The following is a 72089-nucleotide window of genomic DNA, read 5'->3' as shown; positions in this document are numbered from 1 at the left end:
CAAATTTTAAGCTAAAATACTGAACATTTGCTCAAATAAAATATTTTAACATTAAAAAGAGTGAAGACATTATCGGAAATGGATTTACAGGAACAAATGTATATATATTAGCCAGTTTAATCATAATAATACAGTGTTAATAACTATAAATACATTTAAAATATTGTGCAATTTAACTGCTACGCAACTGAGGTTTTTAGCGTGTACCGGCAAATGTAAACTCCGCTATTACGTGTATAGATACAACTATGTTATTTCAGTGTAAAAAACACCATCATAAAAACAAGCAATCACAATAGGGTAAACAATACTTGCGTTAAATAAATTAAATATAAAGATTTATTGATCATAAAATGCTAGACTTGTATCTCTCCTTATCATTAGTAAAGAGATTTCAATATACATGCAAAGACAGTTCAATTTGCATAATATGCAGAGTTATTTTCCATATGTACGCTAACATTTATTAATTTTGTCATTCAATGTAAACGAAACAAAGGTCGCCGTGGTGTAATGGATATGGTGTCCGCCTTGCGACCGGGAGGTCACGGGTTCGATCCCCACCGTGGGAGCGTTCTTTAGATTTCCCCCAAAGACACCAAGTACTGGTTCTAGGCCCAGGAAACGGACTCGAGAGCGTTTATATAAGCCTTAGGCTTTCGATGCAATCGAGCTTAAATAAATAGGTTTAAACTAAACATCCATTCAATGGAAAAGAAAATGATAAAATTTAACATTTGTAATGTATTCCGCTTCTTTAGGGCTTTGTTTTACAAATGATTATATGCATCTCTTACACATTCGATCGCTGATGAACAACAACAATATCCACATCACTTATAATTGAGATCAAATAAAAATATGTTTCATTATTTTGTAAACATCATTTATAAAAGTCTTACTATAACAAAGAATACGGCTTATTTAGTCGGTTTGTTTTGTGGGATTTTCAGTATTTAGTCTTCCGATCACGTTCTCTGATGAACAATACCGCTGCTGTATCAGCAGTATAAACCGAATATCAAAATTTCATTAGAAAATAATACATTATTAACAATTAGGTAAGTACAAATCTTTTCGTGCATATGTTCAGTCCATTTACATCGTTGAAATAAACATTTTCTAATAAGATTTCTGTTCTCGTTTACAATCGGTACACTCGATTATCATCGCATGACGTCACACAAGGGAGATAATTAAAAACCGGCAATAACTGAAAGGGTCTATTGGATCAATTTATTTCCAAAGTAAGGGATGTCTAGTATATTTATTTCTATATTTAGAGTATTTCTTACAGAAATTCCCTTTAGCAAACAGCGTAGACCGAGATAAGACGCCGCATCATGCGGCGTCTCATCTGGGTCTACGCTGTTTGCCAAGGCCTTTTTTCTAGACGCTAGGCATAAATGGGCTAATTCAATTGACTTCGTCCTTTTTCTTACTTTACCTGTACGCTTCTGAATGCTCTCGCATTATACATTCCCTCACACCGATTTTCACCACGCGTCTGGCTTTTATTCTTTACATGCGCAAGTTTTTAATGTGTTTGTTTTGTTCGTGATGATTATTCAAAACATATTTAATCAAGCGGACATCTTATCATTTTTCGTTAACATTTTTATTTGGTTATATTTGTTTCTGTTCGTTTATATGTTGTATGATGTGTACATATAGCCTTGAGCATATCTTTCCCTTTAGAACAAATACGTGTAGCAATATTGAACTACATTATTGGCTTATTCGCAGTGCTTTCGTTTTTGTAAGTATTCTTGTTCTCGGTTGATGTTCATGTTTTAAGATGCTGAATCTTAACCCATTCGAAAACTCAACAAGGACTTCCAAAACAGTCTAGTGTCTGCCCAATTAATCAGGATAAAGATCGCACGCACGTAACTGGTGTGACGTAAGTGAGAAAAATATTAATAATTGGTGATCAAAATGGGTGGCTATCAACGGCTGATTTTTCGTCTGAACCTTTGAACTGTTTTTACATTTACCATACTTATTGAACATTATCCTTACGCGCAGGATGATCTACTGATATCCATTTACCTCGGTATAAATCCCGTAGATGCTTTATCAGTATTAAAAAGTTATTGAAGACTTAATACCCGATTGCCTGATTAGATTGTTTACTATTGACACGGTTCATTTTATGTGCATGTTTAGGTCATATGCTAGGTTTACTGACCAGTTTGTTATGGAAAGGCGGAATTGTTCAAGTTATACGAATAAACTTTTTATTATGTTCTGTTCAGTAAATCCATAAAAAACTATTACCATACCAATCTGCCATGACTATTAGGCATAATGGAAGGAATCGGATACAAAACATGTATGCATTGATTGTTGTCCTGAAAGTTTAAAAGACAAATGAAATTTGTAATATGAAATTACATATTGTGCATTTTGCATACACACCAGTTACGGATAGGAGGTTTTCTATGCTCACCAGTTATGCAAATGGGGGTTATTTTTCGAATGTTGATGCATATATTGCGATTGTCTGTTAGAATCATCCTGGTGTTCATGCAAGATAAACTATGGTGGTTCTTGAGTCCACATTTCCCTGAAAACTGCTGAGAAAAGTTAAACATGACCTAAGAATGAACATACAATTAACCGTGTCAATCGTATACAATCAGACTCTTGCGCACAAAGCCTTCAATAACTTTTTTTTTAATATTGATAATGCATCTACAAGTTGCAAGTTTGATTTTTAAGGGACAGCACTGTTTTTCCGATATGCCCATATTGGACCTTTTTCCACTAAGTTTGACCTTGACCTTTGAGCTAGGGACATGTGACTTATTTACATGGTGAGCATTTGTCTTTCGTTATTTTGAAAGTACATGCTGAATTATAATCACATTTCTTACAAGATTGAGTTGCTAGAGGCACACAAGCTCATTCACATAACTGCCACTATGATAGACATGTGTATATCGTCTTGAGCAAGCACGACAAAAAACTATCAACTATTAATGCAGGAATTTCAATGTTCCTGTAGTGGATTTAAGCTTTGCATTTGTACACGTTTTAAGTACTTAATGCAACAATTTACCTCTTAGGATGACTTTATATAATCCCCAGTTATGCATTTGTATATGTGGTGTATAATAATTCATCTGCAATAGGCTACCCACCAACGCATATATTGCGGCTCACGGGATTTATTTTCGAATGCGCGTGATTACGTAAACATCTAATCCTCGAGCTAGCGTGGCAGTCATAAGCCTTTTTGATTATTAATCAAGCGCCACACATTACGTCAAAGAGGCGTTTCTATTTTGGCCGCGCTCTGTGAAAAGGTTTTTATGTATGTGCGCACAGTGTCGTCGAGATTAGCTCACAGGCTTATCAGCGACGACGCATTCAGCCTTTATTGTATTTTTCGTTGAAAGGAATACTGTTCTTGACGAAAATTCAGTTAAGGCGGAAAGTTTCATCCTTAATTAGCCCGTGCGGACTGCATCGGCTTATCTGGGACGACACTAAGGTCGCCGTGGTGTAGTGGATAAGGTGTCCGCCTAGCGATCGGGAGGTCACGAGTTCGATCCCCACTGTGGGAGCGTTCTTTAGATCTCCCCCAAAGGCACTAAGTACTGGTTCTACCCAGGCCCAAGACTCATTAAGTTGCCAAATATCGTCGATGCTCCAGAGGAGCCCTGCAATTAATGGGAAGAAAAAGAAAAGAAGAAGGCACTTTACACCCTTGCATTTAACCTCCTTTTCACAGAGCGCGGCCAATTTATCTTATCGCGAATGACAATACCAGTGTCAGGGTTTAAGTGTTCTTCGCGGCGACTGATGCTTTTTGTTTCACGTCGTCTTTAGCGTCGTTGCTGACAGTCTTTTTGATTAATGACCATAATGTTAATGTTAATGGGCTTTTAATTACAACAAGGCGACACAGCAAACATCACTTGTTTCGAATGCTGTTCATTGTAAAGTATTTAGATGTATAGGAAATGTTTCCACCATGCCAAATCTGTTACGGTTTTATTGTTTGACCGCGATATTTGCGACAATTTGTGCAATCATTTTAGTTGTTGGTGGCCGATTATTGGATAAATCCATTTTTTCGAAGACACACTGTTTAAAAGCTCCAAAATACCAACAACAAAAAACACACAACAACACATGTATAGTAATTTATAGAAAACGTACATAATACGAATTCCTTCACCGAAACAAAATTCCGGTCAATATTTGTTGTTAAGTCAGTAAACATCATTTTGTTGTTGAACTTATGGACAAAATGTTCCAGAATATGTAGTACATGTGTATTTATATTAACTGTTTGTCTGATGTCCTGCTACGTTCAAAAAAGATGTATTTGTATAATTCCAACTTGTGTTAACGGTATAGTGGGGTGAAACTAACAAGTGGCAGACGTTTCTATATAAAAAATACAACAAATATCCGGTAAATGTGTACCATTGCACAGAAAACGTCCTCTGAAAATCACTAGAATTTAATAAATAATAAAATTAAACAAAAATTCGCAGTCTCATAGTGAATATGGTGGTCCCATTAAACACCGGAAGGTCGCGGGTTCGATCACGCTGTCTGGTAGCGTTCTCAAGATTTCCCACATAGAAACTAATCATTGGTTTACCCAGGAAACAGAATCGATTGTCTCAATAAGCCTTAGGCTTTTAATGCAATATAGCTAAAAAATCGTTTCTGTACTAAATTAGTATAGACATGGCAGAAAAAAACAGGCTAATTAGTGACGACACTTTTCTCCTTAACTGGATTTTGGTAAGAAAAAACTTTCTTTAAACGAAAAATATCATAAAAGCGGAAAGCGTCGTCCCCGATAAGCATGTGCGGACTTCACATGCTAATCTGGGACGACACTTTACGCACATGCATTAAACCCCCTTTTCACAGAGCACGGCCCAAATTAAATTCTCTTAACAAAAACAGTAGTAAAATGGTCGTTTAATACCGTTTCTATTTCGACCAATGGCTCATTTTATCGATGTGTCTTGATAAATATCAAGATACACTGTATACGCTAACATGGGACAACCATGTAAGCACAAGCATTGAGCAATGTTCTGTGAAAACTGGGCATAATGCATGTGTGTAAAGTGTCGTCCCATATTAGCGTGTGCAGTCCGTACAGGCTAATCAGCGACAACACTTTCCGCTTTTATGACATTTTTCGTTTAAATGAAGTCTCTTCTTAGCAAAACTCCAATTAAGGCGGAGAGTGTCTTCCCTGATTAGCCTGTGCGGACTGCACAGCCTTATCTTGGACGAAACTTTACGGACATGCATTATGCCCAGTTTTCTCAGAACGCGACTCAATTAATACCAGTGTCCCAGAACGAGATTCAAATAACACTTTAAAGGTTTTGTAGTGAAGTCCAACTAAATAAAATCCAACATAACATAAAAAATCCTCATATAAAATATTCATAAACGATCATAAAACGTAAATCAAACCATGCCATCAAAACAATGAATTTGTCGACTCACGCTGTAAACATAAAAAAATGTTAGTAAATAGTAACTGGTGTTCTTTTTTTTACAGAACATGAACTCGCATGCGCGGGGAACGTTATACTATTTTTGTCTACGATGTTTTAAACAGTTAAGACAAGCGTCGAATAAATTATCCAGGCTCCGAGCTGAGTTAAACGTTCGTAATTTTATTACCGTTCTGTTGACGTTGACGTAACATTTCATAATGCTTCCGTCGTTTGCAAAAACATGAACATGTATATACAAACGCGTTTTCATCTTTTCATTTCAGCGGTGAAATTTATTTGAACGGAGGAGCTAAAGGGTGTTTGTGCTTAAACACAAATTGGTCATTACAAAAACAAAGAAGTGGAGTATACTGGATTTCTACAGTGGACGTTCCTGTGGTACGGTCAATAGCTCTCATAAATATCCACCAACATTATTTTCACGAGTGGGTGTTATGCTGCCACGAGGCGTTGCAGATCGACACTTGACTTCACGAGCACGTGAACATCCGGTGAGTGGTAGTGGTAGTAGTAGTAGTAGTAGTAGTAGTAGTAGTAGTAGTACCGGTAGTAGTAGTAGTAGTAGCAGTAGTAGTAGTAGTAGTAGTAGTAGTAGTAGTAGTAGTAGTAGTAGTAGTAGTAGTAGAAGTAGTATTAGCAGCAGCAGTAGAAGTAGTAGTAGTAGTAGTAGTAGTAGTAGTAGTAGTAGTAGTAGTAGTAGTAGTAGTAGTAGTAGTATAATATCATTAGTTGCAAGTAGTTGTAGTAGTAGTAGTAGTAGTAGTAGTAGTAGTAGTAGTAGTAGTAGTAGTAGTAGTAGTAGTAGTAGTTGTAGTAGTAGTAGCAGTAGTAGTAGTAGTAGTAGTAGTAGTAGTAGTAGTAGTAGTAGTAGTAGTAGTAGTAGTAGTAGTAGTAGTAGTAGTAGTAGTAGCAGCAGCAGCAGTAGTAGTAGTAGTAGTAGTAGTAGTAGTAGTAGTAGTAGTAGTAGTAGTAGTAGTAGTAGTATCGGTAGTAGTAGTAGTAGTAGCAGTAGTAGTAGTAGTAGTAGTAGTAGTAGTAGTAGTAGTAGTAGTAGTAGTAGTAGTAGTAGTAGTAGTAGTAGTAGTAGAAGTAGTATTAGCAGAAGCAGCAGCAGTAGTAGTAGTAGTAGTAGTAGTAGTAGTAGTAGTAGTAGTAGTAGTAGTAGTAGTAGTAGTAGTAGTAGACTAGTAGTAGTAGTAGTAGTAGTAGTAGAAGTAGAAGATAAGTAGCAGTAGAGTAGTAGTAGTAGAAGTAGTAGTAGTAGTAGTAGTAGTAGTAGTAGTAGTAGTAGTAGTAGTAGTAGTAGTAGTAGTAGTAGTACCGGTAGTAGTAGTAGTAGTAGTAGTAGCAGTAGTAGTAGTAGTAGTAGTAGTAGTAGTAGTAGTAGTAGTAGTAGTAGTAGTAGCAGTAGCAGTAGCAGTAGCAGTAGTAATAGTAGTAGTATAGTAGTAGTAGTAGTAGTGGTAGTAGAAGAAGTAGTAGCAGTAGCAGTAGCAGTAGTAGTATTAGAAGTAGTAGTAGTAGAAGTAGTAGTAGAAGTAATAGTAGTAGTAGTAGTAGTAGTAGTAGTAGTAGTAGTAGTAGTAGTAGTAGTAGTAGCAGTAGCAGTAGCAGCAGCAGAAGCAGTAGCAGCAGCAACAGCACTAGTGGACGTGGTAGTAGTAGAAATATCAGCGGCGACAGTAGCAGCGACATAAGCAGCAGCAGTGACGGTAGTAGCATCACTAGTAGTAGCAGTAGTAGTAGGGATAGTAGTAGTAGTAATAGTTGTTGTTGTTATACCATCGGTAGCATTTATCGCAGCAGCAGCAGTAAAATGTAACGGTATATAGTTCTGGTCTAAAATGACTTGACGTTTGCCGTATGTTCAGACTTTAGCGAACAAACTGCAGTGTCACGAGCGTTTTCATTTCTTTTAGCGTTTTCTATATATATGTTAAGTTTGTTTAATGAAATATTATATGTAAGTTAGTGTTTAAGACGTATAAATTAGCATTAGAAATTGACTGATAGAACTTTTTAAAATTTGAACATATCATTGTTCAAATAGGAATTATTATTTTCGACGTGATGTCGAAATTTGTGTATTATCAAATAATAAAAAGAACATTTGTTGATTTGTGTATAATATAGATTTTATTTTTCTTTATGATAAAATAAGCAATAATAATTTATTATGCGATCCGTGAATCCATCATATTTTCAGGCCATAGCTGATCGGAACCAGGAACGACAGCCAGGACGACCAGGCGTGCCACGATGCGAATAAAAAAGAAGTCCTTTCTGCTAAAGCTCATTTTCAGCGGAGTAGTTATATACTTCCTCGTCGGTGTCTGGAATAAATCGCCTTCCGCGTCGCAGGAATGGGAACAACGTGGTTTAAACGCCAACTGGGCGTCGTTACGTGACTTCGCTAAGTATCATGGTCCCCGGTTCAAAACAAGCGCCTGTGTGTCCGCGGCGAAGTCATGGCGCATTACGGCGAATTTCACAATGAACAGCGTTTTGGACGCGCTATCACTCACTTCCGGGTTTCAACTGCCAGTCACCACGACAGCGGCGATGTCTCGTGCCGACAAAACACAGACGGTTCCTGACACGGAACCACTGCAGGTTATTGTAATCCCGCACTCACACAACGACCCCGGCTGGAAGAAGACCTACAGAGAGTACTTCGACGACCAGACGACACACATCCTGTCTTTGATGGTCAAGAAGCTTCACGAGTACCCGGATATGACGTTTATTTGGGTAGAGAGTACCTTCCTGGACACCTGGTGGCTAAACCAGACGCTGGAGACCCGCAGCCGCTTCAAGGAACTCGTCGACAGCGGGCGATTGGAGATAGCTTCCGGTATGTGGGTGGCACCGGACGAGGCATCTCCGCATTATTTCGCGCTTGTTGACCAGATGATCGAGGGACACTACTGGGTAAAAAAGAACCTGGGGATCGTACCCGAGTCGTCGTTGAATTACGACCAGTTTGGGTACTCAAGCACCATGCCGTATCTTAACAAGCTCGCAGGAATCAAGCACGTGCTCATTAAGCGAATCAACCGATGGGTCAAGGAGAAGTTGGGGACGCAGCATCGGATGAATTTCCGGTGGCGACAGATTTGGGACAGCCAGGGGCTCGATGACATCTTTGCACATGTATGTATATTTGGGAGGCGCATTTCATGTTGTTTCGAACACACGCATGGTTTTAATTCGATACAAAATTCAAGAGTCGAAACTGACTCTTAGGCTCATGTATTTGCGAGTTGATATGACAAATTTAGCTCTGCATTGTTTAAGTATACGCACGGCTTTCAAATGGTATGACAGTTTGAATTTTAAAATATATGTAAGCATTTATAAGGCAGTCATAATTGAAGAATTCTAGTTCTTTCACACAAAGCAATCAAGGAAACTTTGTTCCTGTCGGAGAGACACACGGCAAAGAATTTCTGAATAGGTTATACGCCTTAAATACATTAAATGTGATTTCTATACTAAGACAAATCCTTACTTGGTCATAACATTTGCCTCAATGATAGCTCAGTTTAGTTTGAAAATGGTTCCGGTCCGTTGACAAATATGGCCACCAGTTTTCCTAATATGGGCATAGTAAAACCTTGTTAACTCTCTAGGAGTCACATTTATTATCAAATCTTCATGAAATTTGGTCAGAACATTTTGTTCTTATGTTAGCTAGGCTGAGTTTGAAAATAGTTCTGGTCCGTTGAAAAACATGGCCGCCAGGGGGCGGGCCAGTTTCCTTTTATGGCTATAGTAAAATCTTTTTTACAATCTAGAAGTCACATTTATAGTTCAATCTTCGAGTTCTAAAATGGTTAAAGTTAGTTAAAAAACATGGAAAGCCGGGGGCGAGACAGTTTTTAGCTCACCTGACCGCAACTTGCTCATGGTGAGCTTTTGCGATCACTTTTTGTCCGTCGTGCGTCGTGCGTTGTCCATCGTCAACATTTTGCCTTGTTAACACTCTAGAGGCCACATTTTTTGTCTGATCTTCATGAAGCTTGGTCCAAAGATTTGTCATAAGATTTGTCATAATGATACCTTGGTCGAGTTAGAAACTGGATCAGGTGAGGTAAAAAACTAGTTCACTAGGTCAAATTAAAGAAAACGCTTGGTAACAGTCTAGAAGTCACATTTATTGTCCCATCTTCATGAAACTTGGTCATAACATATGTCTTAATGTTTACTCAGCTGAATTCGAAAATGGTTTTGCTGTTTGGAAAACATGGCCGCAAGGGGCGGGGTAGTTTTCCTTTTATGGCTATAATAAAACCTTGTTTAAACTATAGAAGTCACATTTATGGTCCAATCTTCATGTAAATTGGTCAGAACGTTTGTTCTTATTATAACTCGGCTGAGTTCGAAAATGGCTCCAGTCCTTTAAAAAAACATGGCCGCCAGCGGGCGGGGCAGTTTTCCTTATATGTCTATAGTAAAACCTTGTTAACACTCTAGGAGTAATATTTATCTTCATGAAACTTGGTCAGAATATTTGTCGCAATGATATCTCAGCTGGATTCGAAAATGGTTCCGGTACGTTGAAAACCATGTCTGCCAGGGGGCGGGGCAGTGTTCCGTATATGGCTTTAGTGAAACCTTATTAACACTCTAGAAGTAACATTTATTGTCAAATCGTCATGAACAACGTGCTCATGGTGAGCTATTGTGATCGCCTTTTGTCCGTCGTCAGTCGTCCGTCGTCAACATTTTGCCTTGTGAACACTCCAGAGGCCACATTTATTGTCTGATCTTCATGAAACTTGGTCAGAACATTTGTCCTATTGATACCTCGACTGTAAACTGGGTCATGCTGCGTCTAAAACAAGGGCACTAGGTCAAAAAAAAGGAAAACATTCATTCTGAACACTGTAGAAGTCACATTTGATGCCCAATCTTCATGTAACTTTGTCAAAATGTTTGTCTAAATGATATGTTGGTTGAGTTCAAACATGGTTCCGGTCCATTGAAAAACATGGCCGCCAGGGGGCGGGGCAGTATTCCTTATATGGCTATAGAGAAACCGTGTGAACACTCTAGAATTCACAATTATGGCCCAATCATCATGAAACTTGGTCAAAACATTGGTTTCATTGATATCTCGGAAAAGTTCGAAAATGGTCCAGATCGGTAAAAAAAACATGGCCGCCAGGGGGCGGGGCAGTTTTCTCTATATGTATATTGTGAAAACATGTGAACACTCTAGAAGTCACATTTTTGGTCCAATCTTCATGAAATTTGGTAAGCATGTGTTTTCTGGATATGATGGTTTAGTTCGAAAATGGTTCGGATCGGTAAAAAAACATGGCCGCCAGAGGGGGGGGGGGGGTGTCATTTTCCTTATATTTATATAGTAAAAAAAAGCTTGCGAACACTCTAGACGTCAATTATTTGCCTAATCATCATAAATTTTCTAAACATCGATTTTATAGATATCTCGGAGAAGTTCGCAAATGGTCATGATGGGTGGAAAAACATGGCCGCCAGGGGATGGGGCAGTTTTCTCTATATGTATATAGTGAAAACATGTGAACAGTCTATAAGACACATTTTTTGCCCAATCTTCATGAAATTTGGTCAGCACGTTTGTTTCCTGTGTAGTAAAGTTTGTTTTATTATGTCATTATTATGTAACATTAACTGTATTATGTAATTTTTCATAACACAGAATTTTCATAATCAACATAACTGTTTTAGTCATTAGCAATTATGATAAGCCTATCAACTAAGAGATAGCTGAAAGAAAGACAACATGTACATAATTTTGCAGTATTTATCTCCCGTGTTTAACCTGGGGTAGTAATCTATTTTTAGTTCTGCTCTGGAATTTGGGGAAGATATTGATCATTGATAAATGGACTGTTCTGGGGGAAAATAGACTCTTCTGCCAGTGCTCTCAAAACTGTATTAAATAAGCTGTTTTGGCTGATTTAATCACCTCTTTATGCTTTCTTGAAAAGGTAACAGCTCTGTAAAAAGGTTGGAATTTTGAAATAATTAAACTCTAAATTATTGTAACACCAGCATCAAGACATTTTGGCAAGATTTTCTAAATTATTCTTATTATTTAGATTATTTTTATTTGGTATTTTCTAAATTAGAAAGACTCTATTTTATTTCAATAACTTAAGTAATTTCTTCTTATTTTTACATTTGATTCACTGAAGTTTCCTAATCTCCATAAATTGTGTTCTTTAGATTAAGTTAGACCTATTTTCTCAACTACATTTTTGAAGCAACTTCTAGACTTACAGTAACTAATATTTATATCAGTTTTTTGACAGATTGTTAACTTCTTTTTACATTCATTAAGGTATTTGCTGTATTTTGTTCATTTTTGTAACGATACTTAGATTCTTTAGACTTGGCTTGTACCTGTTCTTAATTCTCTGTCATTGTTCTTCATTTTCCGAGTTCTTGGAATAAAAGTAAGTTATTTTCGTTAAAGCTGCTTTGGTTTTCACTTATAGATTAATTCTTTGAGTGTATTCAGGCGTATCTGACTTGACGCCTTTAGTTAATTGAATTACAATCAGTCAGTGGTGTCATACTGACCGGAAATAAGCGTCGAATAAATATTTCCGCATTACATAAGTGCTCACAAAGTTACATAACTCAGAACCGTCCCGTGACCGGTTCACTTGCGTAAGCGAACGAGACCGCACTACCACATCTGGATACGACAGTTGAGTTCGAAAATGGTTTGGATCGGTAAAAAAAACATGGCCGCCAGGGGGGGGGTCTTTTTCCATATATTTATATAGTAAAAAAGCTTGTGAACACGCTGGAAGTCACATTTTTTGCCTAATCATCATGAAATTTTGTCAAATCATTAGTTATGTGGATGTCTCGGACGAGTTTGAAAATGGTCGTGATCAGTGAAAAAACATGGCCGCCAGGGGATGGGGCAGTTTTCTTTATATGTATATAGTGAAAACATGTGAACAGTCTAGAAGACACATTTTTTGCACAATCTTCATGAAATTTGGACATATCTTGGAAGAGTTCAAAAATGGTTCAGGTCTGTTAAAAAACATGGCCACCTGGGGGGCATTTGTTGTTCATTCTTCATGAAACTTGGTTATAACATTTGTTCCATTGATATCTTGGACTGCAAAGAACAGGTCATTTCTTTTTATCTCAGGTGAGCGACTTTTGGCCTTTCAGGCCCTCTTGTTTCATTTATCCTCCACATTTTGATGCATATATTCACTGTTATAAACACATGCTATTTCCGTCTATTGCACAGGTAGACACGTACGAGTGGATGAGCATATCCGACAGCTGCGGTCCAGACAGACCCACTTGCATGAAACTGGACTTCAAAGAGCAGCCGGATCTTCCGGATCCCAATAAGCCGGTTCCCCCCGCGGGTGGTCGAATTCCGCTGGAGACATTGGCAAACTCCCTCGTGGAGCAGTTCCGTCTGAAGAATGCAAACTACAAGTACAACGTCATGATGCTTCCTCATGGCGGTGACTTCCGGTTTGACACAGAGTACGAATGGGACAAGCAGTACCGCAACATGAAGATATTCATGAAATACGTCAACGAGCGCAAGGATTTTAACGTCCAGATGCGTTTTGGTACGCTGAAGGACTTCTTTATGGAAGTTGATAGACAGACCGAAAAATATGGCCTAAATTACCCAGTGGTTACTGGAGACTTTTACTCGTACACGGAAAACCAAGATTACTGGACTGGGTACTTCACCACGCGTCAGTTCAACAAGCGTCTTGGTAGGGAGGTTCTGGAGAGTCTGCGGAGCGCCGAGCTTTTCGCCGCCGTCGCCATCAGCGGTCACGTTGACGGTCAAGTAAGACAGCAGATTCTGAGCGATCTGGTGATCGCGCGCAAAAATCTCGGCATTTTTCAGCACCACGATGCCATAACGGGAACCTCCAAAAAACACGTGGCGCGCGACTATGAACTGTTGCTGACGTCAGCGTTTACGTCATCACAGCGCGTACTGGCTACCGCCGTGCAGCTGCTGCTTAGTGGTGATGGGTCCAATTCTAAACTTTCCGGTCTCATGCCGCTGTTAGCGAGGCCAACTGAGAATCGGCTTACTAGGCAAGTTTTATTGCCGATGTATCAAGCCGGGACCCAGCTACTGCTAGTGAATTCATTGACACAGTCTAGACGCGAGCTGGTCAGTCTGCTGGTTCCTGTATCCAATATAACAATCATTGACTATAAAAACAATGAGGTCGCGTTTGATTTGTATCAGGTCGCAAGCGGGACATTCAAAATAAACTTTGTGGTGGATTTCCCGCCATTAGGCTTAGTTATTTTAACGGTTAAACAAAGCAATAAGAATCGAGACCAAATAGAAAACGGTGTGAAAGTAGAAGTTGTAACAAATTCAAACCGAAATAATATACGTTTACAAGACACGGAAAAAACACGGATGACATGTGAAAACTCGCTCATGAACGTCACGTTTTCATTAATTACCGGGACGCCCGAGCGATTGTGCTACCACGGGAAACAGTTTTGCGCACGCATGCAGATCGATTGGCGCTGGTTCCAAGAACGAGGCGGTGCGTACGCCTCAATCACCCACGGGAGGAGTGTGCCTTTAACCACTGCTAACATGACGGTTAAATCCATACGGGGTTCATACACGTGTGGCATAGAGGTCACGAGTGGTTTCTATTCCTACAATATGACACTAACCTTAGTGCACTCGGCTCCGGGTCAAGCTCTTAAGGTAACTGTTTTAAGTGACCTTTCAAAGGCAGTCGAAAAGATGGGAAATTTCGCCATGAGGGTTAAGACTGACATTAAAAACGAGCTATTCTTTGTTGATTCTGCAGGACTACAGATGATGGGGAGGAAATTCAGAAAAGATTTACCCTTTGATGGGAATATTTATCCGATGTCGTCCATGGCCATTTTGGAAGATGCGCACGCACGTTTAGTCGTTCATTCTGCGCAGCCGCACGGAGTAGTGGGTAGTACTTCCGGAGAAATTGATTTTATGTTGGACAGAGTGGCAATGAGACCTGAAATGGATCTTCCCGAGCCGGTGAAAGACAATAAGCCAACATTGACTACATTTTTTATGGAAATGTTACCTAGCAGTATTTTTGAAGGGCATGTTTCGATGGAAACGACGGTTCCCACTATAAATAGCATATTTTTAAATGACCTTTTGCAACACCCTATTTACGCATTCTCATCTCATGAAAATGGTTATGTTGCCAGCAAAGTGAAGTCATTTCTGCATCATGAAATTTCCTGTGACTTCGTGTTAGCTAACGTTAAAAATCTTGCGTATTCCAATGATAACTTGCATGATGGGTTGTCGTTGACCGTCTTCAGACGAGCATACGGTTGCCATGGCAATCTGACAGAATTATTTTGCCCAGTGAACAACGAGGCAGAAATTATACCAGACGCTATATTCAACCCTCGTAAAGCCAATCCGAATTATGACGTCCGTGAAATGTTCCTCTCCCATTTGAAGGAAAAGCGAAAGTTAGGATCGAATGAACGAGTGCGCATGCGTGCGATGGACATAAAGACATTCCATTTACGCAGCAGGGAATAATTTACTACAGGTTGTCTTACATTACCATATCAAATTGTACAATTGCTGATTATAATTTCAATAACACATTTGTTTACAGAATCTCAGGTATGTTTATTGTAGACGCCATATTTTTGTATATTGTTTATCACTAATGTGTATTATGATTATGCCATTTTATCTATTAAGTTTAGTTGTATATATGCATCTATTGGCTGTAAAACTGAGCATGTTGTAGATATATAGATTTCTAGGGAAAGATAATGCATAAAGGAAGAGCAACTCAGAGTTAGCAAACTTAGTCATAATGAAACGCTACCCTAATAAGACATGGTTTAGTCACTTCAAAAGGGCTAATGTTAACCCATTTATGCCTAACGTCTAGCAAAAAGGCCTTGGCAAACAGCGTAGACCCAGATGAGACGCCGCATGATGCGGCGTCTCATCAGGGTCTGCGCTGTTTGCTTAAAGGAATTTCTGTAAGAAATATTCTAAATAAAGAAATAAATATACTAGACATCCCTAATTTTGGAAATAAATTGATCCAATTTCGAAGGATGGGAGAGTCCACTAGGCATAAATGGGTTAAAACGGAACGAACCTTCTGATATATCCGACTTTCTCACGAAAATTCTAATTTTTGTTTAAAAAACATAACAATTTGATTGTATGTTTTACTTTCATTTTTACTTGCTCTGTTTTTGTTGCTGTTGTTATATTTTGACGGTATTTTTGTGTGCGTATTTATGTTGGCATTATTGCTTTATTGTTTGTGACTATTACCGGTAGGTCTATTTGCTTATGCTGCAAATAAAAGTTCTGTTATGTGCTAAGATATTATGCAACAAGTTTGTCAAATAAAAAACATGTATTGAATCTGAGATGCTATTGGTATGTAAATGCGGCTTACACGGATTGCCTGTCACGTGCCAGAAAATATAAGAAAATGTAATGAGGTTTCCAACATTCACCTGGGCCATCGTCGTGAAACATCATGGCGTTTGCAACATCTTATTCTAACGTAAATACAAGATAAGTATTGATGCAAAGCATCAAAGGGCGTCGGGAATTCCAGTGTAAAAGGCACTCAATGAAGTTACATGGAACGATTTTTTTTCTACTTTGAATATTAATATATTGGCCGATTATTTTAAACAAAATAGAAAAAGATACTGGTATAACCATTATCTATAATTTTGTGTTATATCCCCCAAATAACCATTATTTATGATGTTGTGTTATAACCCCCAAATAACCATTATCTTTGATTTTGTGTTGTTACCCCCAAATATTTCATAGTTCATTTTATTTACATTGGTTTCCTTTTTTACTGGCATCCGTGTTCAGTTTTCATTAATGGAACAGAACTGTGTAGGTTTTAAAAAATCTGCTTCATCTTGTAAGCGTAATTTCATATTTGTCTCAACTTCAAGGAAAGATGATTCTGAACTTATTCTTACGTTGCTCATTTACGATAGGGGTTGAGTACTCATTGATATGAAAACACTGTAAACGTTTAAAAAAATGAATGAAAACTGTAAATTGCATAAAGAAGCTGCATTTCACAATACTTTGAAATTCAGTAAAAGATCATAATAGATTTATTGCTCCGATATTCAACATTTTCAATAGGATTCGAGTACCGGTAATACTGATATAAAAACACTTAACAAGTTTGTAAAGATTCAGACGAAAGTTGTGAGATCTTTTAAACAAGTGGAAATTTTTTATTTTGTCAAATTTAATAGAAAAAAATTCTGGACTTATTGTCCCGATGTTTCTCATTTTAAATGAGGTAAAAATGCTCATTGATATGAAGACACTGTAAGTTTGGAAAGAATCTGATGAAAAATGTTGACATAATCACGTAACCAAGCAGTTTTTCACTTTTATTTTTAAATTCAAAGAGACATAATTCTGGACTTATGGTCCGATATTGCTCATATAGAGTTTGGGTTGGGTCCTCATTGATAAAAAACCTGTGCAAGTTTGGGAACAATCGGATGAAAATTTTGGACTTCGAACAACGATTTCAAAATTTCTCAAATTCTAAGGAAGATAACTATGGACGTAATGGTCGGATAATGCTAAAGGGCCCATACCACCTGGATAGTAATACGTGTCGCGCTTCGCGCTCTATATGTGGTTCTTAAAAAAACAACTCTGAGGAGTGCTTGACTTTAGGGAAACGGGTTGCCTTGACACAGCTCCTCCTTGATAAGCGGCTGCTTCCTTTATCGCAACTCTTTGTTACAATCAATAATACATTATCTTCATGGTGTTTACATAATAAGATGAATATCAATTGTGAAAAATCAAAAATTGTGCATTTTAGACCCAAGAGTTTTATGAAAACTGATTTTAATTTTAACACTGATGGTCAACCTTTGGAAATTGTACATTGTTATAGATATCTTGGCGTTGTTCTAAATGAATTTTTAGATTACCATGAAATAGCAAAAAATGTGGCTATGTCTGCTTCTAGAGCACTAGGTTTAATTATTTCGAAAAGTAAAGCATTTGGGGGTTTCCAATATTCCACTTTCACCAAGCTTTTTGATTCTATGGTTTGGCCTATTATCAGCTATAGTGCACCAATATGGGGCGATAAACCTTACTCATGTATTAATGCTGTCCAGAATCGGGCAATGCGGTATCATTTAGGTGTCGGTAAATACACCCCTAATGCGGCTGTTCTGGGAGAAATGGGTTGGAAACCACCAATTGTAAAGCAATGGGGAGCTGTTATTAGACAACATTTTAGAAATGTAAATATGAATGATTCCAGAATAAATAAGAAAATGTACCTGTGGTCTAAATCAAGAAATGTTAAAAATAGCTATTTTAGAATAAAGTCATGTCTGATAGATGTAAACATGTCTGATTTAGTTGATATACCTATTAACAATATTAAATATATTGTAAATGATTTAGAATCTAGGATTTTTGAAAAAGAAATTGTCAAATGGAGAAGTGCAGTCAATAGTAATACTGGAACTAGAGGTGTTGGTCATAATAAATTGAGACTGTATAAATTATTTAAAACAGAATTCGGAACAGAAGCTTATGTTAAAGATAACATACCATTTTTGTATAGAAGTGCATTAGCTAAGTTTCGATGCGGTGTGGCACCGCTGAGATTAGAAACTGGTCGATATGAAAATATTGAATTGGGTAATCGAACATGTTTCCACTGTAAAAACATAGTGGAGGATGAGATACATGTACTTTTTCATTGTCCTTTATATGTGAATATCAGGAAAAGTCTAATGGACATTTTAGTTGAAACTCCAAATTGTCACAACATGTCAGATACTGAGAAACTTAAATACATATTTACAGATGAGAGGTTGCTTTATATATCAGCCAAATCCTGCTTTAGTATTCTCAAAGAAAGAAGGAATATTCTATGTTCAAAATGAATTGTATATACTTAAGTTTTATGCTGTACATTTGTAAAATAGTTTATAGACTAGTCTAGGTTTTAAAAAACAAAAACAAATGGTATTTTAATGTATGAACAATATTGACAAGTGTAAATAAAACCACATAGTCTTAGCTACAATAACTTATTTTAATAGAAGTAAGTTTTAACGATGTGGAATTCATTTGTTAGTCAATAATTGTTAATGTATATATGTATGTAATTATATAGTCTCTTATAAATCATATTATGATTGGTCGCATACATGTAACTGTGCTTTTATATGTATTTTAATTGTATATGTATTGCGAATGAGACTCTAATAAAACATTGAATTGAATTGAATTGAATTGTCGCGCTTCGCGCTCTATATGTGGTAGGGATAGTACTTAGGGTCTATGGTAGACAACCATAAAAATACATGGATAATAGATGTGTTGTTTGCATTTATTTTTTAATATAAAAACACGTGTATTTTTTATAAGATATTTAAGTGATGTAAGAAATTTTAATTAACGTTGTCACCACGCGGCATCCATTAATTTTAATAAAAATGTCCAATTGTAGTAAAAATGGATTTTAAATTGTCTACATAAAATAAAGCTTTATTATATTTATTAACCTGACTGAAAAAAATTGTCAGCCGCCGAACTGTTCCGTTCGTGTCGGAACCCGGGATTGAACCGGGGGCCTTTAGATGATTGTTGCGTAAACAACTTCAGTCTAACGCTCTCCCAACTGAGCTATTCCGGCTGACATCAATTACGTACTGCTATTTGGTAAAGTTGTGTATAGCGATCGTTATTATATGTCTATTAATAAACTAATACATTGTACGTTTTCGTACCACTACGCCTTCCAATAAACTTGCTTGCGCGATAGGTCGTCAAATATCGTACTACATTGATTCTCCACTAAATAAGCAAATTAGAAAAACCACAAAATAAATATATTTTGATTATGTTTTGTTTTAATACAAAACCAGAAAGTTTCGCGTATTTGCCCAGTCCCTGTGATTTTTCCCCTGTGATCAGTTGTGGATCAGTTATTAATTAAAACAATTAGCTTTGCATTATTGGCAATAAATGTTGTAATAAATGTAATAGGCACAAATGCAGTACTTATTTACACTAATTTACACAAAATATCACCACTATGCAAGATATTCTTAAAACAAAAATATATACATTGATCCGTAAAATAACTTCTCCCATAAGCGAAACAAAAATGCATTACATACTAGTCGCCGCTCTCCAGAGCGACGCCAATAAAACATACTTTATCAGTCTTAGTGTATAAGTTTGTTTTTGGTAGATCGCCGTGTTTAATGCCGCCATTATATTAATGGTACAGTTGTGTTTAAGTCAGCTCTATTCGGCCAGTTTACCAACTCACACGTTCCTGGGTTAGCTGTTTTGCAAGTGTTAGGTGCACGCTCTTATGCCAGTAACTGACAACTGCCCTGCTCGAATCAGAGGTGGGGGAAAAATGGCCATAGAGATGATTTCATATATGAGTCTGTTCTGAGAAAACTGGGCATAATTCATGTGCGTACAGTGTCGCCCCAGATTAGCCTGTGCAGTCCGCACAGGCTAATCAGGGACGACACTTTCCTCTTTTATGGTATTTTTCGTTGAAAGGAAGTCTCTTCTACACGAAAATCCAGTTAAGGCGGAAAGTGTCGTCCCTGACTAGCCTGTGCGGGCTGCACATGCTTATCTGGGACGACACTTAACGCACATGCATTAAGCCCAATTTTCTCAGAACGCGACTCATATTATATGATATATGATATGATTTTGTGAAATATATTATTTCGCAAAGTTTCTGCGGTTTGAAGGTTATTTTCCTTAGTGATATATATACATGTAAACATTTTGATTTTCAGTTTATCATACAATGTCTTTCTTCATGTGCATTTATTTCCAGACACATACTTTCATTATGTGTTTATTTTATAACTAGTTTTATGAAAATGATGAAACATATCATTGTTATTCAATTCTGATTTTCCAATGTTCACACCAGGTGGATATAATAAAAATCATAGTAATAAATTATGTGTTTTTGTTCTTTAATAAATCTATTTATATGCTTCTAGTGAACATTACACATTGAGCATCTCTTGATCAAAAGCAAGCTAGTTTGTGTCAAAGCTAAAACGGCATTTCTTTTGCATAATTAGATAACCATAAAGAAAAAGCTGTATGCATGATTTTAGCGGACATTTTAAGGTTTTCAAAATTTCGACATCGTTGTGTTAACGTTGGATACAATACGATGTGCTTAAAATGAAAACAGCAAAGGAAGTCCGATTTAAGGTAACCTCAATATCTGGGGCTTTTATATGCGGTCAAAGTCTTATCTCCAAAAAAACGATCGAGATTTGTGAAGACGGGATGAAAATGTTAATATGATAGCGAAAAAAAAAACGGCTCAAAATCATCATTACAAATGATACCACGGACCATAACCATATGGTTCCAGTTTCACTTATAATATGTAAAATAATTAATGTCCAGGCCACTAATGTGTGCATCAAGTGTGCAACAACCGCGAAAAGATTTGAATGGATCAAACACAGCATGTACCGATAGTTTGATAACAGGTAATATTTTAAGAAATCATTAGACAGAAAGGTAAGTTTACCCGGAAATTCTAAAAAAAAAACAAACAGGCGTGCAGCCACGGGACTCAAGACAGGAGGTATCTACTTACAGTATTCCCGTCGGATTACGAAAGATTCCTAGTCTCAGAATGATACACTGCGTTCGTTGTTTTGAGGGTTGAAACGAATAACTCATCATACAAAGTGGTAAAACAAAGAATTAAATAAGATAACTAATGGCATGTGCATTCTGAGAATGAGACTAAGTTTTTACAATCAAATGCGATTAAAAATTCACGTATTCTTTATATATTTACTTACACGTGCTGTCTTCATTCATCATGTAAGGAATCAATAAAGTAAAATGGAATTAAATAAAGTAAAGATAAAAACAAACCATCAATTAATGACTAGTACAATCTTGCTCACAATGATCCACGGTTTCATATAACGGAACACTCCGTGCAGATCATAAAAACTTCGAAATATCTGTTCGCCCTCACACGAGATCCCACACGGACCATAAAACGTTACTATTCATTCAATCAAGAGTTTACGCAAGCACGCAGAAATAATGAAAAGAATGGTTAAACCTCCCGGGGGGGGGGTAACTTCCTAAATACAGGTAGATAGGGGTGTGCCAAAAATATGGGGTGTGTTTTTCGACTAAAATTATAGAAATGGGTATGGTTTTGATCATGGTTTTGGGCATGATAAATTTCATTCTTGTATGCAAATGGGTATCAAAAATATATGAAATTTACAAATAAAAATTCAATAAGTATACTGTATTGATATGATAGAGATTACAATTTTAGTATGAAATGTGTCCACTTTATCAAATTCTAGTATTGAAATGTGTCCAGTTTATCGAAAATCTTGTATAGAAATGGGTCCATTTTCTCAATGTTATCGTATACAAATGGGTCTGCTTTTTCTTTCAAAAATCTTGTATCAAAATGGGTCTACTTTATCAGAGTTCCGGTACAAAAATGGGTCACATTTCGGAAGTCTCAGTGCGACACCCCTACCCCCCCCCCCCCCCCCCCCGGGTGTTAAAACGCTCTTAAGGTACAAGGTTATCTGATGAAGGAAAACTGCAAGCTTGTTTCTATTGAAAAAAGGCCATAAGTTAGACCAGTTGTCATAGATTTTCAAATTTTCAATAGGTTTGGAACATTTAGTTGTTTTGTGTATGTGTGTCAATATATATTTTTTACGGCAGGAAAATATATCATGGGGGTTAAAAAGTGGTTTTATACAGACAATGTCTATATTTGTCTCAGATCTGGTGTTACACATGGCGCATTCAATTGCAAGTTTTAAATATTTTGTGACAATATTATTCTGAATTATTCAAGTTGTAAACACGTAATCTATGTGACAACATTTATTGGAGGTAGTCGATTTTAAAACGTCGGTCATAACCTCGCTCTGCGAAAGTGCGCGCATGTGCTGTCTTGTAAAGCTAAAAAAAGTTTATGTTGTAACGTGTGGTTTATGAACAGGTCAAAAATTGTTCGGGATCTTGTAAAAAGCAACCATAGCAAGCAGATAAGCGAGAAAACCATTGAACTCAAAGTATTTTAAAGCATACAATAGATCCAAAATCCTTCAGAATCAATGTCAGATTTCGATCAAAATCATGAACGGGTTTAGTGACCTCGAAAATGACAATGGTGTTCTAAGCTTGTCAGATGCCGAGACGGCAAATCTACCAGTTATTCCTTTTTGAAGGTAAATTTGCGAGCGGCGTGTCAGTATTAACTACCAGTAATGTGAGAGATTTTGGTCAATTGTTCGACGAGATTTCGATTACATGTTAGAGCCTACTAAAAAGCTGTCAAACATCAAAGTCCACCGGCATTGACCAAATCCACCCTTCATTACTCAAGGGAGGCATGCACGGACTGTGTTATATTCTCATAAAACTATTTAATCCGTCGGTTCAAAGCGAGTCTGTTCTGGAAATATTGAGGAAAGTTCAAGAAACGCCCTTATTTTAAGAAAAAGGAAACACAAATATATGCTCCAACTAAACAGTAGTCCAAATAGCAAGATCGCGTAAACTTATCGAATCATTTGTACGAGATAAAATTATGAAACATTTTGAAGACACTAATTAATTTACTTTTCATGTACATGTGTATGCATTAAGGAAAAATGATCATGTGTCCTACAGATACCTGATGTTGTTGATATTTGTTCAGATGTACTTAACCAATGAGGCGATATTGGGTGTTTTTATTTAGTTTTTGCAAAAGCCTTTGATATGGTATCATACCAAAGACTTGCAGAATATTGAAGCCCATGCCATTCGCGGATTATAAGAGGCTTCGATAAAATCAGCAAAGTTCCAGTCAGATCATCGCGGCGTTAGTGTGATCTTCTAGGGCAGCGTCTCCTGTCATATTTGTTCGAAATTAATATGTACGACTTGCCAAATCCTCTAAAACATGACAAATTGGATGCACACGATACTGAGATCTTTCGGCAGGTGTTTTCTCAAAGTGACTGTGTCAATCCTTAAACGATTAAGATCTACAATTCCCTCACAACGATCTAGATCTACTAAACATCTTGGCCGTAAAGTTGTTTTTAAACTTAAATGCAAGAAAATGTAAATAAATGCAACCACGCAAATGACATTCACGAATCAGTATTTTATATATGTGATAAACATGGAAAACACATAAGAAGAAGATTGAAGTTTACATAATGACCCTGAATATTAAGAAAGCCAACCGATCAATTGCAATAATACGAAAAACTTTGTTCAAATATTCAGGGGCCTTTTCACGCTTTGGTAAATTGACAAAAATGAAAAAAGTTGTTTCATATTTTCAAATTTTCGTTTTAGTTATGATATTTGTGAGGAAACCGTAATACTGAACATTTACCATGCTCTAAAATAGCCTTTATATGCATCTTTTGACGATTAAAAAACCTGAAAATTATAAAGCGTTGCAACGCGAAACGATTCAATAATTTGGAGAGTTCTGTTGTTGTCGTTATTTTTTGTTAAACTACGAGGATCGCTTACATGAAGTATAAAATACATCTTACATTGTATATGGAAGGATGGAAGAGTGGTTTAATGTGCAGACTTTTTACTCCAGGACTCCAGAGGAAATGGTTTGAGTGCTGCTGAGGGTTACCTTTTTTCCCATTTTCAATTTTATTCTTGATTTTTTACTGGAGCTTTTTAGATGCAATGTTTGCATTTATCAATATAAAGCATTTTATGACAAACTTCAAAACATGCCCAAATCTGTGAAAAGGCCCCTTTAATTTTTTAAGGAACTTTGTTCCGCCAATATGTAAGATTTTATGCACAACGAATACGCTAGCTTGATATTGAACTCCAACATACAAAAGGACATTCTCAACATTGAACATGTTCAGAGGCGTGCAACTAAACGCATACCGTATCCGAACGACCTAATTTATGAAGAAAGGTTCAAAGAGCTAGGTCTTCAATTGTTGGTTTATATATGAAAACGTGCAGATATGATACAACCATGCCATGTTATGAACATTCTACATGAAGTTAAATTTATGTTCTTTATAGTTATATGTTGCGAATAACCGGGATCGAAACCAAAACACTCAAAAGCAATTTAGAAATAACAGAATAAACAGATTCGGTCAAAATAGATTTCTAAATAGCACTGTGAATAATTTGCAGAGCATCGACCCCAGTTACGTCTGTGCAACAACAGAGAATTAATTTAAGAACAGCATAAATTCCTGCTGGATTTCAACGAACACAAAATATAACTACCGGTAGAAACCAGTGTAATCTATTTCAGCTTTGGAAATGATGTGTGTAAATTATGGATATGGATTAAAATTTCGCCCCATTTAACTACTAGCCTAACCAACTGCTAACTCTTTCGAGGTTAATTCAATGTAAATCAAATCAAAGATCTATCAATAAATATAGATCTTTGAAATTTGAGGTCGTATTTCATTTTTGTTGTATTCAGTCGTAAAGTTGATATAGGTTACAATATACAAAATAATCGTTAAAGATAAGATAAGATTTATTTTGAGTCGGAAAGAGTGAAAACAACAAACATAAGCTCAGGCAGCTGGTACAGCCGACTATAAAACATGATGAATAAGAAATAACAAGTGTATACAAGCTGAAAGACTGGAAACAATTTGTACAAAAATTAAAAGGCAAATAAACATAAAAATATACAGCATGATATTACAACATATCAGATATGGTACTTTAAAAAGTTTAGATTAGTCTGCATTTAAAGTCAGATAATTTTTTAAGAGAAAGAATAAAATATCCACTAGACACAGCATTCAGAGCAAACAAAACATATCAAGCATACAGAGCATACATAGCATGCAGAGCATACAAAGCGTACGGAGCATACAAAGCATTCAAAGTATACAAAGCATAAGGCACACAAAGTATACAAAGCATACAACGCAAACAAAGCACACAAAACATGCCAAGCATACAGAATATACAAGGCATACCCAGCACACAAAGTATACAAAGCAAAACAAGGCATATAAAGTATATGAAGCACACAAGAACATGCATGCACACAAAGAATACAAAGCATACAGAGCATGCACAGCACACAAAGCAAACAAAGCTAAGAAAAATATTAACAGCATATAACATTTAAGTAAAAAATAACCCTCGTGAGGCACAAGTAAAACTTTGGAACTAAATCAAGTACACAAAGTAAAACTTCAGAACTAAATGATGTGATGCTCCCTTGCTGTGGAAATCCCCTTAAATCTACAGCTTTTGCACATACAGATGTTTCCATTCCACGAACTAATTAAAGTTTTAAATTGCGAAAAAGTTGTACATTTTCTTAAGTTTTCCGGTAGGGAGTTGCACAGCGAGGGGGCAGCATATCTAAACGAATTTTTACCATATGTTGATGTGCGTACATGTGGTATCTGTAAAATATTGGTGTATCTAAAATTTATGGTTGACTGTCTTTTAACAACTAAATAATTTAACAAAGGTGGACAAATTTCATTTATGATTTTAAATGTTTCAATAGCCATTGATCTTATATACGTCTTATTTGCAGGGACGGAAGGTCTACCCTATGTAAAAGATCACTATATGGAGTGCTATAGTCGTTGTATATAAAACGAATTGCCCTTTGCTGAAGTTTTTCCATCTTTTTAATATTAGTTTCTGAACAGAAATGCCAGGTCATTAGGCAAAAATTAAAATTTGATAAAACAAAAGTATGGAAAATTAAAAGTGTGTTTGCTACACTTTAAATTTTCCAAACAAAAAAGTAAAAAGTTTCATGTACTCTCTTAAAAAATATCATAGTTTCCTCAAAGGCATGTTCTACACTTTAAACTATTGTTTTAGATTTATCTTTTGGAGATAAGGGTATGACATGAAAAGGTGTTCATTACTAGATCCCTGAAATGCGAGACTATAGTAAAACATTGCAATGAAAAAGGTTACATTTCACTAAGATGCAGCCAGAATTTTTTTTTGCAAAAAACACTCGATTTTGATTTGTGTCAAGTTCTTTCTTGGTTTGTACATAAAATTGTATTTTTGATTGCATTAATCGATTCTACTTAGAATGGTCTTTAAAAAGGTGTGGTTATGGGGTCTCTTTGTGCAAAATGTTTTATTTATTTGTCGCTTTTGCAATGATTAATATAAGGAAACCTTTTAGTATATTATGACCTATAAGCCTTTTTGCGAAATTTTCCAAACACTATTATTGTGATATTTAGTTACTTTGATGTTCGTACCAACACTGTCATTGCAAAATGAAACTAACATATTGTTTGAGAAAATTCTTATCACAGCACGTATGTTTAATAAACAATTATTGAACTCTATTTTTTTTTAAATGTAGTTTGTATGCCCTGAGTTGACATTGTTACCCCAGGAACATTCGCTTCTTTGAGCAACAATGCATATGTTTTCGGATAGCAATTTTGTTCGGATAAAAATGATTATGATGTAAATTATGTATATTCTCAATAACGTTTTGATATATTATTGAAAATTCAATATTTTTATATATTTCAGCATGTTGTAAGGCACATTAGAAAATGTGGACCGTCATATGGCTTTGGTGATGAGAGCAATCGGTTGGAGAATGCTAAGCACAAAGTTGTTGTTGAGTACAGGTAGTGGAAACAGTTGAACATACTTACTGCCATTGTTCAATCAGGGATGTTGACATATAAAACGTTTGATCTTGTGCACACACAATTGAAACTGATTAATCAACTTGTCTGCATAAAATACCACTTGTGAAAGAAAAAGACGTTATTGTTTAAGTGACCTTTTCACAGATTTTGGCATGAACTGAAGTTTGTCATTAAATGCTTCATATTGATAAATGTAAGCATTGGATCTAAAAAGCTCCAGTAAAAAAACAAGAATAACATTAAAGAACGAAAAAAAGTAACCCTAAACTGGGCTCAAACCACTGACCCCTGGAGTAAAAGTCTAATGCCAGGGCTTTTTTCCTTCTTTGAGGCTGGCGGTGGACAGACATTTCACAATTTTGACACAGGCAATTCACAAATCTAACACGCCCACAATTTTTTTTTACAAAAACGGCTTTTTTTTAATGTTAAAAACTGATTTTTTGTGCTAAAAATTGTAAAAAAACGGACATTTCACAATTTACGTTTCATTTCACCGTTTTTAATTTTGAATTTGTAAATTATGTTTACAAATGTTTCAGTGTCATCGCTTGTTTTAATGGATTACAAACGTGAATTGATTAAAAATTTAAAAATGTGCGACCAATGAGTCAAGCGTGGCTGATCAACCTCACCATAAAACAAACAAAATGGCGCAGCGAAACTTGCGTTGCTTTGTTAATTAAAAAAAAAAAACATCAAATAATCCCGATTTATTGCAATTTACGATTAAAATTAAGAAATAAACGATTTCTACAGTGTTTTTAGAATGCATTATTAAAACGGACACGGATTAAATTATAAGTCATTTGAAATGAAAAACAGAATCTTTTTGTAGCCAAAACTGCTCATAATATCATTATAATTATTGTCTTAACCCTAGTTATATCAATTTATTGCATAATATTTTATTTTTCCTGTGTTTTAATATCATAGCCTGTATTGTTTTATTGCTTAAGTTTCTTACAGAATTTTTATTTATATCACACATTTTTATATTATTAATCCTTTAATTAATGCTGCATAAAAGTATCAATCACTCTTATTTTTATCAATTGTATGTATATTTATAAGTTTTGTACAACGCCATTGAATATAATTATATAAAAAGGCGTTTCATCAAATTAGCAAGTTTCAAGTTTCAAATTTAGCTGAAAGCACATGATTCATGTATTGATAACCAAGAGCAAGACTTGTTATCTTATCTTATCCATGTAAATATTTGTTAACTAAAGTAAACACTATTTAAAAACAATTCCATATTTTTTTTCACAATGCCTTGAGATTATAAGGAGATTTTTGGTGTGTGAGTATACCTTAATGGCCTACAGATCTTATCATACCATTATATTATATAAACATTTAATATAATTTTTGTATTCTTAATATGCAGACTTATTTAAATGAATACATTGCTGTAGAATGCTTTTTGTCGTTTCCAGTTCCCCGAATATAGCCAAACCTTTTCACATGGGCCATCTGCGGTCAACAATATTGGGAAACTTCCTGGCAACCCTGTATGAGCGACTTGGTTGGAATGTCATACGTCTCAACTACCTTGGGGACTGGGGCACACAGTTTGGTAGTCATTTATTTATTTTTTTTACATGAATTTAATGGCACTTTAGCTCTATTTTGATTGTATATCAAATTATATCTCAAATTATTTTACTCACAACCGTACACAGAACAACATAGTTACGAAAGTGGTCGTCTACAAAAGTTGTAAAAATTGTGTTCCAGGGGTCAAAACTGGCAACGCCCCAGGGATCACGTCATTTATGTTAACTTTTATAGTCAATAAATTAACCTTTTTTTTCTCTGTAAATACAAGTCTTGTATTTGGTATGAAACATCACATCGAGGTTCTGTCCAAGTTTGTTCAAATCATGTTTGTTAAGACTTATATGTATTGTAAATAACTTACACAATCTTCTCTGAAACGGTACTGGTCAGTAACTCAATATTGGGTGTGTATCATCGTTTGGTGCTTCTTGTTTTTAGCTCGGCTGTTTTCAGAGAAAACCCGAGGTATTGTCATAGCCAGCTCGTCGTGTTATGTCCCAAACCTTAACATTTTGTTAACCTTTTGAATATTGGCTCTTAAATCAAAGTGCTTCCACCTATAACTTTGAAACTTCATATATGTAGATGCACCTCGATGAGTTCTACACATTACACCCATTTTTGGGTCACTATGTCAGAGGTCAAGGTCAATGTGACCTCTTATATAAAACTGTAACATAGGCTCTTAAATCAAAGTTCTTTCACCTACAACTTTGAAACTTCATATGTAGTTGCAACTTGATGAGTTCTACATGCAAACCCATTTTTGGGTCACTAGGTCAAAGGTCAAGGTCACTGTGACCTCTAATATAAAATTTTAACATAGGCTCTAAAATCAAAGTACTTCTACTTACAACTTTGGAACTTCATATGTAGATGCACCTTGATGAGTTCTACACGCCACACCCATTTTTGGGTCACTAGGTCAAAGGTCAAGGTCACTGTTACCTCTTATATAAAACTTTAACAAAGGCTCTAAAATCAACGTGCTTCTACCTACAACTTTGAAACTTCATATGAAGATGCACCTTGTTGAGTTCTACATGCCACACCCATTTTTGGGTCACTAGGTCAAAGGTGAAGGTCTAACTGCAACTGCAGCCGAGCTTTGGCACCCGTTATGCGGTGCTGTTGTTTCAAATCATGCCTCCAGGTCTACAATATGCCCTGTCTGTGGCTGTGTTGTTGCAATGATTTAAATTGAATATGGGCCGTGCTCTGGGAAAAGGGGGTTTAAAACATGTGCGTTTTCACAGATTAGCCTGCACAGTCCACACAGGCTTATCAGGGACAACACTTTCCGCTTTAATGATATTTTTCGTTTAAGGAAAGTTTTTTCTAAGCAAAAATCCAGTTTAGGGGGAATGTGTCTTCCCTGATTTGCCTGTGTGGACTGCACAGGTCAATCTTGGATGACACTGTACGCACATGCGTTAAACCACCTTTTCACAGAGTGTGGCCCATATTCAATATAGTACTGTATGTGAAAAATTATTGGGGTCTTCTTCTAAAAAATTTCCAATCATACTCTTTGTGTTTAAAACTGGCCATGTCCCATTATTTGGGTGCGCTATCTAACTCCATATTGCCTTTTTTATTGTATACTATATAGTGGCAGAGCCGTTGTAAATATAAACTTGTATTTATGATCGTGGGAGCTATTTCTGCCAACTTATTCATGTTGTGTTTAATAGATTGTTACATTCCTAGCTATATTTTTAGCAGCTGTATGCTTTGTTTTCCTGCAGGTGTACTGGCAGTGGCGTTTAAAAAGTATGGGGATGAGGAGAAATTGAAAGAAAATCCTCTGCAGCATTTATTTGATGTAAGAACTTTTTAAACAGTAGGCATTGGCCTGGTTTTGCATCTCAGAGGCAAAGTGAAAATGGCTATGTGCAAACAGCATAAAACCAGAACAGCCTGCAAGTAACTTGCTGTCTGTTCAGGTTTTATGCTGTTTGCTGCTCATCAGTATCTAAGTGTTGGAAATGAAGCCTCTAAAGCTTGAATCTAGTAAGAAAAGTCTTTAATTAAATTTAACTTCCTTAAGGACTACACATACGTCAAAATACATTTCAAAGGGGGTAAGGGTTAATGATATATGTGTATAGACTTAAAAAATGTAGGCCTTTTTTATGTTACTATTTTTATTATCAAGACATTGATCATTGAAACAAATGTGGAGTTCTAATGGCTAGGAAGTAATCCATGAGGGCAACTACCAGGTTTGTTTAACAGCCACACATACAAAAATATAAGATCACTCTTTTGCTTATTGTCAGATAAATAATGAAAACTAGAAATTATATTTGGTTCTAACTTGATTTAATGCAAAAATGTTAAATGGTAATAAGAACAATATTTAATTAATGTCAAATGTGTACAGCCATTTGGTTCTTTGTTTATTCTGCGTTGTTGATAGTATAATGTTAGTAATCAGATGAATTCATAATGGCATTGTTTCTTGGTTGAAGACCGCTGTATATATAAGCCCGAGGCCATTGGCTATTACAACAGTCTGGAGTTGAATTAATAAGGCCAAAATTAATTGACTAGTATTTTATTAATTGAGTTTATAATATTATGCAGCAGGTTCAGTAAAATAGAGCAGTAAATAAATTTTTAGATGTAAACATATTAATATTCTTCCTTGCAACAGTTTGCAGCTTAATATTCATGTAATGCATATGGTCGTACAATTCTTTGAAAGTGGACAACATGCAAAGACTACCTAATAATTGCTGAATGAAATATAAAAATAGAGGAAAAACTTATTCTTACTTGTCTAATTTTTTGCTTTCATTAATATTCATGGTAATATTTTCTTACATTTTTGTAATTTTGAAGATGTCTTGGCAAGTTTTCAGATTAAATGCTCAGCAAACATGCAGATTTCTTTTCCATTCTGGTTTGCATCTAATTGAATGTTGACTTGTTCACAGATTTGTGTATGTTTTTAAAGTTTTCATTTTAAGCTTCAAATTGATAAATGTAAAAAGCGGAACTAAAATGCTCCAGTACAAAACAAGAAAAAAATAATTAAGAGAGAAAAAAAAGTTATCCATATGTGGGCACGAACCACTTACCCTTTGAGTAAAAGTCTACCGCTTAAACCACTCGGCCATTTATGCTGGTACACATCTTATTGAATTTTTTACTTTATATACGAAATCCAGGTAGTGTTACAAAATATTACAATAACAACAGAACTCTCCAAATTATTCTATCGTTTCATATTTGTAACGCTTTATAATTTTCAGGTATTTAAATCGTCAAATGATGCATATAATGGATTTTTTTAGAGCATGGTAAATGTTCAGTATTATTGTTTCCTCGCAAAAAGCATAACTACACCAAAACTTGCAAATCTGAAACCATTTTTTCCAATGTTGTCAATATACCATAGTGTGAACAGGTCCCTTTAATCCAAATGTTACACTAATTTCAACAAATGCATTTAAGCAAAAACATGAACAGACGCTTTATTGAAGAATATTTTATAGGAAGTACGTCCGATGTCATTCTGTATTACACGTTATCAGGGCCGTTATTGTCAGGATTTCAAAAGGCCTATGCACCATTCAGTAGACTATCACAAATTTATTGAAACTTTAGTTTGTGTTGTGATGACTGTAAAATTTTTACTAAAACATCAAAGGTAAAACCTATGGAGTGTTTTCAAAATGGCATAAAAATGTCTTCTTGCATTTGCCAAGCTTAGCATGGGTTTTCATTTGTCAAACCTTGTATTGGCCAAGGAAACATTGAATACTAATTGGTCTTATCTCATATTGGCCGCGTTTTTCTGTATTGACTATATTTTTTTCCATATTAGACAAGCTTTTAAATTTAGATTGATTGCAGAGGGTTACGCTGTATTGGGCGAGCAGAGGATGGAGATAATGTTCAATGTTAATTAATTATGGAAATTTTGCTCTTTATTAAGAAGAAAATTCCGTGGGTATCGTGTAGAATTATTTTGTTTTGTTTCCAACAATTTATTGTTAGATTAAAAAACGATTTAGAAACCAATTTGTTTGGCAACCTGTTCTTTAAATTATTTTTATTTCCCCCACTACTATAGTGGGGGACATAATTTTTTTGCCCTGTCTGTTGGTTTGTTTGCGTCAAACTTTAACATTTGCCATAACTTTTGCAATATTGAACATAGCAAATTTATATTTGGCATGCATGTGTATCTCATGGAGCTGCACATTTTGAGTGGTGAAAGGTCAAGGCCATCCTTCAAAGTCAAAGGTCAAATATATGGTTCAAAATCGCTCATTTAATGTACACTTTTGCAATATTGAAGATAGCAACTTGATATTTAACATGCATGTGTATCTCATGAAGCTGCTCATTTTGAGTGGTGAAAGGTCATGGTCTTCCTTTCACAAACACATCTTGTTTTGCTAAGAACTTTATAAAATATTGCTTCCTTGAAAAACAATTTCTGAAATAGTACTAACCCTTAAGAAATAGTATAAGCCAGTAGCTGTGCTGGTATTGGCAGCGTTAACATATGGGACGTACTTTGTGAAAAGACGGTTTAATGCATGTGCGTAAAGTTGCAGTCCACACAGGCTAATCAGGGACACAACTTTCTGGTTTTATGATATTTTTGTTGAAAAAAAGTCTCTTCTTAGCAAAAATCTTGTTAAGGCTGAAAGTGTCATCCCTGATTAGCCTGTGTGGACTGCACAGGTTTATCTGGGACAACACTGTACATACATGCATTAAACCCCGTTTTCACTGAGCTAGGCACTTATTAATGGTCATGTTTTATGAAGACAGTCATAATTCTTATGTATGGCTGCAGAAGTAAAAGCAGACAAATGTTGATTTGAGCTAATTGTCATAAAGAAATGTTGATTTTAGCCAATTGTCATAAAGAAATGTTGATTTGAGCTAATTGTCATAAAGAAATGTTGATTTGAGCCAATTGTCATAAAGAAATGTTGATTTGAGCTAATTGTCATAAAGACAATGAGCCTCACTCTGGGAAAACAGGGTCAAATGCCTGAGCGTAAAGTGTTGTCCCAGATTTGTTTGTGCAGTCGGCACAGGCTTATCAGGGACAAAACTTTGTGTCTGAACTGAATTGTTTCATATGAAAAATACCATACAAGCAGAAAGTGGCATCTATTATAAGCCCGTGCAGACTGCACTGGCTAATCTGGAATGACACTTAACGCTCATGCATTGAGCATTTATTGCATTGAACGGTTCAGAAGAAAATTTGATTTTATAGAAAGATTGAAGTCCCTGAGTTATCCTTGATATGCTACTGTAAACACATTGTACTATGTGGAATGAGACATCAATCTTAGACAAAACTATGTTATTACACAATGCTTTCTATGCACTTTTATTTGTTGTATTAATAAATTTATTATGACTTTCTATTTGCCTGATTGAAATTTATAAAATAACAACATTTACGTGCATCAACAATATAAAATACACAGTGTTTTGTTTCAAAAATATACAAAAGATGTCCAGTCTAATGTTGATGTGTGTTTTGTCTAACTTCACATAATACATTGGCAGCAGTGTTTTTTATGTATGGACTTCATTTCAGATTTATGTGAATATAAACAAGGAGAAATCATTAGGAAATAAGGAGATTGACAAAGCTGCCTTGGAAATGTTTAAAAGAATGGAAAGTGGTAAGTTCAGAAAACGTTCCCTGACAATCAAATTACTGGATGTTCTCTACAGGACCTTTATATTTATTTTGGTCGTGCTCTGTGAAAAGGGGGTTTAATGCATGTGCGTACATTTTTATCCCAGATTAGTCTGTGTAGTTCGCACAGGCTAATCAGGGATGGCCATTCATGCTTTTATCATATTTTTTGTTTAAAGAAAGTCTCTTCTTAGCAAAAATCCAGTTTAAGCGAAAAGTGTCGTCCCTTCTAGCCTTTGCGGACTGCACAGGCTAATCTGGGTCAACACTTTATGTCACAGAGCATGGCCCATTTATATATCAATATTGATGATTGTCAGAAGACATTAGTGAATCAGATTCTTTGTTTTTATAGGTGATCCTGAGGCATTATCAATGTGGCAGAGGCTAAAGGATATAAGTCTTCAGGAGTATGACAAAATGTATGAGGTAAGTGATTTTGGCTGAACCCAGCATTTCTGGAGGTTATCTAGATAGGCTTCATTTGCCTTTTAACTGATTTCTTAGTGCCTTTGAATGGCAAGTTATTTGTTGCAGCTTACTTTTTAAATTAAGCTGACACTTCTTGAATCTGTCAAGTTGTTGTTGCTTGTCCAAATTTACTGTATGATTTACCTTACTGAATCTGCAGGCATAATTTAGACTTTTACATCTTTAAATAGAATTTTAACATGGAATTATGAAGTTGCAGTAGCATTTACATCTTTGCAGTACTTTGGAAGAGTGCAACTGTGATGACTGTCAAAGTGTGACTAAAGATTATTACATTGACAATACTTACAACTTTGTTTAGGAGAAATAGTGAAACTGTAGATGAAACAAGGTAAATCTGAGGAAAATTTAGACAGTAACAAATTTTAATTTTGACAACAATGCCAAGTGAACATAAATAAAATGTAAATGTGACAGAGTTAAGCTTGTTTCTTATCTAGAGACTGGGGGTCAAGTTCACAGAACAACATTCCGAGTCCATGTATAAAGATGCTGGAGTGTCCGTCATAGACAGACTAAAGAAAGAGGGGCTGTTCCAAAAGGATGAGTAAGTGTTGCTCATGGGTTATGGGTTAGTATGAGCGGCCATCTGGTAAAACAGGGCTTAATGCATTTGCGAATTGTGTTGTCTTGAAAATCCGCTGCAGTCAACATAGGATAATCAGAGCTAACCCTTTTTGTTTTATATGGTATTGTTTGTTTAAAAGAATTCTTTTCTTAGCAAAACTTCAGTTTAGACAGAATGTTTCGTCCCTGATTGATCTGGGACGACACTTTATATGCATGCATTAACCCTTTCAGTGCTGGAACCGAATTTTGAAGGCCTTTGCAAACAGTTTGGATCCAGATGAGACGCCACAGAACGTGGCGTCTCATCAGGATCCAAACTGTTTGCTATTCTGATAGTATTCTTTGAAAAAAATGAAGAAAATGCTAATTTTAGAAATTCAGCAGACGACATTTTAGCAGACGACAAATTTCCCAGCATGCAAACGGTTAAGCTCTTTTTCCCATAGCATGGCTCATACACTATTATATTGTTTGAACATTTGCAGAAATTATTATCTTTCTTGTACTTTATTATTTGGTATTGATCCAATGCCAGAGATATTGTCTGCTTCTTTTTTGAAAAAAAACCCTCCAAACTTTGCTCTTTGATCTGGATTTTTGATTTATTTTGTACTTTGATAACAGAAATAATGGTGCAATTGCATAATTAAATTTTCTTTGATGCCTTTTGTGCTGATTTTGCCCCCTGGGTACGAATGGAGGGAGTAGCTGACCATCAATAGGTCAGTTGCCTGGGTTGGTTGGTTGGCCCTCAAATTATTGATTTCTGCTCTATGAGACACTTTGACCTTCAGCCATGCATATTGTATAATGGTTACAGAGGAGACATGCATAATTGTTAGTTGTTATGTTGCTGGTATGTTGTACATGATGATGTAGAGGTTCAAATCTACTCTTATATTCTCTGACAGGATGCTAATAATGTTCAATGTCATATACTTTAAGTTAAAGGAATTTATGTTGTAAAAGTAACTGGCCATTAAGTTGTAATTTGTATAAACATCATGTTACATGTGTTCAATAAAAACGCATACAGGGTTTGATCATAACCAATTAGCCACCAGTTCTCCCTTTATTTCCAGCATGGGTAAAGGGTATGTTGAGTTCAAAACTGGAGCCAAAACCATTCCAGTTGTGGTGCTGAAAAGTGATGGAACCTCTCTCTATATTACAAGGTACATCATTGTATCTATGATGTGTTACCAAATACGTCATGATTCACTGGTGTTGGGTTTTGCAATATGCTAAACCAAAACAACAACATAGCAAACACAATTAAATATATTTAACCTCAGAATAATTGTCAAAGAGATGTTTAAAATTTAAGTTTTTAATGGAATACATGTAATACAGTCTGAACTAAAAACAATAGCATATGCTCCAATAACTTGATGTAAAAATTTAATAATCCATTTATGCCTAGTGGACTCTCCCATCCTTCTAAATTGGATCAATTTATTTCCAAAATTAGGGATGTCTAGTATATTTATTTCTATATTTTGAATATTTCTTACAAAAATTCTTTTAAGCAAACAGCGTAGACCCAGATGAGATGTCACATCATGTGGCGTCTCATCTGGGTCTACGCTGTTTGCCAAGGCCTTTTTTTCTAGACGCTAGGCATAAATGGGTTTATGATTTTGTCTTCTTACTGTTCAAGTGGAAGTCTTCAACTAAAGCTTGAATGTGAATACATTCTATTTAAGAGAGATTGCTGCCCTAACAGACAGGTTTGAGAGATACCGCTTTGAGAAAATACACTATGTGGTATGATTTTTCCATTCTTTAAGAATTATGTTTTCATCATTTTATTCCAGACACCTTAGTTTGAATATCAGGGGTGTAATTATTAAAGTAAAGGTGTGTTTATAGTCTGATTTCGATATAGATCTTCAATCGACTTCACATTTACCCCCTGATCTCTTATGTTAACATTCGGTGCAGTATGCAGCAACAGCACATTGGCTTATTTCCCTCACAGGTACCCATTTATACACCTGGGTAGAGAGGAGCAAATGTAGGATAAATTTCTTGCTAAGGAAAATTCTTGTGGTCAGGGCGTGATTCTAACCAGGGACCTCTTGATCTCTTAGCCAGCGTCCTACCATTAGACCACTGCTCCCAAATTATCCTGTTTTGTTAATTACAAATGTCTTGTGTGACAACAAGGTGTCAATTGTATCCCTAAAACAATTTTTGCTTAATCTATCTGTATATTTTATGCTCACCTGAGCACAAGGTTCTCATGGTGAGCTTTTGTGATCACCTTTTGTCTTTATTATGTTGTGCGTCGTGTGGCGTCAACATTTGCCCTGTTAACACTATAGAGGCCCAATTTATTGTCCAATCTTCATGAAACTTACTCAGAAAATTTGTCTGAATGATATCTTTGATAAGTTTGAAAATGGTTCCGGTAAGTTGAAAAACATAGCGGCATTTTTCCTTGTATGGCTATAGTACAACCTTGTTAACATGCTAGAAGTCTTATTAATTTTTCACATCTTCATGAAACTTGGTCAGAAGATTAGTTCTGATGATATATTGGAGGAGTTTGAAAATGGTTTTGGTCTGTTGAAAAACTTGGCCACTAGGGGGCAGGGCATTTTTCCTTATATGGCCATAGTAAAACCTTGTTAACACTAGAAGTCACTTTTATGGTCCAATCTTTATGAAACATGGTCAGAACATTTGTTATAATAAAAGCTCGGCTTAGTTAAAAAATGGTAATGGTTCGCCATGGGGCGGTGCATTTTTTCTTATATGGCTAAAGTAAAACCTTGTTAGCACTCTAGAAGTCACATTTTTGTCCAATCTTCATGACACTTTATCAGAACATTTGTTTATTGATACTTGGGCTGAGTTTGAAAATGATTCCCGTCTGTTGAAAAACATGGCAACCAGTGGGCAGGGCATTTTTCCTGATATGGCTACAGTTAAACCTTGTTAACTCTCTAGAAGTCTCATATTTGGTCCAATCTTTACGAACATTTGTTTTAATGATAACTTAGCTGAGTTTGAAAATAGTTAGGGCTGAAAAACATGACTGCGCAGGGGGAGGGCATTTTTCCTTTTATGGCTATAATCAAATCGTATTAACTCTCCAGAAGTCACATTTTTAGTCCAATCTTTATGAAACTTGGTCAGAACATTTGTTTTAATGATATCTGGGCTGAGGATAAACATTGTTCCCGTCAGTTGAAAAACATGGCTGCCAGGGGGCAGGGCATTTTTCCTTGTATGGCTATAGTAAAACCTTGTTAACTCTTTCTTTTTTGTTGTGTCGTATTGCAAATCATTATTGTTACAATTTATATTGTATATGTACTTGTTTGCAATTGGAAATAAAATGTGTTGGAAAAAAAAAAGAATAATCTTTAGTTGATATTTTCGCCAAGTTTGAAAATAGTTTCAAAAACATCTTAAAAGTTGCTGAGACCAGTTCAGTTCCCGAAAGTCGCAGGTGAGGGACTGTGGGCCTCTGGCCTTCTTGTGAATTAAATTTTATCAAATACATGTACTTAAGATAATAAGTATACCCACAAATAATGTCTTAATTGTTTAACTTTTTTGTGTGAATAACTTTTGTAGGTATGTATACACAATAATGATTTAAACATTCTATGAATTAGTTGACAATCAAATTCTATACATGTGTGTGAAAATTCAATTGAATTGATAAATAAACACTTAACTTAAAGGGTCATTGTTTCTTGCCCAAAAGATATTCATTAGACTCTAAGACCATTTGTTGCATATTTTTATTGAGTGCAGTCTTGGTTAACCTAATATAATTAGGAACTGTTGGAATTGTCACCCTTGAACAGCAAACTTATATCAGATGCACTAGATTTCCTATTGAAACATTTGTTGTTCATAGGTGGAGAATGGCCAGCACCTGCATTTTGAGCACATGTATGGAGTCATTAACACACTGCCAGAATACAGGGATAGGTAGGGTTTTGTTATATTATGTGAAGTTTGTAAAATGGTTGTTATCTGAACAAAATCTGATTTCCTTGCGCTGGTTTTCAATTTCTCAATTCTGGAATAAAGTGCAGCCCTAGCCAAGAATGATCAGCACGTGTCTGTCCATGCAATTAATTCAAGATTTGTTGTCAAGAATATGTTTATGGCATTTGAAATTTTTTAATGAACTGTGGAAAATTCATGTTTTCATTTTTGTTTCTCATGTTAATACGTTTGAGAAATATGGTATTACGTCAAGCATGGGGCCTTGTCACCATGACAAAAAAATGACATAAAAACTGAAAAATAGTGTGCCTACTGAGCAATGCTTATGTACTGCTTTTCACTTCATACTAGTATACAGTTGGATGCCTTTGTGAAAGCCAGAGGAAATACAATTGAGCCGAACTCTGTGAAAAGGGGGTTTAATGCATGTGTGTAAAGTGCCATTCCAGATTAGCTTGTGCAGTCCGCACAGGCTTATCAGGTACGACACTTTCCGCTGAAACTTGATTTTTGCTAAGAAGATACTTTATGTAAACGAAGAATACCATAAAAGTGGAAAGTGTCGTCCCTGATTAGCCTGTGCGGACTACTCAGGCTAATCTGGGACGACACTTTATGCACTTGAAGTTAACCCCCTTTTCACAGAGCACAGTCCAATTTATTGGTAAAGGATGTTAAATTATTTAGAATTAATATATGTCCAAATTTTTTCTGTCCAGATTGAATGCAGACCTGCACGTTAAGTTTGGTCGTGTGGAAGGCATGAGCACTCGACAGGGGAACGTGGTGTTCCTCAAGGATATCTTGGATGAGGCCAGGAACAGAATGACCCAAACCCTCAAAACCAAATCTAGTACGTCTTAACCCTTTACCACTCAGATATGCACTTTGAAGCCTTTTGTAGTCCCTTCGAAAATCTATTTACATTTAAGACCTAGATTCAAGTTTTTACAGAGTAATTGTCTCTCAAAATACTGGTGAAGGGGATTTCCCTACGGAGTAATTGTCTCTCACAATACCGGTAACAGGGATTTCCCTACGGAATAATTGTCACTTAGAATACTCGTAATAGGGATTTCCCTACGGAGTAATTGTCTCTCAGAATACTGGTAATAGGGATTTACCTACAGAGTATTTGTTTCTGTTGCATGTTGGGCTATTATTTTCATTTGAATAGAACTTCTCTTTTGTTTCTTTTCTGCTAATACCTCTTCTGAACTGTTGATCTATTTTTAGCTCATCTATTTTTTGAACAAAAAATTATTAGCTCATCTATTTTTGAAAAAAAATTATGAGCTATTGTCATCACCTTGGCGTCGGCGTCCGTTTAAGTTTTGCGTTTAGGTCCACTTTTCTCAGAAAGTATCAATGCTATTGCATTCAAACTTGGTACACTTACTTACTATCATGATGGGACTGGGCAGGCAAAGTTAGATAACTCTGGTGTGCATTTTGACAGAATTATGTGCCCTTTTATACTTAGAAAATTGAAAATTTTGGTTAAGTTTTGTGTTTAGGTCCATTTTATTCCTTAAGTATCAAAGCTATTGCTTTCATACTTGCAACACTTACTAAATATCATAAGGGGACTGTGCAGGCAAAGTTATGTAACTCTGACTGGCATTTTGACAGAATTATGTGCCCTTTTTATACTTAGAAAATTGAAAATTTGGTTAAGTTTTGTGCTTAGGTCCACTTAATTCCTACAGTATCAAAGCTATTGCTTTCATACTTGCAACACTTATTAACTATCATAAGGGGACTGTGCAGGAAAAGTTATGTAACTCTGACTGGCATTTGGATGGAATTATGGGCCCTTTATACTTAGAAAATTGAAAATTTTGTTAAGTTTTGTGTTTTGGTCCACTTTACCCCTAAAGTATCATAGCAATTGCTTTAATGCTTGGAAAACTTGCAAACTATCATTAGGGGACAGTAAAAAGACAAGTTGCATAACTCTGGTTGTCATTTTTACGGAATTATGGCCCTTTTTTGACTTAGTAACTTTGAATATATGGTTAAATTTTGTGTTTACATCCTCTTTACTTCTAAAGTATCAAGGCTATTGCTTTCAAACTTCAAATACTTTCATGCTATCATAAGGTAACTGTACCTGGCAAGTTGAATTTTACCTTGACCTTTGAATGACCTTGACTCTCAAGGTCATATTATTAAATTTTGCTAAAATTGCCATAACTTCTTTATTTATGATTAAATTTGATTGATACTTTGAAAAAAAACCTCTTACCTGACATACCACAATAGACTCCACCCAAACCATCCCCCAACGGTTAAAAAACACAAATATTTATTTTTATTATTTTATTTTTGAAATACCGTCCAACCATCGCGCCCAAGAATCCCCTCCCCTCCCCCACCCCCCCTGATTTTTATGTCCCCCACTATAGTAGTGGTGGACATATTGTTTTTTTTGTTGTTTTTTTTGCATTTTTGTTTGCATTTGTGGAAGATAATGTAATAAATGACCACACCCCCACACTACACACCCCTCTTCACTCCACCCCTCCCTCCTTTGTGATTGAAATTGAGAGTCCTTTCACCTTTAAAAAGAAAAATAGATGAGCGGTCTGCACCCGCAAGGCGGTGCTCTTGTTTAATCATTAACATTACCTGTTTTCTTTTAAAGTAAAACGATTGTATAGACTTGCTATGAGGTTAAAAAGTAATGCTGTCTGAGTTGATAAGGAAAGAAGTGTAATTGTTGTTTTCCTTTATATATATAACTGGAAAACATGACATCAGTATTTAAACGAAAAGATCTAAGCAGAGAATGTTTTATTACAGATTATTTCAGCACACTTATAAGTGAAAATCACTATTTTAAGATATTCTCGCCTATACTTAAATTGCTTATTTATGCTGGGTCATAACATTGCCAATGTATTCTTGTATCGCCTCACAGCCACACGTGTTGGACCTGGCGAGATTGCTGGCACTGCAGAGGAACTTGGTCGCAGTGCAATATTTGCCCAAGACTTGAGCCAACAAAGGCTGAAACCTTACGCTTTTGATTGGGACCGAGTGCTGAATTTTAATCAGGATTCAGGGGTCTTTCTGCAGTATTGTCATTCACGGCTTTGCAGGTAGGCATAATAACAGTTTTTCTTAAGTCTGTACTTACAGTCACTTTTAACATATGTGGAACAAAATATGCAGCTTAACAATTTTTTTTAGTTTACGAAAATGTTTTATGTTAGCTAATGTGGTCACCCTATTAGCAGCCTCTGTCATTGTGCAGTATGTAATCTATGTCGTCAGCTTTCAGCTTGTTTGTCCCCTACCGATTTCACCGGAGGGGACTTATTGTTTTGTATCTGTCAGTCTGTCAGTCCGTCACACTTTTCTGGATCCTGCGATAACTCTAAAAGTTCTTAATATTTTTTTATGAAACTTGGAATATGGATAGATGGCAATATGGACATTATGCACGTCATTTCATTTTGTTCCTACGTCAAAAATTGTGGTTGCTATGGCAACAAATAGACTAGAAATACTGCTGAAAATGGTGTTTTTTTCTGGATACTGCGATAACTCGAAAAGTTCGTAATATTTTTTCATTAAACTTGGAATATGGATTGATGGCAATATTGAAATTATGCATGTCATTTCATTTTGTTCCTACTATAAAAATTGTGGTTGCTATGGCAACAAATAGACTAGAAATACTGCTGAAAATGGTGTTTTTTTCTGGATCCTGCGATAACTTGAAAAGTTCTAAAAAAAAAATCATGAAACTTGAAACATAATAGATGGCAATATGGACATTATGCACGTCATTTCATTTTGTTCCTATGCTAAAATTTCTGATTGCTATGGCAACAAATAGACTAGAAATACTGCTGAAAATGGTGATTTTTTTCTGGATCCTGCGATAACTTTAAAAGTTCTAAATATTTTTTCATGAAACTTGAAACATGGATAGATGGCAATGTGGACATTATGCACGTCATTTAATTTTGTTCCTAAGTCAAAAATTCTGGTTGCTATGGCAACAAATAGACTACAAATAATGCTGAAAATGGTGGTTTTCTGGATCCTGCAATAACTTTAAAAGTTCTTAATATTTTTTCATGAAACTTGGAACATGGATAGATGGCAATATGGACATTATGCACGTTATTTCATTTTGTTCCTACGTCTAAAATTATGGTTGCTATGGCAACAAATAGACTAGAAATTCTGCTGAAAATGGTGTTTTTCTGGATCCTGCGATAACTTAAAAAGTTCTTAATATTTTTTCATGAAACTTGGAACATGGATAGATGGCAATATGGACATTATGCACGGCATTTCATTTAGTTCCTATGTCAAAAATTCCGGTTGCTATGGTAACAAATTAAAAAAATATTCTGACAATTTTGGAATTTCTGACAATGGTGGAGCCGGTAGATGACTGTTATTGCTTGGCAATAGTCTTGTTTACTGAGGCCTTATATTGTTCATCCAATCTTCATGAAACTTGGTGTTTATCTTGAAAATAATTAGGCCAATTTTGAATATGGTAATGTGCGTTCAAAACCTAGGTCTCAACATAAAATAATTATTTGTAAAACCTTGTTACCAGTCTAGAGGCCACATTTACATATCAATCTTGATGAAAGTTGGAAAGTATGTTTTTCTTGACAATATGTAGGCCAAGTTCAAATCTAATGTTCATCCTTAAACTAGATCACCAGGTTAAATCTAAGAAAAGCTGTTACCACTTTCCGAGCCTTATTTATGGCTCAAGCTTGATGAAATTTGTTGGAATGTTTATTTTGATACTTTGTATGCTGAATTCTAAGAAGGTCAGGTGCATCAAAAGTCACCATGTCAAGATACCACTACAGAGGCCACATCTATCAGTTTATCTTGGCAATATCTAGGCCAAGTTTGAATCATGGTCAAACATGTAAAACAAATGCTACCAGGTAAATCAAAGAAAATATTGATAACACTCCAGAATATTATTTTTTATACTCAATGAATCTTGGTTAATATCATCATGACATTTTCTAGAGTTAGTCTGTGCCACGTGTGTCTAAAAAACTAGGTCACAGGTCAAATCTTAGAAAAATCTTGTTACCACTCTAGCGGCCACATTTATGACTGAGGTCTAATGAAACTGGGTCAGAATGTTTATCTTGACAATATCTTGGCCAAGTTTGAATCTATGTAACAAGCATCTTGTCAAATCTTTACAAAAAATCTTAGTGATCATTGAGCAGCAATTATTACTAAAGCTTGATGAAATTAAGTCAAATTATTTATTTGACACTGTCCTGGCCAAGCTTGAATCTGGATGACGTTTGTTCCAAAACTAGGTCACCAGATTAAATCTTTAAGAACTTGTTCCAAGTCTAGAGACTACATTTATAACCCAGTCTTTATGAAACTTATATGTTTATCTTGACAACATAAAGGCTATGTTTAAATCAGGGTCAGGTGGGGTAAAAACGAGATCACCAAGTCAAGTCTTGAATAAATTGTTGTCTGTGAACTCAGGTGAGTGTTGAATGGTCATGATTGCCCTCTTGTTGGTATCTGAAAATCCACAAAGTGCAAAGTAAAACCTTAAATTGTTAATAAATTATATTTTTCATCTTTAGTTGAGATGTTGAATGAAGACCTTTTTTTTACTTGTGTCATTAATGATGAATGTTTTGATTTCATTTGTTATATTACTCTTTCAGCATAGAAAGAATGAATAGCGAAGTCGCAATCTTGGAGGAAATGGTATTGGAGGATGAACATTATTCTGTGCAGCAAGCAGCAGATTTGATCAACCATCTGCAGGAGTAAGAGTTAATTTGAGCAGCAATCTGAGAAATGGGGCTTAATGCAAAGTTGAAAGTGTCTGAGAAAATGGGGCTTAATGCAAAGTTGAAAGTGTCTGAGAAAATGGGGCTTAATGCATAGTTGAAAGTGTCTGAGAAAATGGGGCTTAATGCAAAGTTTTAAGTTTCTAAGTAAATGGGGCTTAATGCAAATCTGAACCTGTCTGAGAAAATGGGGCTTAATGCATAGTTGAAAGTGTCATTGCAAGTTAGCCTATATAATTATATCAATGCCAACACTTTTTGCCTGCACTGGACTTGTTTAGACTGCACAGGTAAATATGAGACGACACTTTAGGCACATAAATTATGCCTTTATTTCCCAGATAAGGGCTCCATTCTAGTAAAATGAGGCAAGCAAGAATGTATTTTAGTATATTTTTTTAAGAGATATATTTGTTTAGTGTGTATGACAGTATAAGTTTTAAATTATTTATTCGTTATATTAACATGAATGTTTAGAAACACATTTATTAGTATTTAAACTTATCCCCCCCCCTTCGCAGAAGTAATTGTATATTTATTCTCTGTTTCCAAGGAGTCAGGATGTGCTGCTTTGCTTTTGTCTGTCCAAGTGTGGGCCCATAATATTTTGTCTTTGCTTGATATCTAGAGAATTCTTTAACTACAAGCATGCAAATGATTGTAGGTCAAATGATGATCATTCGGTAGGACAGCAAGACACCTATGACAAGTAATAACTTGTGATAGCATCAGAAGTATCCATTTGGAGGTCAATGTCACAGGATTGTCACAAATGATTTTAAAAGATGTCTTGAAAATGCTGAAACCAATGATCGTGTGAAAATTGGTGTTAAGATTACTTGTGAGAAAACAGTCACTCTCATATATAAAACAAAACTTTCCATTAAAGTTCAAAGTTCACTTTACAAACTTTGTCAATATTGGCCATTGGCCTTTGTAAGTTACAATCATGTTGTTTTTCAAATGGCAGTATGAACATGTATATAGTTTTTTATCAATGACTTCTATGAGGATATGAGACATATTGTTTTTTTTTCAGGTACGAGCAGGCTGTTGAGAGGTCTTTCTCTACTCTAGAGCCTTATGTGATCGTCAGATATCTTTATGCATTATGGTAAGAATATGATTAATAGGTAAATATCTACTGAAAATGATGGCAATCATTTTTATGCCCCCCTTCGAAGAAGAGGGGGTAAATTGCTTTGCTCATGTCGGTCGGTCTGTCGGTCGGTCTGTCGGTCCGTCCACCAGGTGGTTGTCAGATGATAACTCAAGAACGCTTGGGCCTAGGATCATGAAACTTCATAGGTACATTGATCATGACTCACAGATGACCCCTATTGATTTTGAGGTCACTAGGTCAAAGGTCACAGGTGAAGGTCACAGTTACTGGAAATAGGCATTTTAAGGATTTAGCATGGTTCAAACAAGGGAAACATCTACTGTTTATGCATGTTCTTTTTGTTACAGCATTTGCCTCCCTTGTAATATATTTAAATTTTACCAAATGGGTAAGGCTAACTGCATTTTTGTAATTCGCCCCCCTTTGAAGAAGAGGGGGTATATTGCTTTGCTCATGTCGGTCGGTCTGTCGGTCGGTCTGTCGGTCCGTCCACCAGGTGGTTGTCAGATGATAACTCAAGAACGCTTGGGCCTAGGATCATGAAACTTCAAAGGTACATTGATCATGACTTGCAGATGACACCTATTGATTTTGAGGTCACTAGGTCAAAGTTCAAGGTCACAGGTGAAGGTCACAGTTACTGGAAATAGGAATTTGAAGGATTTAGCATGGTTCAAACAAGGGAAACAACTACCGTTTATGCATGTTCTTTTTGTTACAGCATTTGCCTCTCTTGTAATATATTTAAATTTTACCAAATGGGTAAGGCTAACTGCATTTTTGTAATGCATTGTATTAACCACCACCACCACCACCACCACCACCACCACCACCACCACCACCACCACCACCACCACCACCACCACCACCACCACCACCACCACCACCACCACCACCACCACCACCACCATTCGTATTCACACAATGGCTGCTACTACAACTTATAGCCCATAAAGGGGGGCATGCATGTTTTACAAACAGCCCTTGTTATGTATGCTTCTGAATCACACAGTAAAGCTAGTTAACCATGCTTAACATAATGCTTTTCCATTTATGCTCCTCTTGCAAACGTCAATATTAGCAAGTAAACAGAATCCTTTTCTGTGTGTATTTACTTCCATGTATTAAACTTTAGTTGCAAAGCACACGAAAGAATTCTTTGTGTATGTTGCTCTTACATCTCTCTTCGGTCACAAATTGAAAATAACCATTATAACAATTATAAACTTCAATCGCAAACAAATTGATGATTTATTTTTGTATTACATTGTATAAAATTATTTTACTGTTAATGGTATTTTCCACTTAAAATTAACTCAATTCACTATGTGAACAAAACCATTGGCAGAGTATATTCCTCCCTCATTTCAATTAATTCACTAAAGTCAGCATTCTCTCGGTGAATTTTTGCTTCATTTCACTTCCAGTCGCCATTCTCTGTGTATATTCCTGCTTCATTTAACATCAGGCACCATTCTCTTTGTATATTCCTGCTTCATTTACATTCAGTCACAATTCTCTGTGAATTTTTTCATCATTTCTCTGCAGCCACCATTCTCTCTGTATATTCCTGCTTCATTTTACTTCAGTAACCATTTGCTGTGTATAATCCTTTTTAAGTTCACTTCAGTCAGTATTCTTAGTGTATATTGGTTTATTTCACTTCAGTTACATTTCTCTGTGTATGTATATGCTTCATATCATTTCAGTCCATTTTCAGTGTATATTTCTGCTTCATTTCATGTCAGTCACATTCTCTATGTATATTCCTGCTTATTTTTACTTCAATCACCATTCTATGTGTTTATTCCTCCCTCATTAAATTCAGTCACAATTCATTGTGTACATTACTTCTTCATTTCACGTCAGTCACCATTATTTGTGTCTATTCCTGCTTTGTTTCATTTCAGTCACAAATCTCAGTCTATTTTCCTGCTTCATTTTACTTCAGTCACCATTCAACATGTATATTCTTGCATTATTTCACTTCAGTCACCACTCTCTATGTATATATCTGCTTCATTTCACTTCAGTCACAAAGTGAATGCAGCCTACAAGGTGTGCAGAGTAAAGGAGGCTCAAGATGCCCAGCTTCAGGTAAAGTATTCAGGATGTCATGGCGACTCAGCTTCATAAATTTGTTGATCATTTATTTGCAAACAGATAAGTCAACCCTAAATGGGTAAGTAGATTTGTTTAATTTTGTGCAGTTTAGTGTTATTGAGCAGTTTACATACATTTTCATCTAGTTTGATTTTCAAACATGCCTTTTTCTAAGGAATTCCTTTCATAATCTTAAAACAATTTTGATACTCATAATTTCTTCATTTGTTCATTCTTAATGGTATGAATTCATTTTTGCAGAAATAACACAAATTTATGTTATGCTTTTTTATAGTTTTAAAACAGGTAAATTAGTGTTTTAAACATTGACGAATAACATAAAAAATGAAGGGAAAGTTTCTTTTATCTCTGCCTAATAAAAATTAAATGTCTAGTTGATAATCTAGAAAAACACACAAATATCTTCAATGTAGGTTTTTATATTCATGTTTTACATAAATAAGACTATTAAATTGTAGGTAATCAATAAGCTTTGTTTAATAGCTGATAGAAAAGAATGTGTCTTTTCCAAGTTAACACTGTCCCTTTGAAAGTTAAATTTAATTAAAGACCTTTCTAAGTATATTCAAGTTTTAAAGGCTTCATTTCGAACCCTTAGATATTGATGAGCAGCAAACAGCATAAAACCTGAACAGACTGCAAGTTACTTGCAGGCTGCTCTGGTTTTATGCTGTTTGCACATAGCCATTTTCACTTTGCTCCTTATGATGGAAAGGGTTATATGACTGTTTTCAAAGAAACGTATAAATAATCAGGATGGGTGGTTGAGAAGCATCTAGGAAAACGATGTCTGCTTTATAAATCTGAACATGATGAAACTTGGTTATAATGTTTAAGGGCAATAATGGCCCTGGCTGATAACAAGCCAGATCGCTGAAGCACTTATGAATTATTTACCATTAATTATAAAATAAAGCCAAACTTACCTTGTCATTTCTCTAACTCTAAGTTATTTTGAAACTTTGTGGTAATGTTTGTTCTCAAATAATGTTCCCAATGTTTGACAACTAGCCAAATTTGCGAAGGCAATCCTGAGTTATGTCCCTTGAAATATGCCAAATTTGCCTCTTACATGTTTTTTTTGGTCAATTACTTTAGTTTGAATGACCAATAATTTGAGATGCCACTGTGCATGAAGTAAGTTTGAATGAAGACCTTGTCTGGAATTGTATTAATGGCTAGTCAGGTAAATGTCAAGGTCTCTCTTTCTGAAATAGAAAATCAGTTTCCGCTGAATAACTTGAGCTTGGATGGTATTGCATTGAATTTTTGTGTGTTAGTTACTGTCATGAAGATTTAGCTTTGGATTGCATTTTGGACTAGTTTTATAAACCTCAATGTCACTGTGGCTAGAAATGTATATATAAAAAACTGTTTTTTAACTGTAACTTGACATGGGATTGGGGTATTAAGGTAAATTTTTGTGTTAAGGTAGCTTTCCTGCATGTGTAACTTAAGATTGCACATTAATTTTATTTAAATTTAATTAGATTAAAATGTTAAACAGCAAATGTACACGTCATTCACTGATCAATTTAACCCAGACCCTAAAAAAGCCTATTTAGTTACAAGTTGGAACTTTTTTTGAATAATAGCTACTATTTCTAGCTATTAATTGGCTATTAAAAGGTTTTCAATTTAGGAATGGTATTGTGGTGTGGACCAACCACTTTCCGGACTCTCTTAACCCTTTCCCTCCCAGAAGCAAAGCGAAATGGCTATGTGCAAACAGCATAAAACCAGAACAGCCTGAGAGTAACTCGCAGTCTGTTCTGGTTTTATGCTGTTTGCTGCTCATCAGTAACTAAGGGTTGGAGCTGAAGCCTTACAAATTTGAGTCTAGTAAGAAAGGTCTTAAATACAATTGAACTTTCTAATGGACTACAATTGCATGAAAATACATCTAAGTGGTAAAGTGTCAAATCTTGTGTTGCAGGCGTACCTGCAGATGTTCAACGCAAGTAGGGTAGTCCTGTCTTCAGGAATGGAACTTCTCGGTTTGCATCCCCTGGAGAAGATGTGAGGACTTTGAAAACAACAACATACATTCAGGATTTTCTATGAGTGATCATAAGGGATGGTGGGCCGCCATGTATTGGCCTCAGAGGCTTTTAAGCTTCCCAGACCACTACATTGTTTTTGAGACACGTATAGCAACCAACTTGTATGTGAACTGAGTGTGACAGCTGTATTTTTATACACATTAAAGTGTTGTACAATGGAAGATAATTTCCTTGACTCCTTCCAGCTCTGTCTTTGAGTCACTCAACCATGTGGTAACTAACCTGAACTGATAGTAACTCATTATCACAGGCAGCACAAAGCACAACGTTTTAATGAATTGATGTATGCCTCTTCTGTGAATGTGTTGAACTCCAACAGTTACTGCTTTTCTGTAAACATGTTCAAATACATTTTAAATTAAATTTAAAAAAATCAGTTTACCTTGAATTGTGTTCATTCCAGCCATTTTAAATTAAAAATAATTTTGGTCTTTATTTCACAGTAATAATTATATTTAAATGTTCATGAACCATTAATATGTAAACACTTTATTTTCATGCATTTATATAACATAAGAATATAAACAAGGACAGTTATACAACCTAGATAAATTAACCGTTAACAATAAGGGAATGCTAACTTTTAGTAGTTGCACAACAAAAACTTTGCGATGTGTGACGAGTATCCCAACCACGTCCATGTCTTTTGTACATAACTTGGATGTAAACTTAAAAGTGAGAATCATTTTCATTTTTATTAATGGCTCCATATCAGTTGAATGGAAACAATAAATTCTGTCATTTTTAGCTCACCTGATTGCTCATGTGAGCTTTTTGGATCGGTCTTTGTCCGTCATCCGTCCGTCCACATTTGGTTGTAAACACTCTAGAGGCCACATTTCTTGTGCGATCTTCATGAAACTTGGTCAGAAGATTTGTCCCAATGATATCTCGATCAAGTTCGAAATTGGGTCATGCTGGGTTAAAAACTAGGTCACTTGGTCAAAAAAAAAAGAAAAACCTTTGAAACACTTTAGAAGTCACATTTCATGCCCAAACTTCATGTAACTTTGTCAAAATGTTTGTCTTAATGATATGTTGGTTGAGTTAAAAAGTGGTTCCGATCCGTTGAAAAACATGGCCGCCAGTGGGCGGCAGTTTTCCTTATTTGGCTATAGAGAAACCTTGTAAACACTCTAGAAGTCACAATTTTTGCCCAATCATCATGAAACTTGGTCAAAACATTGGTTTTATTAGCTCCACTGGCCAAAGGCCAGGGGGGGCTTATGTCATGGTCCTGTGTCCGTCGTGCGTGCGTGCGTCCGTGAGTTAACTTTTTTTTTAAACATCTCCTCCTCAACTTCTGGTCAAATTCTGATGAAATTTCTCATGAATGTTCCTGGGGTGAACTTTTTTCAAATTTGGTCAAATTTGACCCTGCCCCGGGGGTCACAAAATTGAAAATTTGTTTATATAAGGCCTATTTTGTGAAAACTTTTAGAATCTCTCGTCCAAAACTGTATGGCATAGGGCTACCAAATTTGGTATGTAGTGACATGTGATAGTTCTCTTCTAAGTTTATTCAAATTATGTCCCTGGGGTCAAATTTGACCCTGCCCTGGGGGTCACAAAATTAAACATATGCTTATATAGGGTCTATTTTGTAAAAAACTTTACAAATTTTCTCGTCCATAACCATTGGGCCTAGGGCTACCAAATTTGGTATGTAGTGGCATCTTATTGTCCTCTACCAAGTTTGTTCAAATTATGCCCCTGGGGTCAAGTTTGACCCTGCCCAGAGGGTCACAAATTAAACATATGCTTATATAAGGCCTTTTTTGTGAAAACTTTAAAAATCTTTCTGTCCATAACCGTATGGCCTAGGGCTACCAAATTTGGTATGTAGTGACATCTTATAGTCCTCTACCAAGTTTGTTCAAATTATGCCCCTGGGGTCAAGTTTGACGCTGCCCCGACGGTCACAAAATTGAACATATGCTTATATAAGGCCTATTTTGTGAAAACTTTAAAAATCTTTTTGTCCATAACTGTATGGCATAGGGCTACCAAATTTTGTATGTAGTGACATGTAATAGTTCTCTTCTTAGTTTGTTCAAATTATGCCCCTGGGGTCAAATTTGAAACTGCCCCGGGGGTCACAAAATTGAATATATGCTTATAAAGGGCTTATTTTGTGAAAACTTAAAAAATCTTAAAAAATTATCTTGTCCATAACCATTCGGCCTAGGGCTACTTAATTTGGTATGTAGTGACATCTTATAGTCCTTTACCAAGTTTGTTCAAATTATGCCCCTGGGGTCAAGTTTGACCCTGCCCCGAGGGTCACAAAATTGAACATATGTTTATATAAGGCCTATTGTGGGAAAACTTTTAAAATCTTCTTGTACATAACCGTCTTGCATAGGGCTACCAAATTTGGTATGTAGTGACATGTAATAGTTCTCTTCTTAGTTTGTTCAAATTTTGCCCCTGGGGTCAAATTTGAAACTGCCCTGGGGGTCACAAAATGGAATATATGCTTATAAAGGGTTTATTTTGTGATAACTTTAAAAATCTTTCTGTCAATAACCATTGGGCCTAGGGCTACCAAATTTGGTATGTAGTGACATCTTATAGTCCTTTACCAAGTTTGTTCAAATTATGCCCCTTGGGTCAAATTTGACCCTGAACTTGGGGTCACAAAATTGAACATACGCTTATTTTGAGCCTATTTTGTGAAAACTTTACAAACTTCTTGTCCATAACCATTGAGCCTAGGGCTACCAAATTTGGTATGTAGTGACATCTTATAGTTCTGTACCAAGTTTGTTCGAATTATGCCCCTGGGGTCAAATTTGACACTTCCCCGGGGATCACAAAATTGAACATATGCTTATATAAGGCTATTTTGTGAATACTTAAAAAAAAAATTGTCCATAACCATTGGGCCTAGGGCTATCAAATTTGGTATGTAGTGACATCTAATAGTCCTCTACCAAATTTGTTCAAATTTTATCCCTGGGGTCAAGTTTGACCCTGCCCCGGGGGGTCACAAATTAATTGAACATATGCTTTTATAAGGACTATTTTGTGAAAACATCACAAATCTTTCTGTCTATAACCATCCAGCCTAGGGCTATCAAATTTGGTATGTAGTGACATTTAATAGTCCTCTACCAAATTTGTTCAAATTTCATCCCTTGTGTCAAATTTGACCCTGCCCTGGGGGGTCACAAAATTGAACTTATGCTTATATAAGGCCTTTTTTGTGAAAACTTCGAAAATCTGCTTGTCCATAACCATCTGGCCTAGGGCTATCAAATTTGGTATGTAGTGACATCTAATAATCCTTAACCAAATTTGTTCAAATTTTATCCCTGGGATCAAATTTGACCCTGCCCCGGGGGTCACAAAATTGAACATATGCTTATATAATGCCTATTTTGTGAAAACTTAAAAAAAAATCGTGTCCATAACCATTAGGCCTAGGGCTACACAATTTGGTATGTAGTGACATTGTATAGTCCTCTACTTAGTTTGTTCAAATTTTGCCCCTGGGGTCAAATTTGACCCTGCCCTGGGGGCCAAAAAATCGATTATATGCTTATATAGTGCCTATTTTGTGAAAACTTTAAAATCTACTTGTCCTTAACCATAAAGCATAGGTCTACCAAATTTGGTATGTAGTGACATCTAATAGTTCTCTACCAAGTTTGTTCAAATTGTGCCCCTTGGGTTAAATTTGACCCTGCCCGGGGGTCACAAAACTGAACATACGCTTATATGGGGCCTATTTTCTGAAAACTTTAAAAAATTCTTGTCCATAACCATTGGGCCTAGGGCTACCAAATTTGGTATGTAGTGACATCTAATAAACCTCTACCAAATTTGTTCAAATAATGCCTCTGGGGTCAACTTTGACCCTGCCCCTGGGGTCACAAAATTGAATAAACGCTTATAAAGCGCCTATTTTGTGAAATCTTTAAAAAAATCTTCTTGTTGAAAACCATTCTGACTATGGCTACCAAATTTGGGATGTAGTGACATCTAATAAACCTCTATCAAATGTTTTCAAAAAATGCCTCTGGGGTCAAATTTGACCCTGCCCCGGGGGATCACAAAATTGAATAAACGCTTATAAAGCGCCTATTTTGTGAAATCTTTAAAAATCTTCTTGTTGAAGACCGTTCGGACTATGGCTACCAAATTTGGTATGCAGTAAAATCTTATAGTCCTCTACCAAGTTTGTTCAAATTATGCCCTTTGGGTCAAATTTGACCCTGACCGGCGGGTCACAAAATTGAACATCATATACGCTTATATCTTGCTTATTTTGTGAAAATTTTTGAACTATTATTGTCCTTAACTCTAGGACCTAGGGCTACCACATTTTGTATGTAGTGAGATATAGTAGTCCTCTACAAAGTGTGCTCAAATTATGCCCCTGGGTTTAAATTTGACCCAGCCCAGGGGGTCACAAAAGTATACATGTGCTTAAATAGGGCCTATATTTAAGTATTTGCACATGCCGAGAATATTTGTTTCAGCCTTTTTTTCAGCAGTGGAGCGATACAGGGCCATCATGGCCCTCTTGTTGATATCTCGGACGAGTTCGAAAATGGTCCAGATTGGTGAAAAAACATGGCCACCAAGGGGCGGGGCAGTTTTTCGCTATATGTATATAGTGAAAACATGTCAACACTCTAGAAGTCACATTTTTAGTCCAATCTTCATGAAATTTTGTCAAAACATTTGTTTCCTAGATACGTGAGTTAAGTTCGAAAATGGTTCTGGTCCGTTGAAAAACATGGCTGCCAGGGGGACATAGGCAGTTTTCCTTATATTTATATTGTAAAAAAACGCTTGTGAACAGTCAAGAAGTCACATTTTTTTTCCAATCAGCATGAAACTTGGTCAAAACATTGGTTTTATTGATATCTCGGACAAGTTCGAAAATGGTCGAGATCGGTGAAAAAACATGGCCGCCAGTGGGTGAGGCAGTTTTTAACCAGGTTTTCCGAAGGAAAAAGCTGGTTATTAGATTGGCGAATGTCGCAGGCGGGCGGGCGGAACAAGCTTGTCCGGGCCATAACTTTATTGTTCATTGTGAGATTTTAAAATCATTTGGCACATTGTTCACCATCATAAGACGGTGTGTCACGCGAAAGAATTACGTCGATATCTCCAAGGTCAAGGTCACACTTTGAGTTCAAAGGTCAAAAATGGCAATAAATGAGCTTGTCCGGGCCATAACTATGTCATTCATTGTGAGATTTTAAAATCATTTGACACATTTGTTCACCATCATTGGACGGTGTGTCGCACGAAAAAATTACATCAATATCTCCAAGGTCAAGGTCGCCACGACTAAATATAGATTTATTTTAAAACAAAGAGGGTTAATTATAAACAATCAGTTCAGTTTGAGTTGTCTCCCTTTATCAGACTTTTTTTTCAAATTGAAAACCAGGTTTTGTGACAATTTGATCCCTTTTCTGTATATGTATATAGTGAAAACATGTGAACACTCTAGAAGTCACATTTTTGGCCCAATTTTCATGAAATTTGGTCAGAACATTTGTTTCCTAGAAACGAGAGTTGAGTTCGAAAATGGTTCCGGTCCGTTGAAAAACATGGCTGCCAGGGGGGGGGGTGCATTTTTCTTATATTTATATAGTATAAAAGCTTGTGAACACTCAAAGAAGTCACATTTTTTGCCCAATCATCATGAAACTTGGTGAACAGATTTAATTTATATCTCAGATGAGTTTGAAAATGGTCCTGATCGGCCGCCAGGGGTGGGTGGGGCAGTTTTCCTTATATGACTATAGAGAAACCTTGTGAACACTCTAGAAGTCATATTTTTTTGCTTAATCATCGTGAAACTTAGTCAATACATTGGTTTTATTGATATCTCGGATAAGTTGGAATATGGCTCAGATCGGTGAAAAAAAAACACTTTAGCTCACCTGATTGCTAAGGTGAGGTTTTAGGGTTGGTCTTTGTCCGCCGTCCGTCCACATTTGGTTTGTAAACACTCTAGCATTCACATTTCTCAAGCATTCTTTATCCAAGTTGTTGAGAAGCTATATGGCCACAAGATCTCAGTCAAGTTTGATAATGAGCAAAATCGCATAATAAATGACAAAATTATTACGCTTAGATTGTCAAAATTTTCATTATATTATACAAAATCCCTGAAAACACTCTAGAAATCACAATTTTGTTTCAGATTTTATGAATCTTGGTCATTATATTTATATTTATGCACCCGGTAAGGTGGCATATAGCAGTTGAACTGTCCATCAGTCCGTCAGTCAGTCCGTCCGTCCTTCCGTCCGAAAACTTTAGCTAACAAGCGTATTTGCGTTATTACGCAATTAAAATGATCAAAAACGTAAATAAATTCAAAATAAAGCGTACAAATACGCAAATACAAATTTAATAACGTAATTCCCGTGAAAAACCTTGCGTCACGAAACGCAATTCTTATGAACACCGGGCGTATTTTTTAGACTGGTTATTTCCCTTACAAAAATGCAATCTCCACGCAGAGTTGTCGTTCCTTGCTCTCACATACAACTCTGCGAAAGGCTCAGCCCTCCATTTTGTCTATAAAATAGATAAAACCGAACAGACGCATTCAACGTATGTTTGATTGGATATTTAAGATCGCATGCATTAAATTAAGAAATATGACTTTTAAATGTACGATAAATCGTGCAAAAACTTGCGAGTTTTAATGCAACTCTTTGGAACAAATTTATTGCCCATTTACGCAGATGGAATCATTCCACGCACTTCACAAATGTAAACAATTGAACATATTTTTTGAGTGACGTTAGGAATTGCCTCGACGTGTGTATGCATGTTGGTTTCTTAACATAAAAAAACAATATCAATTTTATAATAATGAATTAAGACTGATATAAGATATCATGGTATGAGATGGTTTTCTTTACTGCAGTGAATGCAATGTAACCGTCGTGCAAGAGATTGTTTAGTATTCTGTAACCTCAATGATGAACGCTTGGAATGATAACGACATAAATGAGACGCTTTTATAACAATAGTCCGTTCTGAGCCCAACACAGAGGTGAATGTAATGTAACCGTCGTGCAAGAGATTGACAAAAATGTAGCAGATAGTTTCTTTCCGTCCTATGAAGAAAAGAAGGCAGTCTTTCAAGGGGTTATCAATCTTTGGGGTATTATTGTAATTATTCATAGACCCGTCCGATTTCTACTTTCATTTTCAAGGTATTCAACTCAAAATGATCCGAAAACGGGGTGCATCGCTTTGAACAGCCATAACTTCATCAATTGTGCAGCGATTTTCACGAACTTGGTCTTATTCAAGGCAAAAGTGAATGAACTTTAATCAGAAATTCAGTAATTGTTTGTTGTTATGTACAGGTACCTTTTTGATTTCCATTTGTATAAATAATATAGTAACCTTAGTAGATTTTTATTATGTTATATATGTCATTCCCTAAATTATCCAATTGATTTAAAAAACCGGGATTGAAAAACCAATTAAGCTCAAAAGATGGGGTGAAATTTCTTGCTAAAACTCTATTGAATTTACAAAAACCCTATTGTCAAAAACAGGCGGTTAATTACCCAATATACCACAACAGTTATCTATAGCCCTGTATGTATCTCATGAAGCTGCTCATTTTGAGTGGTGAAAGGTCAAGGTCATCCTTCAAGGACAAAAAAAAATACAATCCAAGGGAAGTAATAAATTAAAAAAAAATAGCCTGCCAAATGATATATTGAAATTTTAGTTCAAAGCGGCGCAATAGGGGGCATTGTGTTTCTGACAAACACATCTCTTGTTGTAAGCAAAGTTTAATGTTTGGTCATGAGGGGTCAAAATATAGGTCAACAGGTCAAATCTTACCAAAACCTCGTAAACACTCCATACGCCAGAGTTTTGGCTTAATAATGATGAAACTTGACCAGGATGTTTGTCTGGACAATATCTAGGTCAAGTTTGACGTTTGGTAAAGATTGAATGAACCGACTCCTCTCAGGTGAGCGAACTAGGGCCATCTTGTTTTAGCTTACCTGAGCACAATATGTTCACGATGAGCTCTTATGATCACATTTGGTTCATTGTCCGTCGTCAACTTTTGTTTTGCGTTCACTCTAGAAGTTTTTATAGCACTTAAATCTTGATTAAAGCATTTGTCCCAAAGCTATCTCAGCCGAGATCTAAATTGGGTCATATTTGTCAATAACTATGTCACTAGGTCATCTTAAAGAACAAGGTTACAAAGAGTCTAAAAGCAACATTTATTGCCCAATCTTCATGAAATTTCACATTTTATGAAAAAATAGCAAAGCTAACTCCATAGAAAGAGTTTTGTCGTTTCAAATATACAGACAACCATGCACGTGTATCATTACCCGACACCCTATGAAACAAGAAAAATGACACACATTAAAGGGACCGTTCACAGTTTTGCCAATGGACAAAAAAGAATGTATGCATTTATTTAAAAAGAAAACAAGAAAAATACCACTCTTTACTAATAGAAATACATGTATTAAAACTATATTTCATGTGTTTATAATATTTTGAAATCGCGTTAGCTTTTGCTTCAAGAGATCCTGGGTTCTAACTCTATGGCAGACACATATTTGTTTAGTTTTTCCCTTTTCAGTGATTTTTTAAACGTTACAAATATAATTGTTTGGTAGTAAAGCCATTTAGAGTCATTTTTCGACGTAGCTGTTTAACGTCACTTTTGTACGGCATAGCTGTTTAACGTCACTTTTGACCTTAGATGACCTTCATCATGATAGATCCGAAATGAATAAACCCGAATTGTTCGTTGGCTAATAATACAAAAATCACCGTAAACATTGGTAGTCTGGTTCCTAGACTCAAACATTGGATGCATATCATTTGAACTGAAAATGAAATATGAATATATTGTAAATAACATGTAAATTACAATAAATTAAAAATTGTCATGATACAAAACATCCTCTAAACATTACATCGAAACGTTTCTCCTTAGTTTACGAAGCAGTATAGCATTAATAACATGTCTGTACAATTAAAAGAATCTATTGTTTACATGCCGTAGCGGCCACACTAAAAACTACAAAAACAGGCTAGATTGTGGTTTACCGGTACGCAGTTGTTTACCACTATCGACAAAGCGGGAGTTTGGGGCGGTAGCCCGCGATACTAAAAAAATATATAGGTGTTGGAAATATATCTGTTTTGATTTATTATAATCCATTTTTGCGTTTATTAGTGTAAATATGTTTCTTTGTACTTTGTTTCGTTCATTTTTTTCTATAAAGTTCTGTTTCCCTGCAAAAGATTCATATCACTATGATGCTTGCAATATTGAGTCTGTTATGTTTACATTCTACTAACATCTGTACACACTATAACACATTATCTTTTATTTCATTCCAACATTATGTTCATAGTTTTTCAGTGGCGAATATGTTTTCTTTTTCTATTGAAACTAATGTATTACTCGTTCAATTATGAAAACCTAGTCATTACAAAACTTATTGACAATAAAATATACAATTTAACCTCTTCTTGTTCTTCATTTTTATTTGTTAATACATTAAAATATATTATCTTATTATCACTCACTACCTTCATTAAAATATAAGGTCGCTTCAATCCATCTCCTTTCACTGGTAGCAAACATTACAACATCAACGCCGTATATCTTTTTAAAGATATTTCTTGTTTAAAGATACGAACATATGTGTACAAGTCCCTTTTAATTGAAGCCGTGCATAATTTAAAGTAAAATACTTTTAGTAAGCAATAAAGGCAACACAAGAAATGCTATATTTAGAATATCACAAATTTCAAACTTCCGTCTAAACAAAGCGCTACAGTAACCGAGATATCCCGTGAAACAACATTGATCTGATTTTAACGGATAATGGCACAAATTGACCTTCCGATAAATTCTTTGTTCACAAAGTGGTTGCTATAATCGACCTTCAATTGTGACTAGACGGAAAATACGTTGACGTGTTCGGTGTATATCAATGCAAAACGCACTTTGTTGACAGCTAAAACGATCAAACAATTTTTTTGAACATATTGATTCATTGCTGGAAACCCGACGCTGGGCTTCCATACACCGGTCAAAAAGCGACAGGACATCCATTCATTACAAAATCCTAAAAATATGAACAAAAAAATCTGCACTTATTTTTTGTTTTCTGTATGTAAACATACAATCATTATCCCACAGTCCCGTACTAAATGTCTGCCATAATAAATGGATATCGCACGTTATAGTCTCTGAGACAAAAAATAAACCGATTGCGTACCACGAGATCCTGAAATCACAAATTATTATAGCCGTCTATATACTATAAAAAGTTTCAAACAACCGTTTCATATTATAAAAAGTATGTAAAAGACATTTATGTCAAGGTTTTTGTAGCTGTTGTATCCTAGCAATACAATATTGCACAAATTGGGAGGCATTAAGGATTGAACTTTTCCGTCCGTACATGTCGAGGTTTTGTATATCAACTCATGAACTGCTATCTATGAACAAACACTAGTGGTGGGAATAAACGTCTTAAACTTTAAGTAAGTTCTTAAAATATCTCAGTTAAACAACTTTTAAGATGATCGAAAGGGACGGAATTGTAGTTGCAACAATTTTCTCTCAAAATGTAGGTTTTTGTCCTTTTTTAAACTTTAAGGTGTATTTTACGATGATATGTACATGTATGTAGAAGAAGGTTTGTTACCGCACCTTAATTCATCGTACTTCGCCAGTTGTCAGCATTTAACGTTTTGATACTCTAGAGGCCACATTTGTTGTCCAGACTCCATGAAACTTGGTTAGAATATATGTCCCTATTATATCTTGCTCGAGATCAAAATTGGGTCAGGTGAAATAAAAAAACTAGGTCACTAGATCAAATTAAACGAAATGCTTCTTAACACATTAAAAGTAACATTTATACTCAAATGTGTGTGACATTTGGTCAGAATATTTGTTTTAAAGAACGAAAAATGGTTCCGGTATGTCACAGCCACCAGGCTGTTGGGCACTTTACATTTCAGTGCTGTAGTAACAAAATATTAACACTCTAGGACTGGTTCGGCGAAAAGTATGTCCGCCAACGGGTGGTGCAGTTTTCCTTTTATTGCTAAGTCAAACCTTGTTGATACTCCTAAAAAACGCATGTTTTAGTCCAACTTTCATGAATTTTGATCAGAACATTTTGCCCTATCTCAGCTGAGTTTTAAACTGGGGATCGTGTGATCTAAAGGTAGCTCACAAGATCAAATACAAAAAAAAAAATTGCTTACACACAAGAAGTCGCATTTTAGTCCAATCTTCTTGGTCAGTACATTCGTTCTAATAAAATCTTAACAAAATTCGAAGTTGTTCAGGCCCTTTTAAAAATATGGCCGCCAGGGTATGGTGCAGTTTTTCTTTGTATAGCTGAAGAGAAGCATTGTTAACACTCTAGTTTCAGTTCAAACTTCATGAAGCTTGGTCAGAACATTTTTCCTAATAAAATATCGGCCGCATTTAAACTGGGTCATATGTTGTAAAAACGAGATCATGCGGTACAATTAAAGAAATAGCCGTTTTAACGCACTGTGCGTCATATTTCAAGTAAAATTTTCATTAAATTTGGCCAGAAGAATTGTTTTAATGATATATCAGCCGAGTTTAAATATAATTGTGATAATAAATTAAACATTAAGGTTTCAGAAAGTACTATTATTATTCTTAACTCCAGGTGAGCGCTGTAGTGCCCACTTAAACGTTACGTGTTTAAAACATGTCAACAGGTCAAATCTTTCAAAAACTTTGTTAACACGCTACAAGCTACAGTAATGGCTAAATCTTAATGTAACCTGTTCAGAACGATTATCTTGATAAAATGTGATGAGATTCCGTTTAAAAGTTACGTACGTCCATAAACTATGTCACCATAAACTTCTCAGAAAGACATTGTTTCATCTCTGGGTCATGTGCGTCCTAAACTAGTTCATCATGTCAATTTTGATAAAAACACTGTATAATTATAACTACTCTGGTGCCCATGGATAATGTTTTATAAATTTTGTCAGAGTGGTTATTTTGATATGTATGAATTTTGATTCGGGTTCACGTGCAATCCAACGCTAGTTCACTTTTTAATTTAAGGAAAAAATATATTACCACTCAAGAAACTTTTATGACTCGTTTTTTATTAAACATATTCAAAATGTTTATTCAGACATTGTCAATGTCATGTTTGGATATTGGTCAAATGTGGTGAAATTTAGGAAACCATTTGGAGTCCACGACAATTGGTGTGCGTTGAAATCAGGTGAGCTTTTTAGGACCACCATAGCCTTCTTATAAATAAAATCACCGTGCCTGTGGTCTTTTTTATTATAGAATTTCGTTTGCGACAAAATAAGTTCGTATCTGTTTCATTTTATAATATCGTAACGCTTGGTACAATAGTCTCCAACTATCAGGTGATAATGGAACTCATTTTTTGTGTTTATGTGTATGGTCAATTTTCAATTTAACGTTCACAGCTGCAGAACCTGCCATGTTTTCAATATTGATCATTTCGAGAAGAATTAAAACCATTTTTGGCATAACTATGGCTCTTAGTCTATCCAAATTAGTTAATGCACTATTTTAAATGTTGTCGACTTCACATCGCTATTAACGTTTGGTGGATTTCGATGATATATTCCTATATAGTTTGTTTTGAAGTTGATTTGCTTTGACTTACTGTTCGAAATGGCGGTGTCCGATTTATGTAGTAGGGCATCACTGTCTGTGACACATCAAGTTTATCAGATTTTGGTTTATATTTCAATGGTATGAGCTATAAATCTGATAACAATCTGTGCAGAATTGACCTTATGTATGTTTGAAGACAGTTCACGTTAACGGGCTAAATATTGATTTTGTGAATCCAATAAATGGAAAATACTTTCACTTTCGGTGTGTCTCATCATGTTCGCAAAATATTATATAAATAGATTAGATGACATCCTATGGGTTTACAATCCATTTTTTGTCCGTTATCTTTGAACATTAGTTGTTCTATTCACTCGAATTCGGTAAATTGCATGCACAATCCGAGTTGTTTGTTTAGCCATGTCATGTGCATGTCTCTGATTAACCTGGTGAAACAGTATCTTTGTATAACGTTCTTTTATCTTTCAGGTTAGTTGCGTTAAATTATTTTGATATCTAAATGACACTTTTCTTACCTGCTTCATACATTAAGATGCATGTATGACGAGTATGATCGCTACATTATTTTTGTATCATGTTCAGCAACGAAGGAAACCGGTCTGATAATACCAGTAAAATGTATTTCTTGATGTGGAACATGACATCGGCTGTTGAAATTAAATCTTAAGTCCTAAGAAACGTCACGAAATATTCAATAATTTATACATGTATATGCAACGTATATAATCACCCAACGTAAACCAACGTGGATTTTCACTTCGCTTTAATGAAAAACAACTTGAGTAAATAGCCTTCATAAACTGTTTTTGTGATAACACATAAATAAATATCGGTTATATTATTGAAGTAAGGATGTTAATTTTTTATGTAGTTAAATAAGAAAACTTCTAAGTATCAAATATACTTAATATGCCGTGATAAAACACTATAACAATGCCTTCGGTTTTTAAGACCAAGTGACTCTCCAGGCATAAAGGACTGACACTCTCAGAGATCAAACAACATGCACTAGACAAAGATTTTATACAACTAAATGAATTATGGTTTATTATCCCGTATTGCTTATAGCCGGATGTATTGAAAACAGACCGGTAAACTCACAAATAACACATATGTGATCCTTTTGATTTTCTTGTCCCAAAAGTTGTCGTTAAAAAGAATGCTCGATAAGACATATTTAATTAAGTTTACAAATAGTGTTTACTTTCAGTTTTAAACTCTAAAAATAATTTTAAGACAAGAAAACAAAACGAAAAGTATTTTAAAAAATAGCAATTACGAAGGATCGAGAAAAAAGCCAAAACCTGCCGTCATTGTAGAAAGAGCAACAACCTAAAATAAACTTTGATTATCGCTTTTATTTATAAATCTTATGCTACTTTCACAGTTGCAGAAAGAGGGTATCGTTTGTAGACGGGTGTGTTAAAATTGGGTCGTTGGTGCAATCTCGCTTAGTTCCGGGTTACACACACGAGTTACGCACAATTCACATGTAAGACCAACGGGTTTTCGTAGTATTATATCGTTCCTTTTAGCATCACAATTGTGTTATTGTTATTATACCGACGCCCACTGACTAACAACTCATCTTAAGAGTTTTCAGTGAGTCATGCGATGAAAGCCAGTGAATAAGTTTAATAAAGACAGTTTACTTTTGTTACCACGTGCATAACAGTCAGGCGATATAAAGACCATGAAAACCCAAGCGTCTTGTATCATATAATTTGAATTAATTTATATTTTTTTTTACAAACCATTTGTTGTCGATATTATCGATACGTACATTGGTATATATGATTGAGTTTATAGATGTATTATTTCATTTAATATTGAAAGATATCACTATCAAAACTCCACAAACATTATCAGGGGAGAAATTCCGATTTGCTTTAGCATCTGAAAGAGGTACGGAACCAGGTATCGTGCAAGAAAAAAAACAATAAAACACCAGGACATAAACATAATTAAAATTGTTTTGGAACGGTCAATACTGAACATATGTGTATAAACAAGTTTTATTGATGTCTAGAATTTTAACAGTATACATCTTCTTGCTTTAGCATAATTCGATGATATGTTATTCTGTTTAGCTCATCTGTGCTCATCTGTGCTCATTGTGAGATTTTGCGATCGGTTTTTCTTTTTTGTCTTGCATAGTGTCTCGTCATTATTTTCCTTGTGAACACTCTATGGGCTAAATTTATTGCTCAATCGTCATGAAACTAAGTCCGAACACTTGCCGCCATTTCATCTCAGCCGAGTTCGAGATTGAGTTACATGAGATCCAAAACTAGGTCTCTTGGTGAAAAAGATAAAAAGCTTGTGAAAACTCTAGAGGTCACATTTATTGACCAATCTGTAATGCAAAGCTATGACAAAAGCGACGGCAATCATGTGATATGCCCTATACTTCAAAACTGTATCTCCGTACATGTAATAAATGATAACATAAAGTTATCAAAAATAGCATATAAAGTATATTTAAAGTATACATTACAAAGAACAAGTTATCAGAAAAAAATAATAGGTTAAAACACGTAATCAGTGATACGTGAAAGTAAAAATATGAAACTAAAATGTTCCTCGTTTCGATTTTTTTTCACATTATCATACTTTAACTTGCAATGGTTTGTATACCTTGTACAGCTTACTAGTTTTGACCATCTCCTTTGGCTTTTGTCAAGTATTATAGGCTAGAATCGCATGGCATGCTTTGTGTTACGTTTAGTAATCGAACACGAAACTACTGCAACAAACTAAAGTCCATCCAGCAGGTAAAGGTTGGTCCCAATCTATGGAGACAATCAAAAGTTTGAGGGCACAACACACTGCACAAACACAAGTATACACAGAGTATACTCTTCGAAATGATTAAAAAATTGTGATTCGCTGTGTCTGGTAATGGCAGAAAAACGCAGTGACACATGACAAACAAGTAATCAAAATATGAAAAAGTATCGAAAATGCCTCAGCATGAGTCATGTACAACGCGTAAGTGCATTGTGGAATCCCTAGTATCTTAATTCGTAAGCTGTTAATTAAGGCAAGGAAAAATATACTTTGAACTACTTGTTTTGTAACGAACGACATTTGGTTGCATTGTAATACAAACAAGAACCTAAACTAAATATGAATATAAACACAACTGGTGACTGTGGACATGCATCCCTTTAACATTTGCAAATTCTAGATTTGATTTTCTTAAAGAAACATATGAATTAAATAAATGCATTTTCAAAAACCAAGCGAATGACTAAACTGTATGTATTTAATTCAGCATATTTGTAATTTGAAAAACGTTCATTTACTCGTAGTTGCATTTACGAGTTTGTTTTGTAATAACTATACAGTACGTGTTTAATGAACAAGGTGCCTTAAGACATAAAAGGAGAATATCGTTGAGAAAAAGGGTTTTGGCATTTGCTGAAGCGTGCTTAATTGCAACTATTTAAATAAGCTCAATTTAATATTATAATGATATCATGTCTTGAATGGCGCAAGGACACAACTTGTCTGCTTGACAACTTTTATAAGACGTACTACGTTATGTTTTGGGCGAGTGAGGTGTACATAATTGTATTCTTTCAACACTAAAAGTGACGTTTTCATAGATTTTGACATTGTTTAAAGTTTGTCATTGTCATTTCCTCTGCACAAGAAGGGTAGCATAAATGAAGAAAATAACTATAGAGGTATAACATTATTGAGTACGTTAGGAAAACTGTTTACTCGCATTTTAAACATGAGACTCTCACATTGGGCGGAACATTATTATGTATACGTTGAAGCACAGGCGGGTTTTAGAAAAAATATGAGCACTCTTGATAATATTTTTGTACTTCATGGTCTTCTGACACACTTATTTAATAATAAAAAAACAGCTTTACTTTTTTTTTTGGATTTTAGTAAAGCCTATGATTATGTAGTCCGAGAAAACATTTGGAGCTAACTTATTTAACTATGGTAACGAGGCAAAATTTTCAATATTGTTAAATCGATATACTCTTCTGTAAAATCTGGAGTAAAATACTGTAATCAATAAAGTGAAGATTTCGAATGTATGCTAGGAGTCCGGCAAGGGGAATGTTTATCGCCGTTTCTGTTTTCTATGTATTTAAATGATTTAGAATCAGTGCTCGCTGAAAGTGGCTTAAATGGTATAGATGTAGATAATTTCAAACTATTTCTTGTGTTGTATGCAGATGATATCATTATTTTTGCAAATAACGCAGAGAAATTGCAACAAAATATAAATGTATTTAATGATATTGTAAACGCTGGAAGTTAGTAGTGAACAGCGATAAAACTAAAGTCATGATATTCAGAAAGGGGGGGGGCGGTTGCCAAACAATATTTCTTTTAACTACAATGATACTGCAATTGAGATTGTTACTAAATTTAATTACCTTGGTGTCGTATTCACGACCAGTGGTTGGTTCTCTGATGCACAAAGCACATTAGCTTGCCAAGCCTTAAAGGCTATTTTCAAGATGAACAAATACCTTTACAAATAAACCGACATTACTGTTAAACATAGATTAGATTTGTTTGATAAACTTATATCACCTATTCTTAATTACGGAAGTGAAGTTTGCGGTTTTGTCAAGGGCGATGCTATAGAACGTATTCATATGCAATTTTGTTTACAGTTTACGGTTTATTCATACACTCAGCACATTACATATGTGATAAGAGGTACTAATAAGTGTATACAAACTACTGAATGACCAGGCTGTATAGGTCAATGTAGTGAATTCTATATACTAATTACTTAGGTATGTTAAAGCTATGGATAAGTTTCTAACTCTGATAATTAGTATGGTTATAAATAAGTTAAATTGCTATTATAAAAAAGGAAACAATGGAGGAACAACTAATTAAGAATTGCCAGGTGGGTGATTATTATTGAATGATTTTAGAACTTTTTTGATATATTTACAAATACTAACAAGCTTGTCTATGTCTTTCTCACACATAATGCTCTTAAAAGTATGTATATTACAGGAGTTAAAATTTACAAATGATAACAGACTATTCATATAATGATATTAGTCTCCAACATCATTCATATTACAAAGATGACATTTTCTTCCATTCTATATAAACCAAGCCAACGACCCTTTTTAATTGGTAAATAATTATTACATAGTCTAAAGTTGACAAAAGATTGCAATTTTGTAAAATTTTGTAAAAGTCTGCTTGGTGTTAAAAAAAGTACTCAAAACGATTTTATATACGGCGAACTTGGGCGTCTCAACTGTCAAACAAGTAGATATTATTATTTTACATACTAAAAGTAATAAATTAAATAAAAAAGTTTACCTTGCATTGTTGAGTGACTGCGAAAGATACCCTCATAAAAATGTTGGTGTACCCTACTACGTGATTTGCTAAGCACAGTTGGCTTTTACGATGCCTGGTATTTCCAGGATGTCGTTCACGATACAATATTTCTTGAAACTATTAAACAACGATTTACAGATAATTTTATCCAAAATTGGAACGGCCGACTGGTAAACTCTAGTAGAGCTCTTTTTTATAGGAATATAGCATCCTTTCAACTTTAACCATATTTAGTATTATGTAATATTAAAAAGTATAGATTTAGCCTTTCTAGATTACGAGCAAAGGACATGTACTGTTTGTAATCGTCTAGAAGACGACTATCATTTTGTGATTGAATGCAACTTATATACAGATTTAAGATGTAAATATATACCTTCATATTACAGAAACAGACCAAATATGCAAATTTATTTATTGAATTAATGTCTTCCGATAGAGAATCTGTGTTAAGAAAGCTAAGTGTGTTTGTCCATGCCGCTTTGTTAGTTAGATCAACGAACATGTTTGCGCCCATTTGATGTATTTTTATCCATTAACTAGCTAAAAAATGTAATCTGCTGCTGTGTTTTGGTTTTGTATGTACATGAAATCCTGTATAATGAGTACTTTTGTGTGAGTTCTTGTTTACGCCTTCTTAGTTTGTTTTGTTGAATAAATGTACGTTAGAAATAATGCGGTATGTAATAATAAGTAGGCTTACTCCTCTTAAATAAAAGTATTTCATCTATGAATGCTGCCGACTATTTGCTTTAGCTGTATAATCGGTATGTTGTGTTATGTGAGTTATTTGTTTTACTCTCTTTATGTTTTGTTTGAAGAGTAAATGCACGTCAAAATTAATGCAATATGTATTGATAAGTATAAGTATGAGTAATCCTTTTTAATATTATTCTTACGGTTAATATGTATTTCCTCCTGTTAATTATTTATTAGTTCTAATTATGTAATTATTATTTAAAAAGTTGTGTACTCGTTTATTCATAATTTCATGTGATTGTTATAATCATTTGTATATGTCTATTACTGTAGTTATATTATTGCTTGTACTAAAATGTGTCCACATTGGCCATTGGCCTTCTGGAAATGCTGTAAATAAAATCTGAAATCTGAATCATCAAATGCTTTAAGTTGATACATGTAAACATCGAGACTAAATGGTTCAAGTGTAAAACAAAAGAAAATTAAAGAAAGAAAAAAAAGTAGACCACATCTGGGCTCGAACCACTGACCCTTTGAGTAATAGTCTAGCGCTTATACCACTCGACAATCCGTGCTGGCTTGGTTTGTACTTTTATACTTCATAGAAACTGTACTCGTAATGTCACAAAATAATATGACAACAACAGAATTTTCCAGATTTATAAACAATCGTTTAGCGTTTACAACGCTTTGTTATTTTAAACGATGCATTTACTGGATATGTGAGAGCATGTTAAATGTTCTTGCACAAAACATAGCTTCAACGACAATTTGCAGATCTGAAAGAATGAAAAATAATCAAATTATAACGAAAAATTAACTTCTCTGAAAAAAACATTCACTATCACACACACATATATATATATATATATATATATATATATATATATATATATATATATATATATATATATATATATATATATATATATATATAAATTTTCTTTCTGGAAACGTATATATGTAAATTTAAATGTAATGTAAAGCTGACCCAGCATTTGTAAAAGTATTGCAAGCTATGTACATTTCCTGAAAGGAAATTCATTCCGGCGTTGAATAAGACCGAGTTCGTGAAAATCAGGGCGAACTGTCATTTACACAGTAGTAATCAATTTGCACACTTTGTTAGAGGAAATAAACTGCCGTGGACACAAACTAGTCTGACTGTCAACCACGGTGCATACTATGCACAGTGCATATTGTTAGATGGCTCCTTGAAAGAGCCAAGCTCTTCAAAATGTGTGCTGGTTTCTTGCATTCGTCAGAAGTAATGGACAGGTTGGTTCATGGAACTGGCGGAGGACCGTCAGGAAAGAGCTCTTCGTACGGAGGTGGCGGTTCTTGGTTTGAAATTGGTCCAGTAGAATCATCGTCCGGTCTGGATAGGTTAATGCACAGGGCGGTACACACGTGATGTTGAAAGAAGACGTCAATGCCCTCTGATCCTAGGTCAGTGTCGCCATAGGTACCGTCTTTTGAATGAATGGCTGGATTGGTAAGTGTGAACACATCTTGATCCTCTACTCCTTGCAAGTTACAAAACACTAATTCCCCACCTGATTCATGGTATGTAAAATGTGCAAACGCTGATAGAACTGCGATATCTCGATTGTTCCCAGAGCCACAGTTTGTAACGAACGTGACAAACTTCCCATGCAGACGTTCCTCGATAAGTAGCGCTTCGTCTTTACCCAGTTTGAATTTCAGAAAACGAGCTACAATGGCTGTGACAGACGACCATTCGTCTATAATTGCTTCGATAGGCTTGACAAATCGTACCTTTAAAATCAAAAACAAAGGTGCATGGAAATTTTTAGCATAACGTTATTGCATTCACCATAGAATGTTACTTTTTAAAGAATGTTTACATGCATTTAAACATGTATTACTGTTGTTTTAAATTTCTATCGTTTTATTAATTTTGTGAAAATATAGCAAGCTCATAAATATCGTACCTTGTATTGGTAAAAGTTGTGGTTTGTTTGTAAATGCCGTATGAACTTGGATGCCAAACGTTGCCCTGTCGTGCATCTGTCTATGTAAAGCTTCCAGTCACCAGGTTTTGCAATCCCCTGTTGTTTCTTGACCACCACGTCTGTCCTTGTAAAGTAGTCCCGTTTGTGGTAAACTACACCCTGTTTAAAGATCTAAGATTTCGACAGCATTGTATTCATTGCGCAATAAGTATTATTTGGTATAGTTTCAAATTTGGATAGTTTCATGTCAAGAGGTTGCATGATAAACTACCTCTGATTTCGAAAGTAGCGTTTGATCAAGAGTTTTGATTCTGATAATATTTTTACCGAACAAATAAACGAATCAATCATTACAGTACATCAACTAAAATTATCTTTTTAGAAACTAATGATGCTCATCGTTTGTGATAAGAAACGATGCTATTCTTAACGCCAGTAGCTTGCGCTTTGCCTCAGATTAAGTTATATTTGTTGGCAAATATACATGTACGCAAAAATCGGATATTGGAGACCCACTTTCGCTTTCAAAACAAAATTAATTAATGTTCGTGCCTCTAAATTTTCGAACAAACGGACAACTATATTTTTTTAATACTTTTTTTTATCTAAATGTTCAGACACACAAATTTAAGTGTCCGAAAACTAAGAGTTATTACGGTACTCTGAATTTTTATAGTTTAATCTGGTAATAATCAAAGGATAGAA

General features: G+C 35.3%; 3 protein-coding genes across 4 annotated transcripts in view; 2 read left to right on the top strand and 1 right to left on the bottom strand.

Moving 5' to 3' along the window:
• The first annotated feature begins 8000 nt into the window (after window positions 1-8000).
• On the top strand, window positions 8001-14390 carry LOC127845889 (alpha-mannosidase 2x-like). The gene is made up of 3 exons (XM_052377065.1): window positions 8001-8660; window positions 12775-13598; window positions 14345-14390. The coding sequence occupies exons 1-3, from the start codon at window positions 8001-8003 to the stop codon at window positions 14388-14390; spliced, it is 1530 nt and encodes a 509-aa protein (XP_052233025.1).
• A 12417-nt stretch (window positions 14391-26807) lies between these two features.
• On the top strand, window positions 26808-51063 carry LOC127844122 (probable arginine--tRNA ligase, mitochondrial). Its single transcript, XM_052374133.1, has 16 exons — window positions 26808-26921; window positions 27145-27245; window positions 28712-28851; window positions 30584-30660; window positions 34417-34504; window positions 34877-34950; window positions 35454-35560; window positions 36666-36758; window positions 37290-37350; window positions 39461-39534; window positions 40275-40408; window positions 42479-42659; window positions 45249-45353; window positions 46417-46491; window positions 48534-48597; window positions 50561-51063. Exons 1-16 carry the CDS (start codon window positions 26880-26882, stop codon window positions 50645-50647), a joined length of 1503 nt encoding a protein of 500 aa, XP_052230093.1. The 5' UTR covers window positions 26808-26879; the 3' UTR covers window positions 50648-51063.
• A 19274-nt stretch (window positions 51064-70337) lies between these two features.
• LOC127844132 (alpha-protein kinase vwkA-like) overlaps window positions 70338-72089 on the bottom strand; it is a 2421-nt gene continuing 669 nt past the window's right edge. Inside the window, exons 2-3 of one of the 2 annotated variants that reach the window (XM_052374148.1) lie at window positions 71364-71555; window positions 70338-71187 (exon numbers count right to left, since the gene is read on the bottom strand). In XM_052374148.1, coding sequence (XP_052230108.1) covers window positions 70693-71187; window positions 71364-71555 — 687 coding nt within the window. In that variant the 3' untranslated portion in view covers window positions 70338-70692. The remainder of the gene's footprint in view (window positions 71188-71363; window positions 71556-72089) is intronic. The other variant, XM_052374149.1, reaches the window with a different exon arrangement.

The sequence above is a fragment of the Dreissena polymorpha genome, chromosome 9 (genome assembly GCF_020536995.1).
Source record: "Dreissena polymorpha isolate Duluth1 chromosome 9, UMN_Dpol_1.0, whole genome shotgun sequence".
Classification (NCBI taxonomy): Eukaryota; Metazoa; Mollusca; class Bivalvia; order Myida; family Dreissenidae; genus Dreissena; species Dreissena polymorpha.
Note: the sequence above shows the minus strand (reverse complement) of the source record. Positions and strands in the feature narration are given on the sequence as shown.

Coding starts and splice junctions, on each gene's coding strand:
- LOC127845889 (XM_052377065.1), top strand. CDS start 8,001: ATGAACAGCGTTTTGGACGCGCTATCACTCACTTCCGGGTTTCAACTG. Junction 8,661..12,774: donor TCGATGACATCTTTGCACAT/GTATGTATATTT, acceptor TCTATTGCACAG/GTAGACACGTACGAGTGGAT. Junction 13,599..14,344: donor ACTGAGAATCGGCTTACTAG/GCAAGTTTTATT, acceptor TTGATTCTGCAG/GACTACAGATGATGGGGAGG.
- LOC127844122 (XM_052374133.1), top strand. CDS start 26,880: ATGAAACTAACATATTGTTTGAGAAAATTCTTATCACAGCAC. Junction 34,505..34,876: donor GTTTAAAAGAATGGAAAGTG/GTAAGTTCAGAA, acceptor TTGTTTTTATAG/GTGATCCTGAGGCATTATCA. Junction 45,354..46,416: donor TTGATCAACCATCTGCAGGA/GTAAGAGTTAAT, acceptor TTTTTTTTTCAG/GTACGAGCAGGCTGTTGAGA.